This window comes from Eurypyga helias, unplaced genomic scaffold (genome assembly GCF_000690775.1).
Source record: "Eurypyga helias isolate BGI_N326 unplaced genomic scaffold, ASM69077v1 scaffold32601, whole genome shotgun sequence".
Classification (NCBI taxonomy): Eukaryota; Metazoa; Chordata; class Aves; order Eurypygiformes; family Eurypygidae; genus Eurypyga; species Eurypyga helias.
In genome coordinates, this window is record NW_010229461.1 from 1 (window position 1) to 63,271 (window position 63,271).

The following is a 63,271-nucleotide window of genomic DNA, read 5'->3' on the forward strand; positions in this document are numbered from 1 at the left end:
TCTATGATTCTATGATTCTATCTTGCAAAATAGTACAAAACCTACCTCAAAGAGATTGCTAGAAATCTTTATTATTCAAGAATGTTTCCCTCTTATATAATTCAGCTGGTCCTTTTAAGGTTAGAGAATGCTACTGTTTCTGCCTTTTTTATTTCTTTTCCTGAAGCAATAATAGATTCGTGACAGAGAAGAATATGTAAGAATCTGAAAACATCAGAGTTCACGACGGTAATTTAGAAACAGTGATGTTGGAGTCTCTCTAATGGCAGTTACCATATGGAGAGAAGAAAGAACAAAAAAAAGCCAAACATCAAAACCAAACCCAGAGAAACCTGACCCTATTGTTGCAGTGACACAATGGAAAATTATTGGATAAAAGACTTTTTTTTTTTCCCCTTAGGAAGTCTTGAAGCAACAGGTATGGGAGCTGTATTACTCCTGTGCTCTGACAGGCCACCAAAAAGTTCATCTTAGAAATTTTGCATTCTTCAAGCCACTTTACTTTCTTGTACCCTTTTCTTACATTTTTTTTTTGTTGACCTCTCAAGTGTAGGTAGATTGTTCCTCTAGAGTGCAGTGCTGCTGTAGAAGCCAGATGAAGTTGGGAGCAACAAAGGGAAGGAAGCAAGAAGGTTGCTCTGATTCTACCTACTTAGACATTTTTTCTTCACAGCTCGTGTACTTTAGACTTGACCTTTTCTTTCTTGACTTTCAGCCCCCAAGTGGTTGCACATACGAAACAACGTATGAGGAATCTTTCATGACTGAGTAAAATTGCTTATCCAATGCTTACAGTGTAACCTTTTCTCAAAGGCATCACCTCTACATACCTTAAATCCTTTTTTCAATCTGCATGGTAAGCATGGTAAAGTGACTATCATGAAGAATGTGTTTGGGACTTTTAACTTACAGATATGCTTGCCTCTCTGTAGTACTGCAGAAAAGAAGAGAGAGCAAAACCAACCAAACCACCACCACACAAAAAAAAAAAAAAAAAAAACAGAAACACAGAGTATTTGCTTAAGATTTTTTTTTAAAATATCCCCCTAAATAGTTCAGTCAATGAAATTTTGCTTGGTAGCACTGTTGTCTTCCTGGTCTATGGAAATAAGGTGTACATACTTGCACTCCTTGTCGGTTCTCCTCAAAGCCAATTTTCACCTAAACTTGACATAGCTATAAAGGTTGTTTAGTGTTTTCATGAAAGTGTGGAGAGATGAAAATCAATATTTCTATGGAGAGCATGGTGGCAGTAATATGAGCACTTAAAAAGACCACCATTAGTGATGATGAGCTGTTAGACAGTCTTTTCTAATCAGACCCTAGGTATTTAAAAATTGTATCCTTTTAAAAGTAGATTTTTTTTTTCTGCAATAGAATTGCAGAATGCTTTAAAAAAAATTACTTCTCTGTGATTTTTAGGGGTTCATGTGAAATGCTCTTAAGTGTGTTTTCTTGAATATATCTCCATTTCTGAATATGTATCCCATTCAATATTAACCAGTGAACTTTTAGGTAGCACACCAAATAGAGGAAAAATAGTGTACATGTTGAACACTGCTTTGTTTTGCAGCACATGGATGATTGTGCCACAATCGTGAATCTGAGTTCTAAGATGATATATCTATATGTAGTCCAGTACATGACACTGCTAACTCACCGTCTCTCTGGTGTATGTACCTGTGAGTGAATGATATGCTCAACCGTCTCTCTTTCACATCTGCACGGTGTGGAACTTCTTGTTACAGTTAAAACTGACTTGGTCATGGCATTGCTATATGCATTTGGTTTCCAAAATTAAGAATTTTTTGAACAGATAATTTCACAGCTCTCATATAGCTTTGAGGCAACAGTCATTACTGTCATTAGGGTGGTTGATAGGCATGATACCGACTAGATAGAAATTTACTGGTGGGCATGGATGTCTCTCACTTACTCAAAATTGCTTAAAAGTGTGGAGGAGTTAAAAACTGAGTCATAACTTGGCAATGCAGAAGCTTCCTCCCCCACCCTTCTCACTCCTAATTCCTGTCCTGCCAAAACCACTACAACAATAGAAGCCTGCAGATAGGACGGGGAGTCTTTATTTAGAAGTTTACTTAGTATAACATAATTGAGTTAAAACTCTTGAAATCATATATATAAATTAATTCAGTTTGAGCATAATTCCTTTCATTTAGTAAATGAGCATTAGGAGGCTGTGCTGACTCCACTAAGGATGCAGTTAAGTTAGAGTACAGAGCATTTGCAAATGGTAGTGCCAATTTAAGGGGTTTCATTCCTGCCCATGCCTATATAGTATGCTGCTTCTGCAGCTGTGCCATAGAACTGTTTGTGTCGAGATGCTGTGAAGTGTATTTAGTATGAATGTATCCAAGAATCACTCCACCCCTCCTTCTCTCAAGTACTAAAAATCTAGATCAGTTCATAGTGAGCCCCATAAAAAGTAGACTGGCACAATTGAGGGAGCGGTTTGCTCAGGTGTAGGGTCTGGGATGAGCAGGCAGAATGAAAACTTCTTATACTGGTACTGTTGGAGTGTTGTGAAAACCATCACCTTAGGTTCTGGTATGGCTCCATTGATATAGTTAAGGATTGTTGCAAAATCCGCAATAAATGCTTCCAAAGTAAATGTTACTTTCAAAGTTGAGGACGTATGAAACTTGCCTTGAAACTGAAAACTGAAGAACAAAGAGCAGAAAAGAAAATAAATATAGGTTACAATTCAAGTGGAGAAAGCAAAAGAAAAATCAAGTTCTGTCATGTTTCTGGAAGTTTAAACGATCTTCCTCTGAATGAGGTGGACATTGTGTAAGTGCAGGTGTAACTAAACAAAGCTAACAGTGGCTAATTGACTAGTTACATCTTGTCTGCTTTTTACAGTAGCTTGATTCAGCCTTTCATTTTCAAATGTTAGATCATTTAAATTGATAGCTTTTCTGGTATAATAATAAAATAATACGATGCTGAATAGGGATTACCCCATTCACGAGGAAATCAGCCTGTCCAAGTTAATGCACAGAGTTAACTGCATAAAAATTCATTGTTTTCTAATATGTTGGGATTATTCTTGCATTAGGATGAAATTACAGTGTTCTCATAATAGGCTAAAGTTTATACGTCTGATTCTTGGGCATGGATTTTGGGAATAAGAGGAGCATTGAGTGAAATGTCAGGCAAAAAAGATGATGTTTAGGATTATAAAGAGAAATCTACGTTGGATGGTTTTGAGTGCCTGTTTTTCTACAGCTTTATTCAAATTATTTAGAGAAGAGGAAAATAATTAGAAAATTATTCACACTTCCATATAGGAAGTGTGGGGATTTTTGTTTTCTTTTTGGTTTTAAGGCTTTATGCCTCAGACCAGCAATGATGATTGTATTTCCAGGCTATTTCTTGATGTGGTATGTGTTTGTATTGCTCTGACTGAACTTGAAATCATCAAGGTGGTTTTCTGGTTCTTTGCTCATTTGGGCTATGCAAACTACTGCGCTGCGGTAGAGGACCAATAAGTACCCATGTAATTTATAATGGTCTTGTGCTTTTGCTGTAGGTTTTCAGTCAAGACTCTGATTGACCGTTCCTGTTTTGAGACTATAGATGATACTTCTCCTGAATTTAGTAATTTTGCAGCCATTCTGGAACAGATTCTAAGTCATCGACTGAAAGGTATGATGATTAATTTCCTTACTGGTGACTTTTTTGCCACAATGTTTGGATGAAACCAGCGTACATCTGTAGAAACTCCTTGATACTGAATGAAAGTGTTGGCTTTCTTTGTGCATCTGTCCCTTTACTGTTGCCTTCTGATTGTTTGCATTACTGTGGGAAAGTCAAAGAAATGTTTTTTGTGAAAAATATTTCCAATGTTCTTGTTAGAAGCCTTCTCGGCTGGTAATTAAGCAAGTGGATGTTGCCATGGTGCTGAGCGCTCTCTGCTTTTCTGCTTTATGATAAGGCTGTGTTCTAGGAGTCTGAAAGACAACTGTAGTGTTTTCTGCTTTAACAGAAGCTGTAGAAAGCATGTCTGTGGTACTGCTCTTTTTTCTTTCTCCCTTCCCTCTTTTTGTTGCCTTCTTTTCCAGATACCGTGTTTAGGTCCTTTCATTCCCGTCCTTCCACCACCCTAGTGAAGCTGTTTTTTGCAACTGGAATGTAGTGGATCTGGATTAAATTCTTTTTGAGAAATGTCGTTGTTGATTTTCCTCTTGTATCAGAGTCAGATATTGTTCTAATTCAAGAAAATGTCTGTTTGCGTTTTCTGATTGTTCTAGAGGAAGCTGCTTTGCTAAAAGAACAGAGCGTGCCTTAGCAGTAATAGTGGCTAGAAAAGGACTTTGGAGCTTTTCCTTATTTCTCAGTGTACAGTTTCTGAAATTATTGAGGATTATGAAGGACATCATCACATCTAAATATAGATATGTAGTATGACAATCTACTTTTCATACTTTTGCTTTTTAATATTCATAACTGAGCTTTGTGAACAATATTGTGTGTAGGCTGACATTTGAGTAGCACAATTACTACCTGCTGTCGTTCTGTCAGGGAAGAGAAAAAAAAATCACACTGTTGGGTAGGAACATAGTGTTTGTCACATTGTGACAAAGATTATTGGAGTGATTATGAGTACTTAGCAACTTGACACTGCAGGGAAATTGCTCTGTTTTCTCCTTCTCCCCCAGCTTCAGTGATGTTTGCGGGGAAAAAAATCATTTTGAATGTTTTTTATTTTTCTCCCTCTAACATTCTTTTGCTTCACAGTCTGTTAATCAGGACAGGCAGTACAGAAAAGAAGCCTTGACAGGTTGGCAAATGGGTTATAGGCAAGTGGAATTTGCAAGTGAAAGATTATTTCAAATAAGAAATAGAGAAAATCAAAAAGCAAAATTGTTGTTTCAGTCTTCCCCTTGTAATTACCAGTGTGATTTTCAAAGTTTGCAGAGTTAAATGAAAATACGGAAAAAGGCTGCAACTTGTGCATGATATTGCAAACGGGGAATATTTTGGTAATAAGAGAGATCACTGTGAGTAATTATTTTATTCTTTAAAAACGTGAAAGGGAAATTGAGATAATAAATGTACCATGACAGTTCAAATTTTAAGAGGGTATACATTATACAACACAAGGCTCGAAAGAAATTGCATTTTATTGATGGAAATGACTAATATATTCTGAATGCATACTTTGTGTCAGTAGGAGCATACTAAAAGCAGACTGGTGATTGCAGTGGGTTGTATAAAATGCTTTAAAGCCGGCAGAACATACACGATCTGTTTGTCTAGGGTCAGATAAATGGCTTCATTGCATTGGTATATCCTGTTGTCAGGATAATCCCATGGCAGTGTAGTTAAACGGATGATCCAGATTCGAGAGTTTGAGTATATTTTGAGTTTATTTTCTTAAGACCATGGCAAATAACAGTTCTTAATCTTTAACTTCCTTCAGCATTACTGGGTGAGGAAGGAAGAATCAAGGAAAAAAAAAGTATTGAATAAGCATAGCAAAGGACTAAATTTACTTTTATTAGAATACTTTTTCTGGCAACTGCCTTTTCTGACAGTAAATGTAGTAAATTTTTAAGGAGCAAAGCATAGTTCTTGATAGAATATGGTGACTGTTGCTGCTCATTGGTTTTGTGTTCAGATAGGATCCAGACAAAAGCAAATGGGAGGAAGGATAGCTATTTTAAGGGGGGAAAAAAATGTTCAGCTACAGAGATTAGAATTTTATGCTTTTCCCAAAACCACTGCAATTAAGAATTCTGAAACAATAGTTCTCTAAACCTCATCTTCCCATCTGTTCTGCTAAAAATGCCAGTTATAGCAATACGAGCACCATTTTTAAATTGATCTTTGAAAGACAGTTGATCTGATGTTGCCAACTCTGAATATCCAAAAGGTCATGAAACAATGTTCATGATGGTTTTGGTGGTTTGTTTTCTTTTTTCAGAATTGTTGAAGGATTTAGTTTGGAGAGTATCTTAGAAAGTATCCAGCCCAGCCTCTTGCACAAAGCAGGGCTGTCTCAGATTGCTCATGGCGTTTTCCGGTTGAGTTGTAAATCTCCATGGCATGTCTTAAATTTGGTGCAGTTTGCTACAGAATTTTATTTCCACTCCACCCACCTCCACCACTCTCACTTCATGCTTACCTTTCCCTGGTACTGGCCACGGTCTTCACCAGATCCTGTGGTGAGCCAGACCAGGAAGTCAAACAGGCAGAAAACTAATTACTTTCCTTATGGATGCACTTCTTCAACCCAGCTGCTTATTTTCTTAAGAGTGGTTTAGCTGTGGGTGTTTGCTTAGTAATAAAATGAGCTTGGCATAAATATATCCACTTATACTACAGAGATCTGCAAATGCTGCTTGAATACAGGTATCTGTTCATGTGTTACAGAAGACTTGGCACACATGGCACCAAAAGAGTTCCCAAAAAGATATCAGAATATACCACGGCCAAAAGGCTGCATCTGTACTACCTTACAGTTACATGTACACCAATGCCAATAACTAGCAGTTAAGAATAGGCCACTGTTGTTAGAAAAAGCAGTCTGGCCTCACAGCCCATTTTTGAATTGCCATAATGAAGAGAGAGAGTTTGAGTAATCTGTATTAACTGTCTTTTCAGGGTTTGCAAGCTGTTGACTGCCTTCTGCTCTAGAAAGTGGGAAGATTCTTATCCCTGTATTGTGTAATACTGTATGTGTAGTATACCTGGGGCTCCCTAGAAGTGCTGGATTTATTGTGAATGTGGAGCAGACCACATATTATAATAAGAAGGATATAAAAGCTTCTTCCTGTCATTAAAATAAGTTGTGTGGCATGCCTGCTGGCAAGATATGGTACTACTGGAAAGGACAATTGAAGATCTTGAAAAGGCAGGAGAGGAGGAGTAACAGAAAGAAGATGAGTGACTATAATTACTCTTTTATTCTTTCTTAGGAATAAGAATTTGCTTGGTTTTATAACATTTTGAGTGGATGCAGAGACAATGTATTTGAAAGTCTCTGAACCAAATAAGATCTACAGTCCTGAAAGGGATATTACAAATTTGTATAGAAATGTATGTGCATTTGATAATGTCTACAGGAATCTGGATAATTTCAGGAGACATTTTTTTCACCACATAGTTGTTTGGAATTTGTTCCTTTCCTAACCATTCTGCACTGTAGAGATTAAGCCGTATCTTGTAGTTGTCTTAGTGTAGTTCTCTTAGTGCTGTCTTGTTTTCACTGCTGGTCACAAATTTTTTGGGCATATTTCCTGTAAGTGTCCCTTTTATCAGATCATTCAAGAACATATAGTTAATGCAGAAATGGTTAGGGCATCTAAAAGTGTTCAGCAACACTACCTGGGATTTTCTAACAGGTATATCCTAGCAGATTTAGAACCTGAAGTCAATTCTTAGTCATATAATGCACTTTAAAATGTTGTATATATTGTATTTACTGTATCACAATGTTGTATGGTTTTCTGCCTTTTCTTATCACTTTAAATTCGTTTTAACTGCGTTAAAGAAGAACATTAATAACTATTAATAATTATTGTAGATTTTTATGGCCATCATCTCAAATATATTTCTGAAAAATATTGTCATGCATATGTATTTGTTGACTTACTATGTTTTCATTGTAATGTTCTTTACAACAAAATCTGTTTATATTCAAACTGCTAGCCCATACACATGCAGAGAAATTGTTTTAGTGTATAAATTAGGTTCTGTCACTGGCAACATACGTAGTGCATCTCGCTTGTGACTTCTGTAATTTTTACACATCATGGTTAACTGTAAGCATGTTTGTCATCTACACACTTGCATTTACCACTATAACGACACAAAACAGTACGTTGTACTGTGCTATTTTGACACTTTCACACCTTTGTGTGCCTTTTTCCCTGTATGTACGTTTAGAAGGTATAAACACATGACAAGCTTCTGCTAGAGTTGCTCATGGAAACTGCTTGTCCAACTGATCTATATTATTCTTCATTTGTAGTGACTGGAGTTAACTTGCTTGATTTTCTTCTTTCTTTTAGAAAACTTACTTTGAGTAGTAAGCTTCTAGGGTCATCAGTGCTGCTTGAGTGGAAAAAAAAAAATTAATAAATCTCTTCCTCATTCTATAAATGTTCTAGTTTCATACATCATCAATAGTCTGGTAGTAATGGTAAATGGCTGTACTAGTGATGTCACTGGTAAATGTTAATTCTTTGCCCTTCATAGTAAAGTGAATTTTTAATTAATTTCTGAAGCAGTGAAAGACTTTTCTTATTTGCAGTTTACAATTTATCCCTTCCCATGTGGTTTTTATTTTACTTATTTATTAATATAGGAGGGGAAAAAAAGCACTTAGTATTACCTGCTACTTCATGGAGTCTCTTTTCTTTTTAAGCAATGAATATATTAATATAATCAATCAAAATTTCTTGAATTCTAATAATTCAGGCATAAACAGTGGTTACAAAGGGGAAGGGTATGAATTATGTCTGCAAAAGACAATTCGTGCCTGTAGGTCTAGGTCACAGGGTTCTTTGAGTAAGATGCAGCTCGTAATGCTGATTATCCTGAGAGACAAGTTTTCTGGATAAATTAGTAAAGGTAATGGTGATATAATGGGGGTGAAAAAGGTAGGTTAAGGAAATAAGAGCTGTCATGAAAGAGACGAAATCTAAGCACATAGCTGTGGTGGTCCTTTATTTGATGCAATAATGCTATTAGCAGAAAAGCTTTTGTTATAAGATTTAATATTTATACTCACATAGTGACCCTATTACTGGTTTTAGCTAAAAAGAAATAACAGAGCTCTTGTGTAATTCGTGATTTAGCTCATTCTCCTTTCTCCTGTATGGAGAAAAACATTAAATCAATTCATAATTGTCTTGGAGCACTAGGTTTATGAACTACTGTAAATTTTTATTTTTAATGACCCATTCTGTAAGCCCAAAATAAAAGAGTAGGTATCACAGAAATTTCTCAAAGGAATAGCATGCCAGTTTATTACTATCAAGTTATATTAAAACTAACCTTTTGCAGGATAAAAAAATTTTCAATTAACTACGTACAAGGAAGTCGGGAGAAAACCTGCCTGTACCTTAGAGCATCCTAATCATTCCTACTTTGCAACTGGGGAAATTTGTAGATATGAAATTAGATTGTGATTGAGTAGGAATCAAACTGTTTAATGTCTTATTTGTGAAGAATTTCTTGGGCGTGAAAAAAGATCTAAAACAGCTAGTGTTGCAGATGTTTGTATCTAGTTGTCAGACTGGAGCAGAAATGGGTTTGTTACAAACAGGGGTGTAGCAGTATTCAAAAATGTGCTGAAAAAATCATTGTTTACTTGTTTTGCAGCTCTGTAGACAAGGATTAATTTGAACAATGTTTAATATCAAATGTGCAGCTTTCATGCTTACCTAACAATTTTGTTTGGTTGACAAAAACAGTAACATAATTCCTGTTGAAATAGCTGTCAGCCCTTCTGTGTCTTCTGATGGTATATAAACTTCATGGCAAAGACTACACACTGTCCTTTTGGACCTCCCAGGAAACTTACTCCTTCCTTAAGAAGTACTTTAGAATATAAGTTGTATACTAAAACTAGCTTTCAAGTTTATTTTTCAAATTTAGTTTAAGTTTTAAAATCGCAGAACAGTCCAGGTGGGAAGGGACCTCGAAAGATGATCTAGTTGAATCCTTTATGGGAAAAGGAACCGAGATGAGATTATCTAACCCGCTGCCCAGTTCAGTCTTGAAAACCTCCTGCGATGGGGACTCTACCACATGCCCAGGAAGCTTGTTGCAATGAATGATTTCTCATACTGTAAAAAATGTCTGTCTTATGTTGGGATGAAACCTCTCCTAGGGCAACTTTTACCCACTGCCCTCTGTCTTTTCCATGTGGCTCCTTTTAAAGAGAGACCCTCTATCCTCTCTGCAGCCTCCCTGTAAGTACTGCAATACTGTGATGAGTAGTCCTCTGAGCCTTCTATTCCCTAGGGAGACAAAGACCTAACGCCTGCAGTTCTCCAGCCCTTTGAAAAACTTTGTGGCCCTCCTTTGGACCCTCTCCAATCTGTCCATGTTCTTGAATTGTGGAGACCAGAACTGGACACAGTACTCCAGGTGCAGCCTGACAAGTGCTGAATAGTGGGAGCTACTTAATTCCCCATTCTTGAGAGTTCTCATGGCTGTGTACATTGAGTTCATTGAGGGCCAAATAGAATTTCATGTGCTGAAAGCTTTTAATAGGGAATATACAGCTTAATTCGCACTGTTCTTGAACAGTCTTTGAGAATACTTTTCTGTGTATAGAATGATTAAGGAAGTTTTTCTTCAGATGGTGTTAAATACTGGAGCGTGGGCAAGGTTTAAAGTTGTAAGGAGAAGACAGTGAAATATAGAAGTCCTTGGTTCACCAAAGGCCCGCTGTGATTTCAAGAGAAGACAATTCATACTGGAGTCTGAAACCCATCATAGCCTCTTGCAGAGCTGGCTGCAAGATGAGAGCTCACTGTTACGTCAGAGTATATTGTAATTATGGCCAGCGTGCTTTGTTGATCAGTGTAAGCCAAATAAGTGCTATGTGCTGGTATGTATTTCTGTTATAGAAGTATCTTTGATTTTAAATGATGTGTTTTTCATGTGTTCATTTGTAAAAGGAATCACTGTGAATTAGCGGCTTCAGAAGACTGTAGAGTGAAACTGTCTATTTTCTGCAAAATATATTTTGTCCTTAACTTTTGTGGCTTTCTCAAACTACCTTACTGTAGGATATGCTTGCCTTTATTCGTTGTCACTGGAATTGGTGAGACCAAGTCATGTTCACCCTTAAGTTGCATTTAATTTTGCAGGTATAGTCCCCAGGGCAGAATTGCTTCTGATATAGTAAACAATCTGAAAAATACCTGTAGCTTTTCCTGGTGTTAAAATGTTGTTTAATTTTTGTTGCTGTCCACTACACTTGTCAGTTCAACAAAACCAGGAAGTTTGTAAGAGCACTTACCCCATGGAAATTCTTTTATTTTAGTCCTTAGAGCTGAGAATATCTGAATCTCTGGTAACTGAAGCACCTTGGGATTTTTTTTTTTTTCCTTTGACATATTGAGCAGTATATAGTAATTCTGCCTGCTTTCTTTTTTTTTAATGAGTCTTTTATCAAGCTTTGAATTTAATAAATAAATCCTTGTCATGAAGTAAGCAGATGGACCACAAAGTCAAGTTACATACACCCTCTAGGGAGAAAAAAAACACATCACTTAAATTTCTTAAGATCATAGGGAACAGATCTTTGACATTACTCTGGCTATGCTTGGAGCTAAGATAAGTCACGCTAGATAGAGATCTCTTTGCCATCATGTTTTGGCATATTATTTTCAGTACGTATGATTTACAGTATCAGTCTAATACATTTTCTTAAAATCTGAGCTTTCTAACAGCAAAATAATTAGAAGTCTTTCTGATAAATTAGTAAAGCCTCAGAAGTACAATTCAAGACTTGAAATAAAATAAAATTCGCTTAACAATAGGATCTCATTTTATATGGAGTAAAGGTTTTGCACATTAATAATAATTGCGTTCACCAGAGGGCAATGTTCATCTTACTTTTTATGTAGCTGTTCACAGTTGTGTGTTCTTGGGTCTGAAAAATGGGGCTGTGATAAAATTTATTTTCTGTGGAGCAGTTGCAAGTAGTATGTGACTTTTGCCTTTCGTTTTCTATCTGCAATGCATTGGAAGCAAGAAAATAATATGAAGGATTTTGGTTAAAGCTCCAGTCATATTGATTTGCTCAATTAACGTTGGTCGGCTTCCCAAGGAATCTACCCAAAATAAATTGTGACCGCAAAACGTTTTTGATCATGTGTTAATTTCTCCTTCAGTGAAAGCACCTTTTGAAAAATAGCAATCTGCTGCTAAAATAAAGATAACGCTACCACAGCTGCAGTGGTCTGTTACTTTGTGTGTATATATATAAATATCTTTTTGAAGAACAAAACTCTCTTTACTTGCCTGTATTACTGAAATATGTACTACCTAAAGCAAATAACAAATACTTCTTGCATCATATTTAAAGTCACAACAGCGTGGTCTCTTGTGATTTAAGAGACACACAGGTGAAGAACTCGAGTATTGTTGTAACATACTAACAAGGAAAAAACCCAACAACATACTCCTATGTACACAAAAGCTCCAAATTTCAATTTGTGCGTCAGTTTCAAAGCAGGGTGAGCTGCATAATGCAAGGTTTTTTCACACCTAAGAGCCAGTAGTTTTCAATAAGAATTTATGGACTTGCTAGTGTATAATCCTGTCAGTGCAGGCAACTGTTAGGGAAGTATTTTAATTCTGTCTCCAGTAAGCAGAGAGGTACATTCATAAATCTTTACATATCTTGTATTTTGATTTAAGGTCAGATCACCTGGTTCGGCTATGAAAGTCCTCGTAGTTTCTGGGACTACATTCGAGTAGCTTGCCGAAAAGTCTCGCACAATTGCATCTGCAGTATTGAGAACATGGAGAATGTCGGTTCTTCTAGAGCTAAGGTAGGGAAGAGAAAGGTCAAACTGACTTTTTTTATTACATTGCTCTGTGTAAAAAAATATAGCTGACGTTTCTGTACCCAAAAGAAAAACACATTTCTGAGCTTGCCCCACAAAATTTTTCTTTGTTTGAAATAATTATTTTTTATATGTACCTAGTAAATATTTACTTAAAAAAAAAAAAAATTAAGCAGCACCATGAATCTAGTAGATCTTTTAGCAGCCATTCTGAAGATACATAATATTGCAGAACAGCATATTTGCTATGTCTGCTGTTGCTGTTTGCCTCTTTCGTATAGACTCAGTTTTAAACTTTATGTAGTAAACGTATCTGTAATTTGTGTGAAAGCCTCAAAACACTTGAGATGCTATGGCAAAGTGCTACTGGTTCTCTTATCTAGAATATTACATGCTGTTCCCAGCACTCTGTGTACTGGAGTAGTAGACTGATAATTTAATCGTGTGGCTTTTCTTCTTGCTTGTGTTGACGTCTGGGAATTGAGATAATTTGGAGAACTTATTTCCACATACTTTCTGGAGATACTTGTATGTTCTAGAATCTGATGATTGTGTTGCTTATATTTGAGATTTATTTTAAAGGTATTTCTGAATTCCATTATTTTAATATATAGGAATGTTTAAATTCAGTAGACAATAAGCTGCAAAGCTATTTTCTGAAATACTATTATAAATAAATTAAAATTTTCTTTTACTCTGTGGAAGATGCCATGCCAAATAGTAAACAAAGAAGCTAGTTTGTGCAGCGAGTGTAGAGAGCAGCGTTGAATTTTTGAAGATGCGTGTGGGAGTATTTTGGATGCCTTTATCTGAAAAGGTTGGAGGCATGTCAACACAAATACCAGTGGTATGCATCAGTTTTACTGGTGGTACAAATGGGTGTCTGCTTCAGCCTGGAAGCTGTGAGGGTTTGCCAGTGCTAGTAAGCCCTGCTTTCACTGGAGCTGCATAAGCTTTAGTTGTTAGCTAAGCAGCAGCACTGGGGTTTGACTGTTTCACTCATGATCTAAACAACTGCAACATAAAAGCAGCTCTCCAGATAAACAGCCTTTTAATTCTAGTGCAATCTGTGTTTAAGTTTTTACTGTGGTGTTGGTATTTATGAAAGCGAATTTGTTATTTAGCATCTGCCTATTTTATCCTAAGTTTAGTTTGATCTAGGTCTGTATAAATTAAAAGTAGAATTATAGTCTACTACAGATGGTTTTGGTAGAATGTCTGTAGTAATGTTCAGCTAGATGTCAATAGGAACCAAATATATTAAGCAGACAGACATCTAGCTACTAATCATAGAATCACAGAAGGGTTGGGGTTGGAAGGGACCTAAAAGACCATCTAGTTCCAACCCCCCTGCCATGGACAGGGACCCCTTCCACTAGACCAGGTTGCTCAAAGCCTCATCCAGCCTGGCCTTGAAGACATCCAGGGATGGGGCATCCACAGCTTCTCTGGGCAACCTGTTCCAGTGCCTCACCCCCCTATCCGTGAAGAAATTTTTCCTGATGTCCAATCTAAAGCTCCCCACTTTCAATTTAAACCCGTTCCCCCTTGTCCTGTCACTACAGGCCCTTGTAAAAGGTCCCCTCCCAGCTTCCTTGTAGCCCCTTCAGGCACTGGAAGGCTGCAGTAAGGTCTCCCTGGAGCCTTCTCTTCTCCAGGCTGAACAAGCCCAATTCTCTCAGCCTTTCTTCATAGGAGAGGTGCTCCAGCCCTCTGATCATCTCATATATCAACTTACATAATTATTTGTGAGTTTATATGGGTTACAAGAATTGTTACAGGTGTTCTCAAACTGATAATCATAACTATGGCAGCCGTTTGAAACGTCTCTTGTAAACTACAATCCTGTGCACTAGACCTGTAGAGCTTGCTTACATTCCTAAAGGCTATTTTTGAAGCAATTGCTGTTGTTTATAGAACTGTTTGAATGAAGTTTTGGTTTTGGACTACAAGTTTTAGGGTTCTTAGATTTGACTTCATTCCTGTATATTATGTGCACCCTCTATAATGATGCCTTTACTGAGGGGAAAAAATAATTTATACAAATACTCTGTAATTTATACAAATTACATTTTAAAAAATATGTCAGAGATTTATTTTTTTAATTGATCCCGTAAATATTTGAACGAGCACAGAGAATTAGTTCTTACTTAAATCAACTTGAAGGTAGGTTACTTATGCTTTACCGTGGAACCTATTGAATGCTTCCAATACCACTGTCTTTAAAATGAAAAGGTTTCTGCTCTGTTCTGCTACCACTTATGTACATGAGATTTTCAAAACACTGGAGTATATCATTAAAGTATATCATTAAAGGCTTTTTTTTTTTTTACTCCTTCAAATTTTGCAGAATTTTATTTCACAATGAGGTTTGTAATAATGCATTTTTTTAATTTTCATTATTACTGTCTGTCATGAAGTACATCTTAGCAGCAATTTCTGTTCAGTGCTAGTTTTGTTTATCAGTTCGTTTCACCCATTTCATTTTCAGATGTCAAATTAAGCGTTCATTCTATAAAACTTAAATATTTGATATCTGTTTCTTCTTTCAGGGTCGAGCCTGGATCAGAGTAGCACTTATGGAAAAGCATTTGTCTGAATATATTTCCACAGCTCTGAGAGACTTCAAAACAACCAGGTCTCTAAGGCTTTTATTTTTGCAATATTTAACAAGTGAGAGACTTGTTTGGATGTGAATGTTCCACTTGATTGCTATAGGAAGGCATGTTGGTAGTAAAGGCGTAGTAACCTAGTCAAAGATGTCTGGAGTTCTTATAAACATTGCATTTTAGCATGGGTAAAACTGCAAAATTGAAAATCCATTTGTGATTTTTAAAAACGTGGAAGTAAGTCTGGAATTCTTGAAAGGTCAGAAGAGAAGATGACCTCTTCAAAGAAGGAACTAATTCTGAAATTGTAGCATGATAAGGGTAGAAGATGTAATGTTCCTTTCAAAATTAGGTATAGTTGATGGAAAGCCCTAGAGATTCAGTAAAAAGTAATTTTTATAGAAACTTCTCTTGAAGAAGAAAGTAAGAGAATTTCAAGAAACTTTTGGGAAATATAGAACAGAATTAGTGATCAGGAATAGTTAGGATTCTTGATGTAATATGAAAAATGTGTAACAGATTTTTGTTGTACCTTCTAATTGTAAAAGCTGTTTTGGACAAGAATATGCTTTGTGATTGAGAATGCTCTGGCAGTTTTGGACTGGTTCTATATAATGTGATTATTACAGGATAAAGCATCATATCACAAGTGTGTCTTGTATATTTATCATGAAGTCATTTAAGTTTGAGTGAGTCTGTAACATATTGTGGTACCCTATGTTGAACTCTATCAGACACGCTGAATGGACTATTTAAACAATAAGCTTTTTCTCTGTAAGCACTTCTGTTCATTTAGAATATTAGTTCTGTTTGTAATACTATTTGTCCACAGATCTCCATATGTTTTGCCATTACTAAGGTGACTTTGAAACACAATTAGGTAAACATCCCATTTTATTGAAGTTTCCAGACCTGTTGTCTTTATTTTACTCAGGTTTGCTTGCATTTACAGTAGACAAGAAGCTCATAAAACAAATATTTCTGGAAAAGATTTACTCATGTTGCCTCAAACTGAAAAGTCACTTGGGTTTTTGAAGGGGAGATGAGAAGGAAGAGGAGGGTCACAAACTATGTAGTTAAGTAGTACATTCTTTGTCCTTGTTTGGTAGTGCAGTTTGTTTACTCGTGGATAACAGGAGTATAATTTTACTAGCAGTTTAAAATTGATTTATTTGTACATGTTAATGTTTGATATACTTGAATGTTCTTTCAGTGGTATAGCTTTTGGAAAGAACCTCTCTTGTATTCCAAACATAGTAAGTGCAAAGTTTGTTTTGAAGTAATATTTTAAAAACATCTAATGGAAATAAAAGTTACCATTTCAGATGTTGGTAGCGTGGATTTCAAATCCCTCGTAAGTCGCCTGATATTTTTGTGATGGTTTACACCATTTATTAAGCATTTTAAATTATGCTTTATGCTATATATATATTTAATAATTATTTGTATGAACTATAAATATCATAGTCTACATAGACACATGTAACATGAGATTCAGCTATAAAACTGTTCTTTTTATATCTCCCTGTTCTAAGTGCCTGATCTCAGAGCTAGACCTTTAATGAAACAGTACATTATTAGTGCTGGATCTGCATATTACACTTGGAAGGGGGTTGAATTAAGCATGGGCACACAGTTATTTTTCTAACAAATTAATCAGTCCAGACTCTCAAGTAGACTGTTCTGTTGTGAGGTGTCAACTGCATAGCACTGAGAAAAGATTGGTGAGTTTTCTGAGGGGACTGTTGTTTTGGCTGGATTACTGTAGCTGGTTTAAGAAACGTTGCCGCTGTCAGGCTATCATCTGTGTCTCACTGTTACAGGTATGTCCTGTGGTTTTGTGTGATTGCTTCCAAGGCACCTTTTTACAAGATAAACTGAACACAGTACAGATTGGTACCTGGCGGTGATTTTACAAACACCAGTGTAATGGTTTATAATCAGCTTGTACTGGGAACATTGTTGTTAGTTCACAAATAGGAGTAACTACTGAATCACACTGTAAAGTCCATCTAGCTCATCATTCGGTCTCAACTGGTGGCCAGTTTAGTCTCCTGGTGTCCTCCTGAAGTCAGAGGGTAGAGAGCTGAGTCTGTACATCAGTGTCAGGACTATAATCTCTGTCTTCCCAGAGGAAGTTTTCCAGATCTCTTGCTTGCACTGAGAACATTCAAGGTCTTGGACAACTTGTTTCCTTACAGCAAATGGGTGTCTCTTACGAAAATGCAGACTTTCTGACAGCATGCGCTGACAACACAGTTCAGTCTTTGGAGCTGTGCCCCAAAATGTGTCTTTGCTGGATGTTTGCCATGCAGCCAACTCAAGGTCTCACTGAGCCATCCCAGCGCTTTCATGCAGTTCTTAAAACAGGTAGAGTGTTTGGTAGGGTAGTGTTGCTATTATCTGTCTGAAAGACAGGTTACATTCAGTAACCTGGCCCCTTCCTGCATCGTACACGGCTAGAATGTATAGGTGGACTGTGCCTCGTGGTTTCTGGTAAGTGATTTTCAGCCTTGCCTTCGGTACTGGTTTCTCTCTTCCCCATGTAACGCAAAGGTGAATTCTGGTGACCTTTCTGCCTCTGCTGCTGCCAAGACTGCTTTAACGCAGAAATTAAAGTTCTGTGCTACTTTGCTAAGCAGACCAAACCCCTTTTTACATGGCCACGCATGGCAATGGTGGGTCCTATTCGCCTGCATGGAATGTTTCTGTCTAGAAGTAGCTTCTGTGGTAGCTGAGAGGAGAAAATTACAATAAATGGGAAAGAGTGGGGAGGTGGAACTACAGAACTATAAAGTGTTCCTTTATTGGTAACTGCACTCAAGCAGCCCTCACAGTTCTGCATATACCAGGGTGCGTGAAGTGTGTTCTGAGATCAAGGCGTGGAGTTTTAAAACTGGTCCGTGGGTGGTTTTTGTTAACACCAGTAAAAAATGGTGTTAAGAAAACACTCCTCCTTCAAATAATGAAAATTTTAAATCTCAAAATAACTGGATGAAGGCTGCATCTTCCCATCATGCAGTATTTTAAGAAAAGGCATGCTCCTTGCATAAAAGTTGGTGAAAATAGTTTTGAAAAATAACCAACTACTAAGAACGAAAAGTGAATGTTGAACATTTTTTAAAAGAGTCTGCAAGTACAACTGAGAGAGATTTTTTTTTTTAATATGATGGAATAGGTTTTTTATGTACATAACAAATTCTTCCTTTCACCAGTGAAGTATAAGGTGTCTTCATCACTTTCTTTGCATTTTGTCCATCCTGTTCTTCTATTTCTTAGGACTAATATTATAAATTCCTTTTGCTTCTGTCTAAATTTTTATGTGCTCCAGGGTTGTGGTGTTTTGTGCTGTGCAGTCTATTGGTTTGCTTTATTTGAAATGAAATATGAACACCCCTGGGGTTCATATGGGTTGTTTTAATTTAAACTGGATTTCTTCAGCTTTCCGTTAACTATGAAAAACAGTATTATTTGAGAGAAAATGGTATTAACTGAACTGATTTCTTTTTTATTGAAGGAGATTTTACGAGGATGGAGCAATTGTTCTTGGTGAAGAAGCAAATATGCTTGCTGGTATGCTGTTGGGACTCAATGCAATTGATTTCAGGTATTTGCATGCTGCATAACAATGCTCAGGGAAAGTACTTACAAATTGATGCATTGTGGAGAACATTGTTAGATTCCCTTAAGAGTTTGAGACAGAAAACTGGGGAAATGGGGGAAGGAGGGGGAGAGAGAGAGAGAGGGAGAGAGAGAAGGATCTCTAGTGACTCTTCTAGATAAGAACAAAGTTATGCCATAGTTTATATAGCTGCATGATTACATGGCTTTTCTTTCAGGTATCAAAATCTGAAAGCAATCAGAAGTATAGTTGCAGAAGATATATCAAAGTTAAGTGAAGCTTACAAGCAATTGAATCTTTTAAAGTTATTTTTAAACTGTAAGAAAAGCTGTGTGATTAAGTACGTGGTTATGCCCTGGTAATCAATGGCAGCATTGTAACTGCCTGTGTAGAAGGTGTAGCTATCTTTAACTTCAGCACTCCTAGATTTTAAAAGCTTAACCTACAAATGACTGTTTAATATTGATTTGTGTTGTAATTAACTGCAACTGAACTTCAAAGTAGCATCAGATTACATGAATTTACCTTTGCAATCTCTTGAGATTTTTGTGTGCTTTGTTACACAATTAATTCTGTGTTTTGAAGTAATGAAGATGCAAGCACACCCTAGATAATATAAAAAACTTCTTGGTGTGTATATATCTAACATATATCTAAATATATATATGAAAAATATCAGCAAGGTATGAAGACTGATCAAACCTGGCTGGTGCAAGGCACTGTTAATATGCCTGGTTGAGCCCACCTAGCTTCATACAGAGCCACTGGGGAAGGGTTTTGTAATACAGCATAGGAAAAAGGAGAGTGTTTACGGTTCTCTACAGTCTCCTGGCAGTACACTTAATATTTACCCTGCAGCAGCATTAATGCTTGTCACAAACTAGTTTAGGAAATAAACTGGCAGAAAACAGCACATACTCACACTGGATATGCTGTTCCAAAAGGCCTGTGAAGATTTATCCCTACTTATGTACCCTTATACCAGTTTTGAGGCTTGTTGGACCCTTCTGTGAGCCGGCTTAACTTGCTAACGAGTAAGAAAATGTACCAAGTAAGAAGACAGGATAGTTCTTTTGTTTTTAGCTTAGTTTGGTTTATGGAAGCATCCTGTTAGTGGCAGAGACAATAGGACGATAAGGCTTAGAGAATAGAAGGAATAAAAAGTATTGAGTAATGTCTTCCCTTTCTGGTGGCACTGAGCCTTGAGTTCAGCTGCCTGTGGAACTGCAACTGGATGCTCAAGGGGTGAAAAACCTAAAAACTCAGGTCTTGATGGCTGAACTAGCTCATCGTGGAGTCAGATAAGTGCCACTACCACTGTAAGGAGAGGAAAGGGAATGTCTGGTCGGAGTTAAAAAAAAACAAAAACAAAAACAAACAAACAAAAAAAACCCAACAAACTAAAGAAACGAAAAACAGGGAGGGAGAGGTTGAAAATGCAGGATAGCTTCTTTTGCCAGCATTTAGTCATTAGATTGGCTTAACTGCATCTTCAACATATGTTCTGGGGGATCAGAAGTGTGATGCAGGATGATAAGAGAGCTAGCCTTGTGTAGAGCAAATTCAAATCTTACCAGATTTTATTAGTTTAAGCTTTACACTGTGTGAAATTAAACTGCTTCTGTATTAGCACTATCCTTGGACGGACTACAGCTATACATGAATAAGCAGCATAGCAAGAGTAGGTCTACAGTATGTAATCCTCCCATAAATAATCATCGGTTGACTGCTTGTCTTACATATGCCTCAGTGGTACATACTTAGTTGTAGGAGTGTGCTTGTTCTTCTTTGTCCTCTGATTTCTAATATAAGCACATTGATAAGTATGTTAGTAGTATTCAGAGTAATGACAGGTTCTCATTGGAGACATTAAAGTTTTTGTCAATGCAGCTTTTCAGAGCCTAGGAAGAGCCTGGGCAAAATAAGAACATAGTTCTACAGGAGCATTTTTATTGTGCCACATGTAATTCATAGTATTGTGGTTTGAATGGCTGAGAAGTTGTAGCCATTCTTTGCATGTTATATTTCAGATATTCTTTTTTTCAGTTCAGACAGTCTCTTATCAATGTTGACTGGCTTATCTATGTGGAACTCTAAATAAGACTTTGGGGTGGAGATGGGGGAACCCAGGTGAGAACAGCATCTAATTATTTTTTTTTTTTTACCCTTCACAACAATGTGAAATTATGTCTACTTAAAATAATAATGGTTTTGCAAGGGTGTTTTTTGTCGTTTTCTTTGCTTTGCTTTTCTTAGGAAAAAACCTGAACCTTCAGATGTACTCAAATACCACTTAAGTGAATGCATTGTCAAAAATGGCACTTTGCAATTAAGTCAGCAAAAGCTGTATTTTACTAGAATTTGTTTTTTGACGACAGAGATAGGAGGCGTAAGGAATGTGAACCTTGTAGAAGCATAATTAATTTTGTCACTTCTGTGATAATTAAACATTATTCAAATACAATCTTTTATATCTGGTACAAAAAGAATGCAGTGTAGATGAAAGCTTTATAAAGCTATAGCCACTTAAGAACATTTTCTGAAAGTAAATTTAATTAGTGTTCCTTGTCTTCCTGCAGCCCAATATGACAAAGTATTTGAAAGGAAAAAGAGTCGGAAATATTTTTGAGAACTGATTTTTGACTTGAAGTTAGTACATAAGCGCTCTGGAAACACCTTAAATGAGCTTAAATACTGAAGATTCCAAGCTCATACATGGCTCTTCTGTTTCTCTTGCTTCAGCTAACTTTTCTTTCCCTGTTGTTCTCTTGCAATCCATATGCATTTTCAGAATAAAAGTGAATATTTAAAAATCAGGGTTTGTACCACTTCCCTGATCTATTCCTTGCGTGTGTGAAATTTCTGTTTGTTGGGAGTTTTCATTATCCTACAATATGCTCAGTGACTCTCATTTAATAGTAGCATTCTAACTTGGCTGAGTAGGATTTCAGTCTTAAATGCTCTAGGCCTTTCTTATTACTAAAAAAAAAAATAATTTTCTTGTGATAATTTTATCATTGTTTCTCTGTTTTATCAGTTTTTGTCTGAAGGGTGAGGGATTGGATGGCACCTTTCCAGCTGTCATAGATTATACGCCGTACTTGAAGTACACCCAAAGGTACTTCTTACCTTCCCTCTCCTTTTTTTCATTTCATTTCACTGGAAAAACTTTACATCGTACTGGGTCTCTTACTATTAATTTCACATTCAAAATAATATCCATATCTAAATACAAACCTGTAGCTCAGCTACCTTGCTCTTTCAGACTGGTAGAATTACTACATGACTCTGATATTAGAGTGAGTCGTACTAACTTGGTTTACTTGGATCAGATTCACAGTTCAGCAAGAAACAATTTTTTTTTTTTTATTTCTCTTGTGCCTTTCCTGTGTAGCCAGAAGCTTAAAAGTAGTTATTTTGTAAATAAAAATTATATGTGCCCTGGTAAATTATGACAGATGAGCACTTAGTACATAATAGAAAGTCATGACCAGTTGCTTATATAATCTGGCCTTCCAGTTACATTTTGCTCTTCTGATCAGCTGTATGATTAATAATAGAAAGAATCATCACTATCTAACAGATGAGATAGTGATTTGTCATCTCCAGAAAGCATGGAAATTAATGGGATGTGTTCTATTGTTAGGTTTGCCAAAATGAAGTAAGCAGTTGGGAGTTAGACGTAGTCTTGAAGATGTACAATGAAGAATGAAACATCCTAGATATTCTCTTGAAGTTTGTAGCTTACATGTTAACGACAAATTTTCTGATTCATTTAAAGCAGAATTTGTATCACAGCAGGAGTCTGGGGTCGCAGGAATCACTACTTTAAAGATAGTAAATGCTGTTAATGTAATGGAAAGTGTAGTTGTAAGGGAAGATTTCAAATGGGTATTGTGATAAATTAAAATTCTTGTATTTGAGACAGATGTCTGAATTCTCTGACATACATTGATTCTGGGTGATACGGAGATATTTTAACAATTAATCTGCATACTACGTATACTTACGCTCTGCGAAATAACAGGCTTGTGGTCTTCGCTATAACCATAAATAAGGTTGTTCTCCTTTAGCTTTATTGTGGTTTAACACAACAATCAGGCTTTAATTGTTCTGTGTTTCTAGAAACAAATACAATTTATTTTCAGATACTACTCTCTGACCTGAATTGGTGAAGGAATGATTGGGCCACTACTTCCTTAGATAGCGTATTGTGAGGTATTGGCCCTTTGTGTTCCAGGAGAGTATCCCAAATAGTTATCTGACTTACCTAAAACAACTTGACAAAGGTCACAAGCAAATTTTTCCCATTCTTTAGGTGGCTATACAAATGAAAGCTTGAGATACAAGTTGTATTTGGTGATCTATCCTATCCCAACATTTTGATTCTGTTTGGTTTACAGAGCTTTAGGTGTCTTCAAGAACTGTGGTGCTTTAATTTCAATGGGAATTTGCATTTTAACAAACACAGCTTTTAACTTGGCTAATAAATGCGATCTTTCAGTTCTGACAGCATCAGCAGTGATGAAGAAGAGCTGAGAACGCTGGGCAGTAGTGGCAGTGAAGGCAGTACTCCAGAGAACATTGGTCCTCCTTTCACCATGGATGAAAACAGTTGGTACAACAAATGCAAAAGAGTAGAACAGAAGTACCGGCTTGCAGTGGAACAGAAGGTAAAAGATTAGTTTTGTGTGGGGATGATGGAGCCAAAGCTCATCACTGGCCAGCTAATGACATACCCATTTAAGTAAAGGCAGAAAAATATAGTAAATGTTATTTAGCTTCATGTAAATGGTCTTAAATTTCAAGATTCTCAGGGTATCTAAGTTTCTTTGCTCATTGATTTGGGAGAAAAGAGCTTTGGAGAGGGAGGGAAAAATAATAATAATAATTCAGAGATCCGATTTCACAATCTAATGTAGAAGCTTTGGCTCCATATTCCAATCTCCGAGTTACAGGCAGTATATCCCTGACGCTGTTAGGTTGTAAGCTTGAAGTGAACACAACTGTCCACATGATTTTCCTCTTCCTTAGAGATCACAGAATTTTACTGATGTAGATAGACTGCCAATTGAAGGCTTTTATAATGATAGTGATGTTAAACTTTAACATTTAGTCTTACAGTAAACAAAAATGGTCAGCAAAGCAGTCCATCTAGGAATGAAAAGCAAAACTGTCTTCTCGATGATACTGTAATGGGGTTTTAGAAAATATATAGGTTTAAGACCTGCTTCAAGCTAGAATGGGAAATGGGATTGAAAAAAGTGGGGGTTTGTAATTGATTTTAATAATTTAGGTGGCATGTTGAAAGTTATTATAGGAAACCAAAGGTAGGTCATCCCTCTACCACACAAAATACTGTAAGTTAAAGGTGAAGTGAAATATATGTCCAAACCTTTTAGCATTTTTAAAAGCAAAGTGCTTGTCAGTATTTCACAACAGAGGGAAGGGGGAAGACTGGTCATAGACACTGAAGAAATAGTGCACAGGAAAAGAAAGAAGGAGTCAGGAAAAATGAAAGACAAGAGGTGAATATTTTTAAAGAACATCATTAGTATTTTTAGTGTTCTTTTCTCCTGATGTCAGAATTTGATTTGGGTCAAACTCTGAACACAGTAAACCATATGAAAGGCTATAACTTGGAGTTACAGGGTGCTTGGAGGTGTAATTATTTCCCTTAGGTTAGGGCATTAGTATGTCTCTGCCTTTCTAGTTTTTACTGGACTGGAAGAAAAAAATTTAATTCACTTCAACTATACGACATTTGTGCTATTATAACTTGAACAAATGACCATTAAGAGGTTAGATTGACTATGGAATAGAGCTCCTTTCTTGCCTGAGTATTTCTCTCCTTCCCTTTTCGAGACCTTTTTCATGGCTGTAAGTTGCAGCAGCAATTGTTTTGCACACAGTGCAGTAGGTACCAGTTAATCAGAGAGAGTGTTTTCTTCCAAAGAAAGAGGCTTTCTGACACTCTGTGTGTTGAAAAACTGGATGTTCGTGACAAGAAGACCAATTTGGAAGCAATGTCATTTTAGTAACTGATACAGTGAGTCTCATAGATCTTTCTTTTGCTCCACTATCATTCCCTTTGTGCAAACAGTGATAAATTCCTCTTGTGCCTTCTAAGAAGGTATGTGTAGTGTGGTCATCAATAGCACAGGTGAATCATGTTTACCAGGGTCACAATATACAGGTGGTTGGATTTCAGCCAAGATAAAGGTACCTGTGTCTTCTGAGTTGTTTGAACGGTAGGATAGGGTCAGGTATTATTTTAGCAAAGTAAATCTTGGCACTGCTCTATTGGATCAACAATGCTATGCTGCTTTAGACCAAGAACCCTTGGTTAACCTACTTTCCTATCTTGGATATTTGCCTGAAGTAGATGCAGAGGGAAGAATAAAAACAAAGCAAATGTACGTGCACTGTTTTTCTTCTAATACTTTCTTGGCCAATACATATCAGCTCAAGGACTTCCTGAAGCTGATAAGGTTTGACCGTGTAGTAACCCGTGATGGATCTCTCTTCCAAATACTTGTCAAATATCCCCTTGACCCCATGTAAATTTTTAGCCTCCAAACCATTTTTTTGGCAAAGCATTCTGCCTATCTACCATCTGTTGTGTGAAAAGCTGCCTGCTTTTCTGTCTTTTGAATGTGGCTCCTACTTGTTTCATTTCATAGTGCCTAGCTCTTCTATTTTAAAAAATATTCAACAGCCGCTTCCTTCTTGCCCTCTCCAGGCCACTCGGGAAATACGATGAGTTTGTCTTTTCCAAGTTGTCTCTTGTCCAGATTAATGAGTCATTGTTTGCATGTTTGTTACTGATGTAGAAGTTACCCCTTCGCTGGTTTGGAATGGTGTAAACTGTTCACTTTGTGTAGTAAACTCCTGTGTGTACCGTTATGCTGGAGTTTCATCTGCTTTCACTGGTGGGATGATGCACCTGAACATCCTTAGAGATAGATGTATCTATGGTTCTGTTTCTGATGCTGATGCTCCATATCTAAAATCTTGTTGTAAAAGATTTGACATTTCTGGGAGGCAGGAAATTTGTATATGTCCTGTTGACTTACTTCAGTACCTTCAGAGCACTACTTGGAGTGCTCAACTCTCCTGCTCAAAAAGAGGTATACTAGAGCAGGTTGCTTAGGGCCTTGTTCATTCGGGTGGTGAATATCTCAAGAAGGCAGACTGCCCAGCCTGTCTGCACAACTCATTCCAGTGCTCATTTAAAACCGAAAAAAGAAAATGAAATATTTTTTTTTGATAGTATGTTCTTTAAGGCTTTCTAACACTTATATTTCCAGGGTTACCTTGAAGAATTGGTACGACTCAGAGAAAACCAGCTATCTGAATCTGTCTCACAGAATAAGCTGCTCCTACAAAGAATTGAAGATATGGATCTAGCCCATAAAATGGAGAAGGAACAGCTGGAATATATCATTGTGGAACTGCAAGACCAGTTGTAAGTTAATATAATGGAGAAACATTGTTAGAGCAGTATTGCTTAATTTATTTAACTATGTACTACAAAGAACTTATGATCCCATGGAAATAAGTCAAACTTCTTAAAGAAATTTATGTATTTTAGCTTTTTTTTTTTCCCCCTGACAAGTCATATATTCAGAAATGACTCCTCTTCAAACTGCAGTAGTGTAAGACAGAATAATTCTGAGATTTTTTTTTTTTTAATCTGAAGTAGGTTGCAGACAACTTGCTTAAATTTTTAACACATTTTAATAAAATGTTCCTTATTTTATTACTTGCAGCTTTAAGGTTGTCCTTTAAAAAACATTAGAAGCAGCTTTCTTCTAAACGCTGTTTTTAAAGTGTTGGGCAGGAGAGGATAACAGAATATTTATTTTCTGTGTATAGGTTCCACTTTATCAGCGTGGGGCTCAGACACAGTAGAAGTTCATCTGGTAGTCCTAAAAATATTCAAACTGATGAAACAGTTTGCTAGTCACTTTCTTCAGTGCAAGGCAAAATGCTAAAAAAACAACAGGAAAAGGCTTCATTTTTAATGGCACATGTGACTCCTAATATGATGAATATTTGAGTATTTTGGGATGCTTACACAGCTCTTCCTCCCAGCCCTGTCTGTTGGGTAGGGAGGGCGATGTCCTTTCTCAGAGACACTCCCTGCTGAGGTTTAAAGGCCCAGGTAGATGGAAGACTCGCCCTGTGGTGGTATTTGCCACGAGACTGCTATAATAAGCACCTGCAGTAACTGTATGTTCTGTTCATAGCAAACACGAGATCAATTATTTTACCTCATAACTGGAGTAATTTGTATGTGTCTGGGCCCTGAGGTAAAATAAGTCATTCGTGGCCTTTGAAACAATCCGGGACGAAGAGAATATAAAGATGGGTTTGGGGTACTATGGTTCCTTCTACCTAATGTCTCATAGAGACGCCATCCAGAAGGGTCTTTTCTATGCAGTAAAAAGTACTTCTAGCTTGTAAACAAAGCCACTGCTTCCTCCCAGCCCCAGTCTTTTGGTAGATCATTTTAGTGCTTGAAGTTTTATGAAAATCCTCAGGAATAGAACATTTGCGTTTTATTTATGCCAGTTTCAGGACTGAGGAAGAAAAAAAGATGTTTTTCCAAGTTGTATTTTTTTTCCTTTTTTTCCTGATTACCTATAAGCTTTGGAGAGAGCTGTTCTTGAGTTCTTTTCTGAACTGATACAGCTAATGATTCATGTTATGCTTCTTTGGCCTCCCTGATTATCTGGGGGGTGGGAGGAAGGTGTGAGCTCACTTAAAGCCACTCTGATACTTAGAAATTTTGAACATTCAGACCTGCTGTTAATTTTTAGCTGAGCTGTATGAAATCACACTGTTCTAAAGCTCTGTCTTTGGGGTTCAATTTTGTTTGCTGGCTTTCTTATGTCAAAATGTTTTACATATATTCTCAACGGATTTGGGCAAAATGTGAGTCTGTGTCTAGGTTTGCCTTCCCACCTCATCCCCACCGCCCCAAAAGAAAAAAAAACCCCAACAACAAAGCCAAAACCAACCAAAGGCTGTTACTGTTGCTGACTTGGAGACCAGAGAACACTAGTGATTAACAAGGCCCTCAGGTTATAAATTAGATTACCGACAGAGAAACTTTTCCATATTCACATTTAATAAAGCAGTTTGCTGTAAAGCATGAAATAAATATGGAGATTGGAGAAACTTGGAAGTACTTTTTGGCTTACAGTTGCTATGCAAAACTTCACGTTCTACAATATTCAGTATTCTTAACTTTTGTCTCGCACACCTGAGTAACCAAACTGGAATGAACAAGACCGTTTTCAATTTAGTGAAAGCCATTTCATGGGTCTCATGAATACCAGTATCTAGAAAATAGGGAAGCTGAAAATTTATCAAATTAATAATTCACTAAAGAGTAACATTTTTTTGTGTCTCTCAACTTCATTGGATTTCTTCATAATGTGCCCACTTATACTGGGCGTCTCTGCTGGCAGGTGTCTGATAGCAGATCAGGTGAGGAAAATCAGGCTGCAGAGTCGGACACATTTAAACTAATCCACAGCTGATCAAGAAGAAGGTTCAGACTAGATATTAGGAAATATTTCTGTATCAAGAGGGGGGTGAAATACTGGGAGAGGCTTTCTGGAGGGGTGATTGATGCTCCCTACCTGAGTGTTTAAGAGGCATTTGGACAGGGCCCTTAATAACATGCTCCAAGTTTTGGGCAGCCCTGAATTGGTCAGGCAGTTGGACTAGGTGATCATTTGAAGTCTCTTCCAACTGAAATTGTTCTGTTCTATTCTAAGAACAGCTTGCTCTTTCACCACACTTGCAGCATCTCCAGATGAACTGATTGCCTACTGATAATGTGTCAATTGTAATAACGATGAGGCATATTCTAGCTTTCATTTGCTTTCTTCAGAAGTCTTTGCTGTCACTGGGGCATGGTTTTGCCTGGGACTTGCTGAACGCTGTTCTCTAAACAGTGCTTTTGGCTTCACTCTCCTATAGGTAGGTAGAGTGTGTTTTTACAGTGAGGGCAGGGCAGTTCTTAAGGCCTTAAGTGCTTAAAAGTAACAGCTCACGGGAGGACAGCCAAGAGAAGCCTGTGATCCTTGGCTGTCTAACTGAAGAAAACAGTTTGAATTCCAGAATATCCAAAATGTGATGGGAGAGGGATCCCAAATCATCAAAGAACTGTATCCTGGAGTAGTCAAAACTCAGAGGCAGCGATTTTTTCCTCCTCTAAGCACCAGCAGAGAATTGCTGAGTGTCTCTTGGAACAGAGACACATTTAATCATGCACTCCATCAGTTAAAAAAATTCTAAGTACACCCCTAATATAGGTATATTTATTTATATATCATATACATGTACTATTATATTAATATATTACATACATTATAAAACATACACAAATTAGAAATTAAAAAGGATGAGATAAAGATGAAATAAACACTACCTTTTTTTTTAATTTATTAATGTATAGGAAGTATTTTCTTCCAGTATCCCAAAGGATTGTTTTATGTACCCCGCTTTGGAGACCGCTGCCTTGAAGGACTCGTTAGCTCAGACAAAGAAGTGACTGGGCAAAATCTGGAACTGTTTACCCACAATATCCTTGCTTTAAATTTCTTCATTTCAGCTTAAACAGGCTTTTCTTCCCCTTAGGGTGATTCTTAGTTGTCTTTTGGCTCACACACTCCCTGTGTCAAAGGCAAGCTCTGCTGAACTTTGTTACTTTGAAGTTCAGATTCTGCATCTGAAATTGATATTTATATATGTTAAATATTGATGTGTATTTACAAGAGAGATTCCATCAATTTCCTGAATAATGACTCATCTCCTGCATAGTAAATCACAGATGTTATAGAAGAGAATCACTTTAACAAAAAAAATCTTTTTGAATAAAGTGCTAAGGAAACAGGAAAGCATTGTATACAAAGGTAAAAAACCCTCAACTTGAAATGCTTTTTATTTTCTTGTGCTGTGATTTTTGTTGAAATTATAATAGTGCTTTACTTAATGTTTACCAACATGGGTTTCCTCTGAAGGTATTTTTCAGATTTTCAGGCTGGTGTGCCTGGTGTAAGATGGTACAGCCCTTTTGTCCCATATGGTGCCATATTTTAATTTAATGTTCTTTTTTTAATCACATGTATTGAATATGTATCACTTGGATTCAGTGGCTATATGGTGTATTTTATACTGCTGTGGTTTTTATCTCCCTCTGATGTATCTTCCTTTATCTCTGTCTTGTTCTGGTGTTTTCTGGAGGGGCATGTGAAAGGAAGGAAAGTCATAACTCTTCTGTATTTGGAATTCTGCCTTTGGTTCTGCCACAAGTAAGACTCAAATTAAATTTTAGGGACACTCACATCTTGCATTGTATTAAGCTTGACTGTCCACACAGCTCTGTGCCCTGTGTTAGTGCTGCACTGATCTCAGACTAATGCATCCTGCCTTTCAGAAAGTCCATCAGCTCCTGCTCAGCAGTCCCTGAATATAGCCATAGTTCTGTGAGAGCGGCGTGCCGGAGTAAATTCATGCCTGTTTAGGTCCAAGCAAAATGAGTATCTGTTTCAAATACACCATGTCCTATCACACCTATTATGGAATACTTAAAGGAAGATTTGCTGTATTCTGTGTAGCAAAGACGATTCCTTTCTGGATTGATCATGCCCTATTTGTTTAAAAAAAAAATACTTGCTTGTGAAAATAGTGTCGGTGCTTTTCCTCACTTTGTCAGGATTCTTGTCTGTAAATGTACTAGAGCCTTTAGGGTGCTGCCACAAGTCCTCTGCCCGAGAGCAGGCAGGGGAGGGTCACAGATGAACACACACAAGTCATAGAGGATGTAGGCTGTAACTGTGCAGTCAGGGAGAAAGCAGAGAAAAGCTTGTCCAAGGAAGCTGAAGGGTCTCAGCAAAGGCTCTGAAAGTTAGCCTGTTCCGTGTCTCCTTGTGAGTAAAGCATTAAATGTGGGTTGCCTAGCTTTGTAATCCTGGCTCAAACCTAAGTTATCTGGAGAAATTGGAAAGAAAAAATTAAGAAGCTGAATTCCTCAACAGCCTAAGTACAGCAAATTCAATTTGTTGTAGCTGCTTTATTTTCTTACTGAAAGGAACTAGGAGATTAAAATTTGATGTTTGATCTTCTTGGTGAATTCCTTTCCTAGAATGTCAAAACTGAGAATGCTAAATCCTTCTTTCCTTCCAAAGCTTTCATGGATCCTTGCTATCAAACCATAAGTCATGTCAGCCACGCTTTTATTTGTAGTGGGTTCTGTATGTCCTTGGTCTCCCTGAAGTTTGCAGCAGCAGTTTTAAATCCTTAGTATTGCAGTCTGGTCTGTTTTCAGCACCTTCATTTCTCAACTTGTCTGTACTTTTTTTTTTTTAAACTGCGTAGAAAAAAATTGCATCTTTTGACAGATGGTGGTTTGGATTTTACTTTTGTGGAATTATTTCTTTTGCAGTTTGGTGCAATACTGTAGGCCTGTTCTGTTTTACAAAGGTGTGGATCGACAGCAAGAAGGAAAGTTCTATTTTCTGTGAGATGGAAACCTGTGAAGGCATTGGAATTTCCTTTTTGCTTTAAAGTATAACTGGGAAAAGTTCAGCTGGATATAGAACATGGACAGACAGACTCCTGCAATTCAGAGTGGAGCATAGAGGGTGAGGCACAGCAAGGAAATATGCAGAATTAAACAAAATTGCAGCCAATGCTCTGGCATGATGGCGGCCACGCTATTCTTAGAATCCAGAGAGATTGCATGGGTTCATTGCGCAGCAGGAAGCCAGAAGTTTCTGGACTGATAGCAACCTGAGGAAAAATACTTACTCTGCAAGATGCAGTAGATAGGGAGGGATCTATTTTTAAGCCCTTGTATTTTCGTTTCTCATTCTGAGCTTTTAAAAAGTGATTTTAAAAGGTTTATATTAAAATCTTAAATTTAAAAAAGTTAAAAGCTTTTGAAGTTATCGGTGTCTTCAGGGACAAGATATGTTGGTATATTTACAGCAAAATCCTGGCTGACTCCAAGGTGAAAAATACTCATTTTTGTAAGGAGTTTCTCTTCTCTTTTTCTTTTTTCTCTTTTTCCTCTGTGTGTTAGAGAATCATAGGGACCTGGCTTTGTCCATTTTGGATACTTACTGACATTCTCTTGGTAATGTGTCCCCTTCTCTGAGTCTCTAATGTGTAATACTAAAAACTGGTTTTATGGTGGCACCTTTTCTCTTTTCTCCCGTAGCTACACTTGTTTGGATAAAGGCATTGCATAAAAGTAGCAAGCAAGAAAGCTTGAAGTTACTTGGACATCAGCACTTCATGCATTCCAAATTCCAGAATTTTTATCCAATGTAGCATGTTAAGGTTGGGAGCAGGGGAAGGTAAGGTCTTTCAAAATAATACAGAGAAGTAAGGAACCTTTCAGGGCCTCAGTGCAATGCAGTTACAAATGATGCACGTTCCCAGCAGGAAGGCATATTGTATGGATCGTGGAGTTTCTTCCTCTGTTAACATTAGCTGAACTGACATGAACTGCGGCAGAAAAAGAATCCTTAGAATACGCTTGGGCACGGTAATGCTAAACGACCTTTACAACAAATATCCATGTTTTCCTCTTTTAATTACACAAAGAGAATTCTCTCGTGTCTAGACCAGATGAACCTGAGCCTTTGATTTCATAGAACAGTTTGAGTAACTTGGTACTCACTTCAAATGGAGGGGATAGAAAACATCAGCTAAAAAACAGGGTGGGTCAATCGTGGTGCATAATTATTAACTCCTGGAGCACAGTCACAGAGACTGAATTCAATCTTTGTGCTTTATCCATTTAAGATAAATAAACTTGCATTACCATTTGCTTCTGAGAGTCCCAATTTTTCTTGTTTTATTTCTTAACCCTCATTTACTATAGATTTGCCTCTATATTCTGCAAGATACTGATGGGAAAATCTAGTATTTGGTAGTGCTTGTATGTAAATGAGAAGAGTTGAACAAAATTAATTTTTACATTCTTCTGATATATTTAACGCAAGTCACAAAGTTCAGTGCCAAACTAAATGGACTTTAAATAACAAAGAGTAAAAATAGACAAAACTAATTTTTGTGAGGGTGGAAGTATCGTGCCAGGTTAGAATGATGGGAAGAGGCTAGTTCTGTATTTGCAGAACTATTCCTTCTTCTTTGGAATTCTCCCAAATCCTTTAGACAAAATAAATTCATATTTAAATTATCCTAAATTTCAGTTTTATTTGGCTATGTTTATTGATTTACATACATGTGATCAAGAATTAAGTTTCATCCAGTGAAAAGTAATAAAAAAAACCATTTTATACTTTGGAAACAAAATTAAAAGTTTCTCTAAAATACAAATAGTTTGACCAAAAGAAAGACGTGTTACAGGTCAGTGTGCACACACACAGTCACAGGAATGTTTGGTTGGTTGGTTGGTTGGTTTTGGGTAGGATATTTGTAATAATGGGTGATGTTTATAAATTTAGGATACACCTTGGTTTTCTTTCTTTGAAATCCAGCTTTTAGGCTACAACTTTGTGTCTTGGGTTTTCTCAGCCTTTTGTTAAAATAAAACACAATTTATCTGATTTCTGTAAAGGCTTAAAGTAAAAAAAGCTGAACATCTGAAGTTGTAACCAAGATAATGGAGTGTAGTGAGTTACCTGGTTTCTTGAGCAAGAAGCTTTTATTAACGGTCTATTTGCATAGCAAGTGGTTGAGACTGAGATTGGTGCTTTTACTGTTGTCATTGAGATAGTATTATGCAGCCACTTACAAACTACTGAAAAATTTATTATTTTATCCAAATTATAACTCAAATTACAGTTGGCAGAGATTTTTATTTGCTGCCTGTTTTTTCTCTTCCCATTTCTCCATTTCCTACTGTCCTTTTCTCTATATTTGTGGGGTTTTTTTTTGTTTGAGTTATTTCCCCCCCTTTCTCCCCTTGCATCAGATTTTTGTCCTGCATTTTTTCATTCTACAATTGCCTTAGACTCTGGAGCTCTGTCTTACTGTTTGCTCAGTTCGGCAGTTCAGCTACCAGGAGGAACTTAACATTACTCGTGACTTGCTGCATTCTTCCCCCACTCCCCCCTCCCCAAACAAACAAACCACAATGTCATGGTCTTCTGTCCTGCAGAGTAAGTCAACATTCCCATATTCACTTTTTTGTAATTTGAAACATGGCATACTGGAGGAGTTTGTATGCTGATTTGGCAAATACCCGTATTACAGTTATGATGTTAGATAGCTCTGCTGAAACTCTTGCTGACTTAATGTGCAAGTGTTTTAAAGTTTAAAAAAGTGGTTGTTGAGTCAACCCAAAGTTTACCCAACCGTTTGGTGGTTAATGCTGCTGTTTTTGCTGAATCGAAGGGAAGTGCGTTAAAATAGGTTTTTTAAATGTTCTCTTAAAAGGGGTTCAGCTACAGACAGTTAATTTGTGGTTACATGACTGACATGGAAAAACAAATCCATTAATAACAAGCCCTGTTTGAGGGGATACTTACTAAAGATAAATTTGATAATCTGTCAAGAAAAGCCGTTGGCTGAGTCGTCCATTTTCCAGCAGAAAAGATCTGATAGTTGAAGAACAGAAGTAAAAGCTGCCCTTTACTTGACAAGCAACGAAAGTATTAGTATTTTTCTTAATTTCAGTCAAGACCTGCTGTCTGGGGAAACTGGTTGTGTTGTGCCTGCTTTCCTCCTCAAAGGAATCCGGCCTGGTTATTTGTCCAGGGACACGAAGAGATGTCAGTCAAGTACTGCAGTAGTATTTTAACGAGCACATGCAAAATGGACATACTGTAGTGTGTTTTGATCCATTCTGGATGTCTGTATTCCGAAATAAACATCTCCACTGTAATTAGCTTACTCAGGAGTCAAGGTGCTGGTATTTCTTGCCAATGTAAGCTCGTCCAAGTCACTCCAAAGGTCAAGGAGATCAAAGGCTGTATAAAATTGATGGCAGTAGTTTTATTACTGGAGTATATCTTTCAAGATCTCTAGGAGATAATAAAGGTGGACTAAAAGGATGGTTGAGGAAGCTTCGAGGGGACCCGTTCTGTGGTCCAACTAGTACCGCTGCCGTTACGCACGAAGAGGCCAGTCAGAAAGAGTAACGGAGTGTGGTGCAGCAGGATGTGCCTGCTTTTTTTCACTGCAGCGGCTGCCATTGGAAATTCTGCCAGGATCTAATTTGGGGAGTACCGTGTCTGTGCACAGGGCACAAACCTGAGAGAGGTGATATATTGCAGCATCAAAATCTCCTGGTAAGTAACTCATTTTCATACCTGCTGATCTAATTTCTCAAAGTCCAATGACATACCAGTCCAGAAAACTCACCGTCTTGCTGCAGTACTGACAAGTTGAAAGTTCCCTTTTATTTTAGACCTGCTCTTACTGATTTTGGTTATGTTCATATATGCTATCAATTTGAGTTTGCATTCCATGTTTTCTGTCCTAAATAAAGGTTTTTAAAGCTTGTTCTTTCTTATTTAAATGGTTTTCTTTTTTTTTTTTTAAGCTTTTTTTTTCACTTTTACTTTTCACTACTCAGGTAGTTCTTGAACTGGAGCACTCATCTGATATAATTCCCTTTCTCAGGGAATTAGTCTGTTTGGTTTATTTCCTGTCTTCATCTGCTGGTAGGAGGGCAAATTGCCAACTGGACTGGCATTTTCTGGATTTGGAGAAATTAAACTTGCAGGTAAGAAATTACTGGTTTTTCATAGGTATAATTGGAAACAGAACTATTTATTAAACAAGAACATCTGTGTAAATGAGTCTTTCAGAATAGGATTTTGATGGCATGACGCTGGATTTGATCCAGGGGAAATTGGAAATCCAATCCAGTTGAAATGGGACCAGAAATTTTATGTGGTTACCAGGATAAGGCTTTTCTAGATTAGCTTGGACTGAACTTGAGATTCATTTTTGTTTACTTATTTATTTTTAAATTTGCAGAGGTAATATAGTTACAGTTCAGTAAGTGACCAAAGGTAATCTTCTGTCATTCCCATTTTGCATGCAGGAACCCCAGGTACAGGCTGTCTTTTGTCCCCACCCCTCACTATGAATGAGTGCATCAAGTCAGGTGACAGTTTCCAGATGCAGAAGTCTGATGTGTTATATTCAAAGGAGTAACTTTTATCCTTTTGAGAGGTAGATGAGCTGCCAAAAGCGATGCCGTTGCAAACAGATCTGTTTCTGAGGTTACCTCATGAATTAAATTTAAATAAAAAATAAAAAAGACTCTTTAAAAGAAACTTTAAAACTTGACTGACTGTTTTGATGATCCATTTAATGAGTGGCTTCTACCCCATTGTCCTGGAACAACTGTAAAGGCAACATACGGTGGAGCAGGGATGGAAAAGAGCAAGAATTAGACAATTGCATTTCATTATTATATGTGTACCATACATAATTGTATTTGGTTTGTGCTTAAATAATCTCAGAATGATAAATCATGAAATAAACATCTCAAAATAATAGAAGTTGAGGAAATCAGCAAGTAAATATTCTGAGGACTACCTGACAGAGACAGAGCCCGTGAACACTAGTGGGGAGGGTTGCTATTTTAGATATACTGAATACTGTTTGGACTGATTTTATATATTCAAAGTTATTTTTACATATTTTTAAAGATTCAAAAGGAAAGCATAAAAGTTTTAATAGGAGAACAGTGACTTCTGTATCCTACTTCATGCTTAGTTTTCTTCCTGGGCTTGGTGGAGTGGTTTAAGTAATCATCTACTGGAACAGTCTTTAAACACTGTTATGCTAAAATCCCTGGAGCAGTCGGTTAGGCTTTGTTTCAGAATTTCTTTGTCCACACAGAAGGGGTGGAATTTCAGGTTACTATAGCATAAAGATTTGTGAGGAAAGCCTCAATATAGAAACCTACGTAAAATGTCAAAATTCTACTATTAGCAACTTGTCTGTAGATGTGTGGTTTTGTCATCTTTGCTCAGCATGTTTGTTTAGTAATAACACTGCTGCTGAGTTGTGTGGTGATAACATACAGGAGTTGTCCAGATGGGAATTTGCACTTCAGTGTTGTATGTGAATTTGCATTTAGTTACCCTGCGTATAGTTGCTAATATAAACTGTGTCCTGTTACAAAATTTCTGTGAAACCATTGAAGTCCTCCTGAATAAGGTGATGGAGTCTAACTGGCTAACCTCCTAAGAACTTGCTAGGCCAGTGTTTCACTTTCCTGAAATCACCCAGCCCTTAACAGGCCTGTTTAATGCTCGATGTACCCCATGGAAGTAGGGAAATTACATGGGGAAGTGAGTACCACACAGGACATGAAATTATTACGAGCTTTACATTATCAAAGTGGTTATTCCTGTAGACCCCTTCGAGACGATGGTGAGGGGGGAGATCCCAAGGTAGAAAAGTTCACTGTTTGCTTGCATGAACACTGGGGGAATTTGTCATCTGGAGAGGAGTTTCTTGAAAACAGTTTTGTTCACCGTGATCCTTCACCACCTTCTCTTGCAAAATTGCTGTGCGTCTGTCTCTGCTCTCAAACACAGCTACTAAAAATTCCTTACTGAACTCACTATTGTCTTACCTTGTTTTATGGGAAATTTTGACTCTTTGGGTGCTATGTGCCCTTACTGAGGTTCTTGTCTAAACAGTTCAGAGACCATCAGAATAAAAACCTCATTGTAAAAACAGACCTGTTGATAACGTTGTTTGTGAAATCACATAAATGTGTGCGTACCGTGAACAGTGTTAATTTGCTATGCAGTTTGGCATTTCAGATAGCAACACAGCACTTGGCTTTGAACTCCTGAGTACGTTCGGTACGGAGATACATAACGGTAGCTACTTGCTTCAGGCCAGAGAACTACTTGTAAAGCAGCGTTTTACTGCTGCCTATTATTTCGTGGATTGCAGGATTTATGGGCTAACAAGCAATCTTTCTTTTGTTTACTGTAGAGGTATTCTACAGCAGTATAAGGGTAGGTTGGAGGTTGCCTTGTACTGTCAGAAAAAGGCCGATCTTGTCTTGGAGCCTGAAGAACCATGTACTTTCTTTACTTCTGTATGACACTTGGCAGATGATTTCCAATATTGGCACATTAGCTTCCTCATTTCCACAATTTTAGAAAATTGGTCTGCTTCATGGGAATATGAGGCAAAACTAATTTGAACATGTAAGGTACTCTGTTAACACAGCTTCTGTAATTTAAAAAATCAGTCACTAGAAACTGTAAGGTGGTAGAAAATAGTATAACTATGTGTTATATTTTACCTGCAAGCATAGAATGGAACTAGTATGTCTGCTTTTTAGTTCATTCTGCAGAAGTAATGGGGGTTGTGTGTGTGTGAAACTGCAAAAAAAAAACTGGGGGGGTGGAAGGACAAGGATGTCACGTTCCCATAGTTGGTTTGCAAAACAGTTGGACTGTTAATTACCACCATGCCAGCAGGATGAACCTTTAGAATGCAGCTGACTTTTTTTTTTTTTTTTTATTGCTTTTGCAGAAAGATTCTAATTTCAACTTTTTCTCTGTTCCTAAATACTTCTCAATAGGTATCTCAGTTGCTTCCCCTAGGAAAAATGAACAGCTGAAGATGCTTTTGCAATCTGTTGGTCACTCAAAGTAGAACATCAACTTGGTCAGGACTATTTGTCCTGTGTGGTTTTTTTTTTTCTTTACCTTAAGGAATTGCATTTATTAGGTTGAGACTTACTGCTTTTTGTATTCACAGAACTGTGCTAAAGAATAATGACTTGAGATCAAGACAAGAATTAACGACTCACCTCACCAATCAGTGGCCTTCCCCAGGAGCTCTGGATGTCAATGCGGTTGCCTTGGACACTCTACTCTATAGAAAGCACAATCAACAGTGGGATGAGTAAATTGGATACTTACTTTGATTCACCTTTAGCGGAACAGGGAAACTCAAAATTATACACTTAGCATACTCTTAAATGTGTCCTCCTGGAATTACCTGTTACAATGTACAAGGATCAGTTGGCAGAAAAGATCGTTTTCTATTGCTTACCATAAGAATTTCCTTTCTTTTGGATTAATAAAAAGAAAAAAAATTGCATTAGGAAAATATGTGGTTTAGGAAATAAAAAATAAGTAGAGTTTTTAAGAGAAGAAAGATTAACTGCCTATGTTTGGTTTAGAAAACTCAGAATGTAAGATACCTAGTTAGATCTTTACCTCTGTTACTATTAAATATTACTTGCTTTGCAGGAAAAGTTTTCAAAGTCTGGACCAGCTTTCGGCAGAAGTTAGTCTCTCTCAATCCTCTCTGGATCCAGGTCACTCGCAGGACGGGAAGCGGGATGGAATGAACTTGTTAAATGAAGGTACAGAGCCAGTCTGGTTTATTTTGTTCTTCATAGCTCTGATCTTCAGTCCCTGAGAAATGAATTTTCAGTGTGAACAAAATACGCACCGAACAGCGTATTTTTTCATTGTTATGCAAATTGTTTCCATTTCCTGACGGACTACACTTCAAATAAGTTTGGATTTATGAAAATGCCCGCCTCGCACACCCCACACCCCCCAGTAATGATAAGCTTTCGTGCTGTATTTAAAGCAAGCTTCAAATATGTTGCACAGCCTTCCTTCTCCATCACGGAACCAGAGACAGCTCAGCTACAAGGAAGATCTTCTGTCATCTTTCTGCTCTCACTCACTCAAATCTTCTGAGTTCTTTAAGTTTCCGTTTTTGTTTCTTAAAAGGTTAAAGGCACTGGAATTGCAACTGCCACTGTCATTTTTTTGTCTTGCATTCAACATTCATCTGCAAAGATGCAGCCTGGCAGGGTTTCTGTTAAGACAGAGAGAAATCAATGTATGAACCATGCTAGTAGATAAATGTAATATGCACATAACCATCCCTCCCCCGCGCCCCCCCTTCCAAAATCTGTACGCTTATCGAAGTTTAGCTGCTCCATCTTGTGGGCAACTGTGAAAAGTAGAAAAATGCTGGAGGACTTCTGAAATAGTAGTATTTTGGGTACAGAACATAAATGGCTATAAAAATCCTTTTTGTATCCATCAAATGCTAATTCTGAGTACGGTTGACAGCACAGCCTTGGTAGTTCATAGCTGTAAAATTTCTTGGGTTTAAAATATCAAGGATGTAAAACTCAGAACTTTCTTTAAAACTGTCAACAGCCTTAAAATCTAAATTATTTCATGTTAGCTTAGAGAAAGTGAAATAGAACCAGCGTGGATATTATGGAGTTCTTGTGCAGATATACTTTCAAATGCTTGTTTTTCAGTATTAACAATTTGCACTTATGAAGTGGTTTATCTCCTGTAAACTGAAGTGTGGCAAAACCACTGATAATAAGAGTTTTGGTTTTGATTTCAAGACTGTCTTCAAAGGTAGAATAACATCTCACCTCTAAATTAGTGAGGTTCATCAGTATCTAGTCCTTAATATATTTTTTTAAGCCAGCATGTGATCCTATTGTTAAAATACCTCTGGTCTAACTCTCAGGGTGGCAGCTTTAATGAAAAGATTAGAGGTAGTAAACTTTCTCGTTACTATTAAGCCCACTGATGTAGTCAGATTTAGCTTCACACTTGTTGAAATTGGAGGCGGTGCCCCAACAATGTTACCCTGCTCTTTGTGCATTTTATGTCCTCCAGTTGAATGCAGTCTCTCAAGGGTACTTTTCATGGGAATAAAGATTTTTCTAAAAGGGAAGACTCTTTTTTTTTTTTTAAAGAGCTAATCTAGTTCATTCTTTAGGGAGACATTCAGTCATCTGAAAAAAGCTCAGTAGAGGTGAGACCTAAAATCTAGTGGAAGCTGCTAATAAGAACCATAAGTAATCCAGGAGAGCTACGTGGCAGGGTTTTTTTTTTTCCTAATGAATTCTTGGGCAGGGCACGGTTTGGCTTGTTTGGTTTTTTTTCTAACATCCTTCTCGTGAGAAAAAACAGGAGACACAGTTTTAAGAAATGTACTTTATAGATGTGATTTTAAAAAAAACTTTGGTAGACTGGTTTATCAGTAGAATCCTGTGCTTGTGAGCTGATTAAGTTCATTTTAATCTCTAGTTTAAGGTGATCTTTCCTATTCTGCAGGTGACCAGGAGGGACATGATGGTAAAACAAATTCTTTGTAATGCAGTTTATTAGTGGAGTTGGCACAAAATAACTTGAACGGATATTCTGAGAAGGGAAGGCATAAAATAAGCAGAGACATTGTCCAATGCAGTCTTACACCTATAGGTATGTTTCCTGTTAAGGGTCAAGTGTATTTGGATGACAGGGCAGATACTGGCGCTGCCACTCCTGCCCTGTTGGGCTTTTCCAGTGGCCGGAGCCTAATGCGCTTCCGACTGCCAAGGTTTAAAAACCAAAACACCTTTTTTCTAAAGAAACATATACCAATTCCAGTTCATTCTACTCCTTTCTGAGGGATTTAAAATGAGGTCTCTGGTACTGATGTTGTATTAATAACATCACTTCCAGTTAAATATAATGTACTCAGCTAAAACCGGTGCTTGAATTAGGAAGCTGTGTTCGCCGAGTCGTCAGCGGAGCCTCCCAATCTCCTCCTGTAGGAGACTGGCTGCAGCCCAGCCTGTAACTCACGGCCAGGGATCTCTTAGGGAAGGTATGGCATAAATATGTGTATTCCTGACTGCATTTACAAAGTGTGAGTGGGCTGAAGCAGCACTGTGGGATTCATCATAGTGTCGATGAACTAGTTTTTTCTATTCCCTCTTCTTTAATTTCTGTGGTCAGGTCATCTTGTGCTGTAAGAATTATTAACTTCATTCCTATTTTACTTAACAGGGAAGGAAGACACTCCATCGTTGCTTGGTCTTTGTGGCTCTCTTACTTCAGTAGCAAGCTACAAATCTCTCACAAGTCTGAAATCAAGTGAATACCTTGCAAGTCCCACAACAGAGATGACAAGCCCAGGCTTAACACCATCTTGAGATACACACAAGAAGGAAGAGCTTTGTGTTGTATGCATTTGGTTTATGTTCCATAAAATGACTTGCAATGAAGACTGCTAGTTCTAAGTTAAAAAATAAGCTGCTTTATTTTTTCTTGTCATGGTTACCTATTTAATTCACAAATTCCGTCAGTTTTCATTCAAACTTTTCCCCCCCCCAGAGGACTTTTCAGATGTTTCTGTTTTAGTCTTGAATTATTTAAAGCTCTTGGTCAGATACAAGACATATAATCTGACGATTATGACTGATTTTTAAAATGAAACAGTTGGAAATTAGTCCCCTACTTAACTGCCATGACCTTTGTTTCTCCTTGCAATGGCCTGGCCCTACTCTAGCCACGGTGCTTCTCTGCAGTGCTTTAACTATCTATCCACCCTCGCAGAACACACAGGGAATCCTTAATGCCAGTCTCTGCAGGCAAAGACATATTTTACCTAAAATTCCAGCTTTCCATCCGTGTATGTTGCGTAGGACCTCAGATAGCATATTTAACCTATCAACAGCTCTTCTCAAGTTGACTCGGTGTTAGATTTTGCATTCCTGTTAGTATCATGGCATGTAGGAGACGTCTGAATCACACTGAAGAACCACGCTCTTACTAATTCTTGAAGTTGCATGTGAATAAGAAATGTAAGTTGATCACCTCAATTCAGCGAACAGCAATTAGTCTGTGGCGAGGACAGTCACTAAATGCTTTGGAGTGACCCCAGTTACAGATAATCAAACCTTACAGGAGAAATTTCTTGGTTTATTGGCCTTGCTTCAAGGATGGGGACTGAGGAGGGTGGGGTTAGCACCGCGGGAAGTTTGGATTGTGTGTTTGTTGGCAAGATCCCAAGGAGAGTGAAAAAGGGGAGGCAAAGACAATGTAATGACAGTATTCTCATTTTAAAGAATTTCCTCATTTCTGTAGTAGTGCAATAGGTATTTTTCTTGATCGGGTAGTACAGCAGAACTTAAGTCAGTTTTCTCAAATTACTTGCCATTGATTTAAATTACTGACAGGAAAATAAAAAGAGACATTTTTTTAAATGAAACTAACTTTCCGGATTACCCTACAGTTTCAAAGTTTGCAAATTAATTTTTAAATTGCAAACTATATTCTTAATTCTTTGTAAGATACAATGAATCCTTTATGAATTTTGCTAATCGAGGTAATGCTTATCAGTACGATTAGTAACTTTTTAAACAAAACTTAAATGCATGTAAGTACGTTGTATTTATAAGTGCTAGGGAAAATGCTTTTTTGTGCCAAAGAAGTTTCATAAATTGTTTACATGAGTAGCTGCAATACAAGACAGATTTTTAATTATTGCTTACTCTTAGATGTTTACAGGATGTCACTACTACACTCTGTACGGTCTTAGTTGATTTGCCTCTTGTAACAGTACCTTGGCACTACTACTATAACCTGCTCATCTTGGGGTGGGCTTGAAAGAGAGAGGATTCACTCTTCCCTTTACTAAAAGCTACAGGACATGTTTAGCCTTTGTAGGTATGAGGCTACGCATCCCTGGAGCTCAACGTGCTGTTGGATTGAGCCGGAGGAGGTTCCAGATACATCTCCTCACCTCCCCAGTGTTGGAGGTCATTGCATCCATGGCCGAGCAAACAACTACTGGTGCCATTTGTAATGCTGATTTTTAAAGCGGCGTAGCAAAATCCAGCAGCCCTTGTCTCTTCCAAGCCCTCACGCACCCGCCCTCTTAATTCTCCGTAATAAACGCTGACCGGTAAATCCTTTCATGCACTGTCAGCATGTCCGTTACTTCATGTAGCCAGGGGTTTTGTTACCACATTAAGTACCTGCTCTCTCATGGCAGTTGAGTAACATTATTAAATACTGATTTGTAAACTAGAGGTGCGTTTTTACTACACGTGCAGTGAGGGAATCCGGGTTCCACAAGTTCTGCATCGAGGTACAGCGATTTAATCGGTCTTGTTTACTGTGAAACACTTCTGCATCCCACTGCATCAGTATTTTGGAGGGGGCCATGATCATCATCTGCAGCCGTGTTCGCCGATGGCTCTTCTCGTGGAGCTGCTGGCGTGACATTCATATGTCATGTCACTGAAGTCTTTTATGTGTTCTGACACCGCTGTGAGTTTCTGGGTGTCGTTTTGTGCGTGGGAAATCAGCTGTGTGCGTCTTCCTCAGTTCCAAACATCAGTCATTTTTCAAAAAAAATTTTGAAAAAATGCCAAAACTGTATGTTTTGTTGCCTTGACGTCCCATAAATGTTGCATGTAAATTAAACATTTTGTATCATCGCTAATTACTAGTTGTTGTCTCTGTTTCACACAGGATAAAATAAGAGCATTTGGCAAACTCCAGTATTACTGAGCTTGTGGCAGATTCTTTCCTTGCAGACAGGGAGACTTGTTTTTGTTGCCCTATTTCGTTGTGTGGTCCAAAATCTGCTGCTGTTAGTTCCTCTCTCCTAGGCCTTATTTTGAGGTTGTAGTGTAGAATTACTTGGAGAGCCACAACAGGGGAAGGTGTCAAATGCCTGCGGCAGGACCCCTAACTTTGTACCGAGCGTCTTTACAACCGGAGCACTTTTCCATGTGTAATGAACTTTCACCAAAGCCAAACCCCTGCTGGAATTCCTTCGGCACAGTGGAACAGGACTGAAGCCCGTTTCTTGGCGAAAGCACAACCCAAAAGTTGGTGCCTTAACTGACCCGACTACTGAGGTGCGGTTGTACCGGCACGCCCCCTTGTTAAAATACGCAGATAACAAAATTCAACCACTTGATTGCAAAGGCGTGAAAGAAGGGATGGCACCAGGGCAGGTAAGAAATTATTTCAAAATCACACAGATGACCCTCCTCTGATTCGGTGAGTCGAGCGCCGGCGGGCAAGGGAGACGTCGCAACTGTTCACGGCGTGTGTGCACAGCAGACAGCAGCTGCGTCTCTAGCGTACGCCCGATGCACTCTGGCCTCCAGACACACGCGCGGCTGAGGCAGACTGGCACGAACCCCCTCGGCTTTGCGCCAGAAACTTGGCCTTCAAACCCAGGTGACGCCGTACAAACCGCCTACGGGGAATGCTCCCAGCAGGGAGCCTGGCCCTGCCTTGGAGCTCTGTGACAGTGACAGCTTGCACCCCCCAAAAATATGTCCTCCAGAAGGGAGGGAACGGCTGTCTCCCGCGCCAGGCCGTGCTTTCGTTTCTTAGAGTTCTACCTTAAACTAGAAAGTTGCTGCAGCCCCAATCAACGTGTTCCCCACGGTCTCTGGGTTTCTACTGAGCGCAGCGTGCTCTTCCCACTTTGACCTAAAGCACTTTTCATTTGAAATAAACCTTAGAAGAAGCCAAAGCCTATTTTACAACATGCATTTACGTAAAGTACAGAGCTGCAACTAACAAACACACAGAATTAACCACTTATTAAGTGAGAGTAGATAAGCCTTTATTAATTCATTCTATATCCACCTCCTTATGGAGGAACAATCACACCGCACTGGTGAAAGCCCAAAATACTTTCCAAACATCATTTTAAATACCACCAAACACACCCAGTCAGACTGAACATTAACAGAGTGGCAGTGGTTATTCTTCACTGTTCTGCCCAGCCTCCACTTTTTCCCCTTTTAATCACTACTGAAGAACAGGCAGAGAAGAGAAGTCAAACTCTTCAGTGATAGTTGAAGGGTCGCGTGTACTTTCTTAGTCTTAAGAAAAAAGTGGATTCATCCTTTTTTGACTGGTTCACGAGGAAGCTGTACCTAGTTACCAAATGTAATGGCAGAAATTCACGGGGAATTCGAGATTTAAATTTGGCACAATACATTTCACCGTATCTTTTGACACGACCCAACCAGCTGAGGGGGAACTAAGGACGTTGGTTCATTTCGTTTAAATGAGAAAAGAAAGACTTCCCGTACTCGTATGTGCTGATCATTACGGCACAAGCAGGAGCGACTTTAAACAGCCGTGGAATGATACCTGCCCGAAAGAGAAAGGAAAGTGTTCGTTACCGCTTGTTTCCAGACTGAAGCACCACAGTCCCATTTAGCGGCTGTAATGTGCTGATACCGCAGTGTGTCGTGTAGAACTGGGATTCTACCTGCCCACCTTCCTCAAAATACTGCAATTACTGGCTGCGGGTATCACCATGGTAACCACCTGGTGCCCTCACCTATGGCGCCCTGCCTCAGGTCCCTGGTGTCCCTGCCCCTCGCTCCCTCCACGGAGGTGGAGCACCTTGACCTGCTCCAGCAGAGAAAAGGTGGCCCTGGGGGTGCACTGTGCCCTCCCCAAAGGGGCAGCACCAACTTGCTGCCCGTGTGGGACAGGCAGAGATCTCTCAGGTGGGACAACAGGGGTCCAGGTCAGCACTGAATCCTGAAACGGATGAAGCTGGGGAGGAAAGGGCTGAAGTACCATGCTGGGCTGTACCCTCCGCTGCAGGTGTGTGCCTCAGCCCTTCAAGCCAGCGGTTAAGTAAAAAGCCTGACCCCCTGCCACTACCTCCCAAGACCTACAGCACCTGCGCGACAACGGAGGGGTACAGGTCACACGGGCGAACGGTAGAACTCAGGCGTCAAATGTCTCCCATCACGACCAAGTGTGAACTCCTCAGTGGAGTTCAGAAAGGGATTGGGTCTGCCTGGAGGTAGGAAAACGAGGCTGAATCCACTTGTCTGCACACACGCATCTACTTCCTCTTGAAACACGCATACATCTGCGTGGAGCCAGGGCAGCTGATGCGTTACCTAAGGGACACATTTTCCATAGGAACAGTAATAGCAGGAAATCAAGCATTATACCCCCAAGTCGTCTCACCTACATGTGGGTGACTGAACTGAGATTGCAGCTGATCAAGGGAAGATCTCTACGCTCCATTACTCATGTGTCAAGACCTAAATGTAGGTATCCTGATCTGTGAGCTAAATTCCACCCTAAATGTCTAAAAATGTTGATACTTTGTGGTGCCTTGCGTTCTGCTGGCATCAGTGCCCTGAAGTAGGCAAATCCTGTTACGCAGCTACATCTTCCCTGTATGGCAAGTATAGGAACTTAATGTCTTTCAGCAAACCCAAGTCTCGCAACTCTTCAGCCAAGCGTGTAGCCATTCCCACAGGGAAACCCAAAGAACCAAGGCAGTGCTGTCAATACTGGTAAGGATCCTGGGTTTGGAATGTCTTGCAGTTGTTCATTTGGCCAGAAGCGTGCCCAGCAGGTCGAGGGAGGGGATTCTCCCCCTCTACTCTGCTCTCATGAGCCCCCACCTGGAGTGCTGCGTCTAGCTCTGGGGCACTCAACATCAGAAGGATATAGACCGGTTGGAGTGAGTCTAGAGAAGGCCACAAAGATGCTCAGAGGGCTAGAGCACCTCTGCTATGGGGACAGACTGAGAGAGTTGGGAGGGAGTTCAGCCTGGAGAAGAGAGGGCTCCGTGGAGCCCTTACAGCAGCTTCCAGTGCCTGAAGGGGCTACAAGGAAGCTGGGAGGGGACTTCTTAACAAGGGTCTGTAGTGACAGGACAAGGGGTAACGGGTTTAAATTGAAAGTGGGGAGGGTTAGATTAGATATCAGGAACAAGGTCTTCACGGAGAGCGTGGTGAGGCACTGGCACGGGTTGCCCAGAGAAGCTGGGGATGCCCCAACCCTGGAAGTGTTCAAGGCCAGGCTGGATGAGGCTTGGAGCAACCTGGTCTAGTGGAAGGTGTCCCTGCCTATGGCAGGGGGGTTGGAACTAGATGGTCTTTAAGGTCCTTTCCAACCCAAACCATTCTATGATTCTCTGATTTAAGCATAAACTACTATGGGCTTTTATCTCAAAGCCATTTCAATCTCAGTATCTTGTCATTTCCCCCTTAGGCTGCCAGAGGTACACGTGATAACATGTGCCTTATGAAGGACTCCGTGCATGGCAACAACAGCCACCCCGCAGAGCAGGACAGCAGTGACCTCGCCCACCGGGTAGACCTCCTGAAGACAGAGAGACCCAGGAGTCCCTTCCCCTACAGCCGGGGAAGAGGTCATGGGGGAACGGAACTACAAGCATGGGGAGGTAGGAAGGCTTAGGGCAGCTGGGAGATGAGCATCCTGAGGTGGACACATGGGAAGCCAAGACGACTCTGTGACTGTGAGCACTTCATATACATTTAAGGTTGAATTTCCAATCTCCAGTTGCCATACACAGGGACTGGGATATTCAAAAGCAAAACACTTTAAAAACAGTTCAGTTCAGAAATGATACTGTTTTAGTCTGGCAATACTTGGGCTAGTAAATTATTGACAGAACTACCTGAGTGTACATATTCAACAAAGGCAAATCGCACCTCCAGGCAAAGATTTGCTTCTGTTCAATGAAAGAAAGTAGTTCTTCGCAAAAGGATGCGAACCAGTTTCTAGAATTCTTGAGGACATGTAATCAGCTTGAACATTCACACTCTGAATATCCATCTGGACTGTCAGGTGAAGCTGGAAACGAGAGAACTCCCATTTTTGGGAAACCCAATCTTTTCTTCCTGTTTTGTTTGACAGAGCATGCCAAGTAGAAACCTCTGCCAGAAATCCAGCAGGATACATGATAGCTGCTGCCAAATATCTACAGATCTGTGAAAAAAAAATTCCGTATCATTCTCCAAGAGAATATTCTGGGATCTGGCTAAATCCACCATGAATTACTGAAAGGACTAGTGATTATCTCATAAGGTAGTCAGTTCTTTCTGGCAACTGCAGAAGTGGAAAATCCCTGAAAGATCTTAAGAATTAAAAGAAATCCTCAGCTTCGGGATGAGGTAACAGTGAGGGCCTTTTGCTCCAATGCTGGGATATCAGTTTTCTTGTCTCATGTCACACTTGCCAGTGCACAAAGCCCCTGTTCCAGCCAGGACAGTTTGATTATGCAGTGGAGAAGACATTCACAAGCCTCACGAGATCTCAGAAGTCTCTGTGATCACTCCTTGATGCCATCAAGTCCTCTTACAACTGAGCCATAACAATGAAAATAAGGAGGAAACATTTCCTGCTGGACCTCTGGCCAGCTTCGTTGCTAGAGGTTTTGAGTTAGTAGCAAGAAGTAGGTCATACGATTAGGTAGGGCTCACTGCTTTCAGAGAGCTGCCAGGATTTGAAAAAGACACAGAAGGTATTCCTGGGGGTTTCTTTGCTGTTGTATAAATATGCGGAGTTTAAATAGTCAAGATATCTTATAATGGTCAGGGATACATCTCTGCTGGTCAGCAGTAGAAGCAACTATTGCGTGTAGTTCAGGGCTAAAAAGTGATCTCTGCCAAAACTATCAAAAAGACTAAAAGACAATCTTTAAGACAGTCCATGCAAGAAAAAAAGTAAAATACATCAAGGAATTACACAGATAAATGGGGTCTGAACAGTGACATTCTGCCCTGCTGGATGCCTCAGCGGAACCAAACCCACACCAGCTACATTCTACGCTATGTCCGGATGTGCTGAACGCTGGACACAGCTGGGCAGCAGTAGTCCCTCGACAGGCTCAGTGATGTGTACACAACAGATAATGTATAAGTACAATTTAAAAACTCTTGACTCATTCAGAACTCATTAAATCATCAAAATTGCATTTCTCCATCTGTTTAAACATAAATATTTACCAAATATTTTAAATCATGTTTCTCATTTAATAGAAAACGTAAAGGGTAAGATTACTGGGGAATAGCTGTTGCATGACCTTGAATGTCCCAAATATTACACAGTATTCAACATAATTAGTCCCATCTAGCAAACAAACAAATACTAATATAATTGCTGTATCTTCCAGTCCTCTCTAAATTAAACTGCACTGAAGTCCAACTTAAAATCATAGGATAGGTCATAGGATAGATGAGATCTGTATCCTGAGGCCAGTATTCTTCCAGACAGTAAGACTATTTTACTGTGTTAATTCTACTTCAAAATATCTACTCCATACTCAAGACTTCTTGGGTTTTCAGTAACGCACCTTCTTCAAAGACTAAGACGGGAGACAGGAAAATACTGCTGAAGCTTAAACTCTGTTACTGAGACAGAAAGAATCAAAAGAAGTAGAATACAGACACTAGTATGAGACGAAGAACAAAAATTAGGATGGCTATTCCTAAATATAGGTGGTGCAGTAAGTACTGATGGTTTGGAAATTTTTAGTACTGGACCAAAAACCAGCTCAGTCTACAAACACCTCCATACTGTACCTTCCAAACCTACAATCCATTAAATTTCCTTTGTACCAATTCTTTCTGAAAAAAAATCCAAGAGCTACAGTTTAAGAAATCAACAAATTATTTAAATTGGACAAAAAAATATTTCCTGAACTGAACCTTTTCCCACCATTTTTAATTGCCAATACAGCCGTATCTGCCAAGCCCCATCCCTCTATTTTTTAAATAAATCATGTCCATCTTGCACAGCTGTAACTTAGTAACTTGTGAAGAGATCAACAAAATTCTCTCTGTATCTATGCACGTCTGTCGCTCTACACATGCAAACTATTGCATAACGGACAGCGTTCCCAGAGATGGAAATATTACAGAACCCATGCATGTTAACATCTATGATCACTTGTTGCTGATTCAAAAACTTTTTCTCTAGTCTGAGTTTTTTGCGAAAAACATCAAAAGATTTACCAGCAAATAATCCAGTAATCCCATTTTTAGCGACAATTTTCCTCATAACTGCCCAGGTTGAAGAACCGTCCCTCTGTGGAACTCAATACAGCACAAGAAAACAGCGAATTAAGCAATACATACAGTGCCACAAAGGAATATTTTTAGAAATCAGAGACAGTCACAGACGTAATTATTAGGTTTAATTCATTTTACGTTAATTTTATCCATAATATTTATACAGGATTTTCATACAGTATGCAAATTCATACAACACTCAAGTTAGAACAGCATGACATGACCTGGAGTAAGACATATGAAGAGAGACCACATACCTTACTAGAGTAACTGATACAGTTGAAACAAGTCAACTATCTTTCAAACGAGCCAGTCCCTCTCCATGTCACTTTGTACGTGCAGCTAAAAGATCATCACTATTCAGATTTTTAACCAAGAACTTGCCTTTATGGTAAACTGAACCTAAAGGTACGTTTTGAGACTTGTTATCGTAAGAATGAATCGAATAATTAAGCTAGGATACTACATCTTACGTCGAAGTTTACAAACATCAAATCCCCCCTAAATTTATAACTAAGTTTGGGAACATATAGGTCTAGGAGATGTGGATCACTGTCCCTTGTAGAGCTACATCACATGCCACAAGCAGCCTAACTGCAACAGCGTCAAGAAGGAACCTGCATTGCAGACATGTGCAACTGTTCTAAATGGAGGAAGTTCTTGGTGTTATTTTGCTCCGCACATGCTGATTTCATTGATTGTAACATGAAAGCGGCTAAGAAATGTTTTTCTAGATGCAAGTTAAAAGTTTCATAGAATACATTCAGCAAAAAAAAACCAAAACATTTTTGCAGCCACAGAGAGACAATATGCAGCTGCGTAGTCAGTGTCCAACTCGAACAGCAACTCAATTTAGAAAGAATAAAACTAATACAAATTATATTTACAATTTCATTATGGTTATCTATATATTAATCTACTTAATATCAGCCTAATAAATGTATGGTAACTACCTGTGATTCAAAGTGCTGTTAGCAATGAAACATTTTTGCAGCCACAGAGAGACAATATGCAGCTGCGTAGTCAGTGTCCAACTCGAACAGCAACTCAATTTAGAAAGAATAAAACTAATACAAATTATATTTACAATTTCATTATGGTTATCTATATATTAATCTACTTAATATCAGCCTAATAAATGTATGGTAACTACCTGTGATTCAAAGTGCTGTTAGCAATGAATTCTTATACTAATCAGCACAAGGGAAGAATTGAAACACTAGAACTATTTAAATACTTCATCTTTGTCTGTTCTGCAGTGAAACATAAATACGTTTTTTCAAGTAGTATACCAGAAAAAAATAATTTACCAGAGAGGATGAAACCTCATGGCAAAAAGCAAGCACTAAGTTCTTATCTTTCTGTACTAGGGCCTTCAGATTAGTTTCTCAGCCTTTTTACTGGTCTGTAATCTTAAAGCCATGATCTAACATTTATTTGAGTTAATGAAAATTCCCTCACTGGTCCAGGTCCCAAGCAACAGAAAAGTAAGTTTTTATATACAACTTGAACTGTATAAAACACAGTGGTGCTCACCTGAACACAGAACAAAAAGGAAATGTCCTTCCTCTTTCATCCTTTAAAGCTGTTAGGATATCCACTAATATGCCCTTAAAAAAACTTCTTTGAAATCACACAAAAAGAAGGTAAGCAAAGTGCTTTTTCTCTCTAGCATAACATTTAACAGAAGACTATCGTTACGAAGGAGCAAGTGGTAGTGAATGTTCAACCATTTCATCATGTTATTTTTATCAACTCAAAAGTGTTTTTCAATAGATTGCTGTTCAACTCAATATTTTATAAGAAATTAAATTTTTGCCTATTTAAATATAACTTACTTAAAGGCATAAAAAATGAGCAATTTGTTTGCCTAAACGTAATAGCTCCAGATATTTTTGTTTATATTTTACACCATCTAATTAACCCAAATGATACTGAACTCACACCATTTCTCCCCTCCAGGCCATTAATGAACTATTCTATTTATCCTAGGAGATAAAAAGTATCCTACAAGAGGTTACAAACTGGAGAAGAAAAAAGTCCTTAATGATAGAATTTTTAGATAAACTTTAGAGAAGAGACAAACATTTAAAATTCTTACCAAAAGTCTATATACTCAAACACTACATTTTATTTTTCAAAACATTATGGGTTTTTCTTCTCCTTACCAGCAACTTACTTTTTAAGGTCTCACTCTCCCAAAGCTCAGTCTGCCTATGTGTTTTCACTACATCAAATGGCAGAGTTACAACAGCTGCAATCTACCAGGAAAAGAAATCAGTTTTAATGTTAGAACAAAACCAATTAAAACTTAATTAATGTTTTTAAATTAAATTATTTTTTTAATTGAAGTGCTCACAAAACCAGATTTGATATTCCAGCTGCCTGATATTATTAAAAGTCCTGTATTTCAGAGCCCTGTAATTTATTCAGCTATACCTCATCAGCTTGAACGCCGGTCTGCGTGTGTTTAAACAGATGCACCCCACAACATACACCCTTTCTGAGAATCATGTAAAATCATACCTCTTTTAAATAGTTTATTAGTGATAGTAATAAAGAGTAGGACCAGAAACAAAAATATATACTTACAGAGCCAGATGCTGCTCCTGAAGTAAAAGCAATAAAAAACGTTGGTTCACGTGCACCAACTTCCTTGCACATCATCCTCTTGAAACGTTCATAATTATACCAGTACATTGCTGTAGTTATAAAAAAGTAAACTTGCATCACAACACATCTGTATGTCAAATACAGAAATTCTTCTATCAAGTAGAGATTTAAGCATTCTACTGTGGCACCAGGAGCAGAAAGAAAAAAAGAGATGAAAGCTAAATAAAGTCACTCCTACCTTAATACAATCTAACCCAAGCACTACAGAACTCACATAACAGATTTTTTTAAATTCAACTTAACATAAATCAAACTGTAGGCTTTTAATTAGTTGCTATGTTTTCAGGCATATTTCACACATTTCTTACATCTCACAAATTCTATAGTAACATGCTGCATACAAAATGAAAGGTTGCTCAGGACTGCCTCATGTTCTTCTGGGGGACAGAGCGCAAAATTTAATTCTGAGAGAACCAAGGAATAAGATTTTGCTCTCTGGAACTACTAAGTGGGGAATTGCTCTGTGAGGACTGTCAAAGGCAAGCCTGACAAACATCTTTTAGGAATAACATCTGTTTCTGGTTTTGTCTCCTGAACTAAACTGAACTTTTTCTACATTTTAACTAAAACTCTTCAAACCATGTGCTACCGGGCTGAGTTACAGAGTGACTCCTTGTGGCAGCTGGTCAAATAAATGCTGCAAATGATGGTTGCATATCCTGAAAAAATCACTGCGCCTCACTCAGACCTCGGTTCCAGAGGTTGTGCCAGCACAGAAATGTCGAGGGCTTTTCCTGCCCTGGAGACGACCAGCACATATGCCTGACCTCCAGCATTTTGCAAAACTAAATGGAGGCAGTATCTCAGAAGGCATTCTCAGGATTTGAGGAAAACCTACTATTAAAATGTTTCAAAACCTTAATTTAATATAAATTATCTAAACCCAAACCTTCTCCTAAGCACCTGCAGGACTCCCTTCCCTGTATACCTTTTATGTTTATATTCTCTGCAACACTGCTTAAAGAATGACTCAAGTGTTACTGTTAACCCAATGCTTATGCTTGTAAACATTTAGTTTATAAATAATAATAACTATAAGAATAAAACATTAAGTTCTATTCAGTCCAGCTAGCCTCCAAAGGCACGTGCTTGCAGCTTATCATTCACACCTGGACTAGTAACGGTGAGATTCTAATCGTGCAGAGCTGCCTGACTGCTTCCACATAGGACCTTCTTTCTCAATACAAATTGTTACACTGATTTTAATTCCTCTAGAAAAAGCTAACTTGAGCTAACTGCAGCAAAGACGCAGCCTGTGCTGTACAAATATCAGAAAAGATGGTGCTATTGGGGCATCACTCAAACAGAAGACCAAAGACTGAAGGTATTAAGGGAGCATATCTTCATTGCATAGAGTATTTTTAAGGAAAAAATAGTCAGAAAACATATTTGGAATGGTATTAGGCTGCATTAAACACTCTGAGATTTATTTTTATTTTTTAAATACATTTTCCTTTACTCGTGCATCTAACTGCTTGCTCACTTCTGGCTCTGTAAGGCAGCAGATGCCTGTTCACCCGTGCCTCTACCTTTCCAGCACCCCACGATGTACAGGGCACAGCAAGTACAGGATGCCCAGGAAGTACAGGGCACAGCAAGTGCCTGCAGGATGTGAAGGAAATGCCAGAGCACTGTGGAGACTGAGAATGAGGGTGGTTTTGAACCAATGGAGGGACAGCAGGCAGGACACAAGAATCTGAAAAGGCTGAAAAGCACACACAGATCACCTTAGTGCCCTCTTCCTTGTGGACTCCCTCACAGTCCTCTGATCCTCCCACTCTGTTAAAAGCAGCAGAGGGAAGGAAGATCTCCTGGCATATTGCAACCGACAAAAATCAGTAAGAGAACAGGAGTTTCTACTTGAAGTCAGACTAGAAACTGGATGAAGAATTGCAGAATCCCCTTACAAAGCTTAGCAGAACAGCCTAAGAGAAAGATGCATTTGGCAGAGAAGAAAACCAAGTAAGTTGAAAGATAAATATTGAATAGGAAGCACTTTGGGCAAAAAGTTCACATGAATTCTCACAGTTATCTTCAGCCTTATAGAAGGCACGTTTCCATAGGCTCAGAATCCTTCCCTGTCACAGAGGGCTAAATTGAGTCCCATCAACAGGATCCCTAAGCAAGAAATACAATCTTTTAACACCTAGCAGTAGCAAAGTGAAAGAAAACTGAGTATTGTTCATTGTGAAAATAAAACGGCTGAAATAACTTAGTTCTGTGTTAACTCACTTAACTGCTGAGTGCATTTTTAACCAAATATTCTAATCACCTCCACATACCATGCATTGGTTTGGTTCACAGCCAATTGAAAAATTACTCCAGGTGCACATCTAAATGTGCTCAAATCCCGTAGCAGTCCAGACCAAAGACTGGTTCAATAAACTGTTTGGAACCACAAACTAAATTAAATGTCAGATTATCTTCAGTACTAATTAGGAGAACAAAGACAAAGAAACCTTGAAGTTTTTGACCTGCTGTCTCCAAAACTAGGTTTGAAGCATTTTTCTGTGCCAGCACAAGGTTTTCAAAGGTCTTTTTCCTGGTACTATCCAAAGGACAATTGATGCCTGATGATCTGACAAAAACGGGCCTCCAAGAGATGGGGGCATTCATCACTGGCATTTACAAGTGCTTTAGCAGTCTCCTCTCTAGCTCATGGCATAGCAGAGCTCTATCAAAAAGGCATAATGCATTATCTTCTGTCCCAGTTATCTTAAGGAACAGCCCTACGACTAGTTATGCTCTGTATCAGATTTTTTCTTCTCGACGTCCAGCTTTGAATCTTTGCTAGTGAGAGGTGCCCTCAGCTCCATGGTTTTGGGAGCAGTTATACCAACTAATTGATTTGGACAACACAAACACCCGAAGACACTACTGTGTCACTCTCTCTCTGAACTTATTTTCAAAATGAAGCATCTGAACACTTAGATGCAGCATGTTTCTCTATAAGGAAATAGCCACTACACCTAACACAAAGAAAATTTCCTACTGAAAGTCTTCAGAAACAGTCATTGCATCAGCTAAACATGGGAAGAAACAGTCTAAGAATAGAGAAAGGGAATGTAACAATGAATCCCAGATGGTATCCATAAACAAAGTGGGGGGAAAAAATCAGGTCCTCGAAGAATTTCTAAACAAAAACACCCAAAAGAGAACAAGTAAATCTCAGTCATTCTTAAAGCAAAGCTACCCATTAAAATTACCTAACAACACAGAAGAAGTCTAGGAGTGTTATGCATAAACAGATCTTCTGACATAACACAAATGCACGGAAAAGAAACCCTACCTGAGAAAGGTACATCTCTCAGGACAGTAGAACTCCAGCCCCTCCACAGGGACAACCACCCATCTGCTGCCACTTTACTGCTGATGCACGTGTACAGCTGCTTGTAGGACAACTTGCGGTACTGCATTCTAGTCCTGATCAGCTCCAGGGGGCTCACTACGGTAACTGAACCAACTGCAAATCAGAAAAATATGGGCTTTTTTCCAAATCAACATTTACTAGTCATATTTCCTGAAGATTTAAGTCGGGTCTCACCTTGATTTATGTATCTGATTCATTTAAACCCTCTCATTTTCCTTAAAATAATTCCCAAAATAAGTTTCCTTTCCAGATAAGAATACCATATCCATTCACAGTACCTAAACTTTCTGGGCACACAAGCTTCCTACTGTTTTTCAATACTGGTATGTTATAGTCCACATAACATACTAAGAATCCTCATTTTCAGATTTATTACATAAATAGGCTGAAAGTTTCAAGCACTTATAAAGATTAATTTTTTACTAATTGCTATTTTTAAATGTTACTTGAAGAAAGTGATCTTGGGGTTTGTTTTTTTTTGTTAAGGACAAGAACAATGGTTGGAGATTAAGATTTCTTGATTTCTAAGCATCTTTGCTATTCTTAACTTAAACTATGAAGACTATTTAGCAGGCAATCTGTATCTGATAAAGTAACTCTCTCACATCTGGTGAAAAGATCAGTGAGTCACCACTTGCTAACAAGCTCCCATCACACATGTCATAGGCTTTAACGATTTTGGTAGATCCAAGAACATTTCTCCTCTTGCTGGGATAAGGTTTCTTTGATGTGTGACTTTAAAATCTGGAGCAGCCTAATAAGAGCAATTTGCCACATCACCACAGAAAAATGTACACTAGTCTTCCAGTCACCCTCATAGCTGTCACAAGTACAATATGGAACTACATCCTCAGAGTCTTGGCAGAAAGTCCAAAAATAGATGACCTGAGCTACTTCTACAAAAAGAGATGAAGAAAAGGATAAACAAAAGTGAGAACATATGAAAAGAAATTCGGTCCCCTTTACATCATATAGCAGTAAAACCTGTACGAGTCAAATTTTCATTTTCCTTGTAATTACCTATGTAGCTTCCATTATAGAAAATAATTATGTTTATTATTAGATTCACGACAGAACAGTCTTAAATTAAACAGTCCTTGGTAGAAGTCTAGAAATATAAAATTTTGAACAAATTACAAACATAGGGAAAGCATAACAGCAAAAATAAATCACATTATTCCAGGCTAGAGGGTTATGTTGCCCAAGAAATCCTGAGTAATTACAGTATTCCTGCCTATGCCCAGCTCCACGTAATATTATCCCTCATTTAAAGCCACAGCAAATTTACTTTAAAAACAGAACAACAAAACAAAACCAAGAAAACAGCATATAGACATTTCATTTCCGTTTTCTATTTAAACAGATGACAACTTACATCTGCTTAAGGAACCTGCAAGAACTGGAATGTGCTCATTGTCCTTTCCTAGTCTAGATTTCAGAGCTTCACTCAGCTGGTCATAGCAGGTAAAATAGATTACTGTGGTAGGGAGTGCCATTATTCTAAAATGTAAGAGAGGGAATCTAAATCAATACAAGGAAAGCAGGAGCATAAAGCCAACCATATTGTATGGATATTTTGATTAAATAAGGAAAGTTAAATCTCCAGCTGTGTGTTATGGAAAAAGAAAAAGCAGTAATCCCGTGCTTTGATCACTGCCTCTGGTTCAGAGTTTCAAATCCACAATTTTCCCAGTTTTCCATTTCATTAGGAAAAACTGTAAAGAACAAGATGGTGGATTATCTCAGTCAAAATTTACTTCATATCAGCTTCAGCACCATTTTGATAAAGGAATGGAGTTGAAAGATCTGAATATGAAGCAACCAAGCAAAACATTACAGAAGTAGCGACTAACCTGACATTTTTATTCATTTAATAATCAGAGAGTATTTTCTCTACCTTAATCAACACTTACAATTCTCATTACTCAAAAAACAATGTGGGATGAGTAAATATAAGCTTATATAACTGATTATAACATTACCTGTAACTTCAGAATTGACTAAATTTTTTAAATCACTTAGAAATAAACATACTAATTTGTCTAAATAATGGAGTGATTTTTTTTAATGATAATTCATAACATGTTACTAGAACAAAAAAAAAAAGTTAACTTACAGTGTTGGGGGAAGTCCACTCCACAGTGATTTAATTCCCTCTGTCTGAATAATTTTCACAAATGCATCCTAAAAATACAACCAGGCAAAGAGCAATTATCACCTACAAATTTTTGTACTCAGTAATATATTTTATCTGTCAGAACACAAAATTAATGCATTAAAAAGCATGTTTCTAAAATGGCTCACGATTGTAAGATCCCAATTTTCTAACTGTTTACGCTGGCTATCATATTTAATCACACAAATAGTTTCACTGAGCAGAAGAGAAATAGTTGTGTGATTGAAGTTAAGAATTTCCTGCCTTCCCTAGAATACCAATGCAGTAAGTTTTTATCAGTAACTGACAGCCCTTTGAATAAGTTATTTTCAGAACTAACACAGCACAGCAGCACCTTGTGTAATTTCCCCAAAATAAGCCACTAAAATATTTTTTTAATGCATAACAAGAGTTCTAGGCATGAAATAGCAAATTAACTCTCAATGATTCTTCAATACTTGCTTTCTCTGACAACAATGTCACAAGGGATGTGCAATGTATATATTGGAAGCTTACAATTAATATCACAGCTGCCCCATATATTCCCAGACCACGGACAGCAGAGGAACACTAAACCTTGAACATCATTCAACTGAAATCACCATCAGAAAGACAAACTCCCTGATATTAGGATACCTAATTTTTTAAACATTTGGGGGAAGAGGGTGGTATTTGATGGATTATGCCACTTAAAAATGTTTTCAGTGTACAGTTCTATATAAATGTAAAATGTTCTTACCAACGTCCCTTTGAAATGCCCAGGTTTTTTATACCATGCTTTGCTGTCCCCATTCTCACAAACACATATATGATCCATAAGGCCATTGGAGTATACAAAACACTTTCCTAATAAAACAGTGTGTAAGAACATAGTTAATGCTTATAAAACTATTCTCATTCAGCAGCAATTTCAAATTGGATATTATGGCAAGAGAGATTTATATCTGGTTAGACACAGAAGGGCAAAATAGTCTTGGAAAGTTGATGATGACAAATCAGGTAAAAGGAAAGAGAGACCAAATGTACTCCTCAGAGTGCCAGACTAAAGGAAACTGCCTTCCTAGGCTCCAGAAGACGTGTTTAGGTTATACCACCATCTGCTGAAGGCTGAAAACAGTGCAAGACCTGAATGTCACTACTGTATGTAACTATGAGAACATCTTTCAGACTTAGATCTTTTATCAAGTAGCCTCAGCATCCACATTACAAGTGGTGGTGCTATATCTTAAGTGAGACTATTTATACTAGATCATCCTCTCTACTTGCTTTTAATTTCTTCTACATCATGTACTTTGAACCTGTTTGATAAAATATACCTATTTAAAAAACATACTTTGAGCTTCAGATTTTCAAATTTCTGAGTTTACTAAATAAAATAGGACAGAAGGCAAAAGCATTTTTCCCGACTTACAGAAGTGTGACTGCAAATATTCATGTCCACATAAAACACGGCACACTAGACATCAAATCTTTCCCTTTTAAATCACAGTTATTAATTACTACTAAATAGTAGGAATCAGCGGCCTATCTCTGAGTACTCAATGTCTTCATCTATATAAAACCCAAGTGGCAAGTGACTTCAGTAAGATTTACTAGTCTGTTTCAAAAGTCTATGGATTCTGGAGAAGGTGACCTTTGATATAGCATCCAGATCACATAAGCCCTTTGAAGAAATATTTAGTTATTTATTAATAGGTTGGGTGTTTTAAACTCAGCTCAGTTGTACCTTCTACCACAATGAAAATACTAAGACAGACAGGAAAAAAACTCTTTAAAATGCTATGTATTTCTGGGATCTTTTAGCACCGTGTCTGTTCACTGATACATTCTTCCTTTAGCAATTTCAGTATATATTTATGTGTTGATTCCCCACACACACACTTAAGCTGAAGAAACAAACATAACTATTGTGAAACGAACGATAACATTCTGTAGCTCAGCACTATGATAACCATCAGCTAAATACAACAGCAAAAAAGCAAACTGTGTCCTCCATCACTCATTTATTTACCTTTGGAGAATGGATTGCTTTGGGCTTGCAGTCGAGTTTTGATAACATCAAGAGGAGTTACGGAAATGAAACAGAGGTCATTTAGAAACACCCTACATGCTCTGAAAATGCAAAAGTGTACAGATGTCTTACCATGAACTTCTACAACCTTATACCGACTTACTATACTGACTGAGGGCTTGGTTCAGTTGCCTTCATACAAGCAGCTAGTGAGTCTCTAAAGTATCCAAAATACCTACACAGTTGACAGGAATAACACAGGGCCTACAACCTTACTAAGAGGCTGCTAGGGGCTAAGTCAAATAGTCTCGAACTTGTCTCACTGAACACAGTCCTGTGCACAGGCACTGAGTCATGCCTTAACTCTCTATTGACACCTCTCTTGACTAACAGGAGGTTGAATTCTTGGCTCACATTTCCCTAATCTAAATGTAGGATGTAAATGTGCAGCTCAATTCAGTTGCTCAAAATCTGGCATCTAGTAGCATTTTAGCCACTCACACTCACATGTGTGAGTGGCTCCTTTCCTCTTCCAAAAGAAGCTGGTTTCCTATACCTCTTGAGGTTGCAAATACCAACACCTTATACTGTGCTAGAATCTTAGGTACACACACTTGGAATCCATCTCAGGAGTTCTACAGACCTGATGTACCCCTGCTTGCCACTTTACCTATCATCACAGGACACATCATATAAACACAGACTTGAAAGACTATGAATTTGAAATTTTCCTGCTAAGATCCTATTTTGTAAAAATTTTTAAATTTTGTGGGGGAAAAATAATTCATTAGAAAACTGCACATTTCCCTGCAGTGTTAAAAGTCAAAACCAAAGGCTAGCTTAAGCCAAAAAATAACTGAAATACAAAGTATAAGCTGAATATGAGGAAGAAGATGAATTCCACAGACCATCCAGAAGCTTAAAAGCCTAAGAAAAAGCTATCCTTAAAAGCAAGGTTTAGGGCCATCTGCTCCTGCCAATAAAAGGTTTTGACAGTGCCTTCATCACAGACATCACAGCAGAATAAATGAATGTTACTACTAAGTGTAACATGAAGGGGACATCTCATGGGGGTCAGCCTTACATGATTTGTGTCGACTATAAAGTAGACTTTTATTTAAAATCCGTTTTTAAGCAGCAGGAAGTGTGGAAATTAATTTTTATTATTAATATTGTTTCTTGCAGAAAGTAATGAATTATTACACCAGGAAGAAAAAAAGATACAGAAATTAAAAGTTAATTACTTCCAGAAGTAGTTAAAGATTATCAGGAATGGGAAAGATTTCAATTAAGTACATTTGTTAAAATACAAAAAGTTATGAGAAAACTAGGCAAAAACATCCTTGTTAAATGTATTTGTGAAAATTTATATATGCAGATATCATGTTGAGTCAAACTGAAGAGTAATAACTTTGCAAGGATTCTCTCTGCAAACTTGGTAGTTTGCCTTACCGAACAATGATGTAATTATAGCTCCACAACAAGAGGCTATTGCTTGCTGAATAATGGTTGTTTTATCTAAGTTGCTGTCACTCATGCCAGCCATGGCTTTATTCCTGTAGAAGAAAAACCTGTTAAGGAACAGAAAAACATATTGCAAGATCATGTTCAAAACTTACAGACAAATCAAAGTAAAAAACACTTTAAATTTTCATTAATACATTATGTATAAGCAGCAATAATGTATTTTCTACTTGTATACAAATGTCTCTAATTTTTTGAAATTAGAGTAATTGCACCATGTTTTATAAGTGATCTAAGTTTTCTAAATGAGACTAAATCTTCCAAATCCTTCTTACATTAATTACAATGTTTTATTTTTTGTAAACTGCATTAAATATTTAACACGTATTACCTCTTGCTGCAACAAAGGGTTTAGGAGCATGTAAATAATCTGTACAAAGATAAATTCCCAGCCTGCGGCCTATAAATGGTAGCACAGCTGAATAATTCATCTAGCCTTCCTCTTGCTTCCCGTCACTCCTGTGAGAAAATCCAGAGAGGTCTCGTGGTTGATCCAACAGCCACAGCCTACTAGTGATGACTATATACCCTGGCAGGCTCCTCGTGCAATGAACTCACTAGTATTCATGAACTCACTAGTATTCATGCTACCGTTAAATATTAATTCTTTGAATAATGTCTGCCGTATGTCTGCACAGGCAAAGTTACAATACCTTAGGAATGCACTCACAGGATCTACAAGTATGGAGCTTATATATTCCCAGTATCTGTCACTAGTCAGGACAGAAGCGAAAAAAGTCAAGACATAAAATGCTAAAATAAAGCCATGTCTTTCAAAATGCGTATCACGCCTAAGTGCAGTCGCGACTTCATTCGTTTGCACCGATCTCAGCTTTTCATTTGATCTACGGGAACATGATGGGGTTTGCAGTTTTTGCTATAAAAACAGCAAATATGTATTTGGTTTCAAATATAATACTAGAAAGATCAAGCTGCAGAAACAAGATTCACCTCCCAGATGCTGTCAACATGATTTCGGGACAGTTGTCTTTTTTTAATGTATTTTTTAACTTGCAACAAACCCCCTTTGCAGAATCTCATGCGATGCAGCAACCGGGCCGTGACCGCCGGAGGCAGCGCCTTCTGCCCAGCCAGGCCCAGTCCCAGCCTCCGG

The 63,271-nt window shown here is 38.1% G+C and overlaps 2 protein-coding genes across 2 annotated transcripts; one reads left to right on the plus strand and one right to left on the minus strand.

Moving 5' to 3' along the window:
• Positions 1 to 3,553: 3,553 nt before the first annotated feature.
• Positions 3,554 to 42,059, plus strand: RUNDC3B (RUN domain containing 3B; the record flags this gene model as incomplete). Its single annotated transcript, XM_010160415.1, has 10 exons — positions 3,554 to 3,669; positions 12,412 to 12,545; positions 15,113 to 15,198; positions 18,687 to 18,776; positions 21,829 to 21,909; positions 23,296 to 23,464; positions 26,102 to 26,259; positions 38,532 to 38,678; positions 39,029 to 39,144; positions 41,600 to 42,059. Coding segments are annotated over 10 exons (1,243 nt in total), but the record flags the coding sequence as incomplete, so codon positions are not given.
• Positions 42,060 to 45,608: 3,549 nt separating this feature from the next.
• SLC25A40 (solute carrier family 25, member 40) lies at positions 45,609 to 62,179 on the minus strand. Its single transcript, XM_010160416.1, has 10 exons — positions 62,088 to 62,179; positions 60,634 to 60,695; positions 59,362 to 59,468; positions 58,584 to 58,651; positions 57,843 to 57,967; positions 56,387 to 56,560; positions 53,017 to 53,126; positions 52,604 to 52,685; positions 50,368 to 50,448; positions 45,609 to 45,721 (listed from the first exon to the last, which is right to left on the minus strand). Exons 1-10 carry the CDS (start codon positions 62,177 to 62,179, stop codon positions 45,609 to 45,611), a joined length of 1,014 nt encoding a protein of 337 aa, XP_010158718.1.
• Positions 62,180 to 63,271: the final 1,092 nt, after the last annotated feature.

Bases quoted from the DNA above. Each gene is read 5' to 3' on its own strand.
- SLC25A40 (XM_010160416.1), bottom strand. From the start codon at position 62,179: ATGGCTGGCATGAGTGACAGCAACTTAGATAAAACAACCATTATTCAG. The intron at 58,652-59,361 runs GTAAGAACATTT...TTGTATTTTTAG, and splicing joins GGCATTTCAAAGGGACGTTG to GATGCATTTGTGAAAATTAT. The intron at 56,561-57,842 runs GTAAGTTGTCAT...TCTGATTTGCAG, and splicing joins TGCAGGTTCCTTAAGCAGAT to TTGGTTCAGTTACCGTAGTG.